The sequence below is a fragment of the Enhydra lutris genome, unplaced genomic scaffold (assembly GCF_002288905.1).
Source record: "Enhydra lutris kenyoni isolate GAN:26980312 unplaced genomic scaffold, ASM228890v2 scaffoldscaffold93, whole genome shotgun sequence".
NCBI classification, from domain to species: domain Eukaryota; kingdom Metazoa; phylum Chordata; class Mammalia; order Carnivora; family Mustelidae; genus Enhydra; species Enhydra lutris.
Genome location: NW_019154177.1, coordinates 6,894,410 through 6,966,498, shown reverse-complemented (window position 1 = coordinate 6,966,498; position 72,089 = coordinate 6,894,410).

Sequence of the window (72,089 nt, the reverse complement as noted above, 5' to 3'; positions counted from 1 at the left end):
TGAAACTTGATGGAAGGAAGAGTAGGGTTGAAGTAGCTGGGGGGTGGGGTTGTGAGGCCAGAGCACCTGTGCTCGGGTGTATGTTAATTTGTTTGGAAATATTTATCTATGCATACATAGATGGCGCACTTGATGAGTAACTATATTTATGCTGCACTTACATGCTTTTTCTCCGCCTTTAATGCAATCAGTGCACATTATGGAGACATGAATATGCAAATGTTGAATAAAGCTTGAATTTTTTAATTAAAAAAACTAAATCAGGGGAATTACAAGCATCCAATTTAACATTTTTAAATATGAAATGAAATGTTCTCCTTCATTCCCATTCATGGCCATGGATTTTGTTGATATTCAGCATGGAACTTGATTATTTTATGCCTATCTGTCTTTAAAGGCATTGGCTTGGATTTGGGTGAGATCAAGGAGTGTGGGGGAAGGGCACGAGCGAGAGGAAAGTGACTGACTGAAGAATGACTTCTTTCCTGTCCTGGTTGATGCTGCCGGCACATGAAGCAGCTGACGGCTTGTGCACTTTCAAAGAGTATCAGCATATAAATATGTAGTCGGGAATTACATTTCCAAAAGGAAGCATTTTCCCCACTCAGTCTTCTCTTAATTCAGAAAAATGACTTTTAAATTGATGTAACACAGCAGTTTATAGCAGTTACATTATCCCCCCCTAGGAATAAATGCAGACTTCTTTCTGCTCTCTGTTCAAACCAACAAACAAATGCTCTCTCTTCTGGCTTCACTCTTCCTGAGAAGGGAAGGTGCCCTCTGTCTGGCTTGGGATGAGAGCCCACATTGCAATCAGTTGATTATTTTTTAAACACTTCCTCGTGTGGGATTCAGAACTGTCCATAATTAAATTACAAAGACTCATGCCAGGCTCCTTGGCATTTCGTCTTCCATGGTCAAACAGCTGGGTGATCTTGGCCAAGTGGCTGGTCATGATATCAAGAGTAATTCTACCTTATAATTATGCCACAGTTTATTCCAAGGACTTCCGCCTGTGTGTCCTTGTTTAATTTGAAAACTACCTCTGGCTTCGAGAAGAATGGGTCAGGCCATTTTCAAGACCCTTTGGAAGCTACCGTGTTGAAGTCCGTAAGGTGTTTAGGTGGGGATAAAAATGAAAGGGCTAGACTAATGATAACTGCACCAAATTCAGCCTTTGTCGATCTGCTAGCGTGAACAAGTAGCAGAAAATCTAGTATGCGGAGATAAAACAATGCTTGGTCCATACTTGCCAAGAAACAACTTCTCCGACTTTCTAAAGCTTTGCACTTAGGTTTCCTGGTTTGGTCATTTTATAGGGGAAATTCCTCGGGCAGTTTATCTTATCCCTAGTATTTTATACCAATTCTGCCTTCACAGTTCCAGGCATGCAGTCTGGAATTCTCTGAAGAATGTGAAATTTTTCAAAGGCTGAGTTTCTTCCTACAACAGCAGAGGGAATAAAGTGCTCAGGGACTGACTGAAACTTCTAACGAGTACTGACATCAAGCTGGTGGCTGCAGCATCTGAATCGTGTCTCTTTCTTACCTTGTCTTTTCTGAAGGCGGTATAGCAAGATGCTACTTTGTAATACATAGTTTAAAACGTGTGTTGCTTTTATTTATACCAAATGGAGGAAAATATATGTATATTTTTTATTTATAAGATTATGTCTTTACCATAATATGTACATATATATTGTGTATACATAAAAACCATATACGTGTGTGTGTGTATATATATATATGTAAATATATATATATACCATTAATTTATATATATATACATGGCCACCATGTTCTCCCCACCGCTTCAAAGAGCGGTCGCTTGAAGTTTCGCTGTCCTTTTCTTAGATTCTTTCTTAGAGAAGAGAATCCTGCATACACCAACATATATATATGTAAATATATATATATACACACACACACGTATATGGTTTTAAATGAATATTTTATTTTGAAACAATTCTCGATTTACAGAAAAGTTGCAAAGGTAACACAGGGAATTCCCTACACCCGTCCCCCAGTTCCCCCTAACGTTAACATCTTTCATTATCATGATACATTTGTCAAACCTAAGAAATCTTCATTGATACATTACTTTTATTTATATTTTAAAATATTTTATTTATTTGAGAAAGAGAGGGAGAAAGAGAGCAGGAGCTGGGGGAGAGGCAGAGGGAGGGGGAGAAGCAGACTCCCCGCCAAGCAAGGAGCCGGAAGTGGGGCTCGATCCCAGAACCCTGGGATCATGATCTCAGCCGAAGGCAGCCGCTTAACCGACTGAGCCACCCAGGTGCCCTGACACATTACTTGCAACTCAACCCCAGATTTTATTTGGATTTCACCATTTTTAGGAAAATATTTCTAAGTCCCAGAGGTCTGAGTTTGTGTCCAGTGTCAGCTCAGCTGTTTCAGATTCTATGAACCTGAGTTTATGGGATCAGTGTTACTGGATCACAAAATGGCCCATTAGTTAAGAATTTTAGGATCCACATAGTGCTTACACATTTTTGTAAGGAAAGCAAATAAGCTCTCTGGGGAAATTAACATCACACGGGCCAACATAACTTCAGTTGGCCACCGTGTTCTCCCCACCGCTTCAAAGAGTGGTCGCTTGAAGTTTCGCTGTCCTTTTCTTAGATTCTTTCTTAGAGAAAAGAGTCCTGCATACACCGACATACGCTCACGTCACATGGAAATGAAAAGTCATAATGTGTAGAAAGAGCCCAATTCTCATGGTCTTTTTAATCTAGGAATGGAGGCCTTTCATGACTTAAGCCATTGCAAAAACCATAGGTGTACCGTAAGAAAGTCAGCCGATGGAGGGATATTTCCAGCTGTAAACGCTAGAGTGGAGAAACGAGTCATCCCCAAACGATCCAAGTTTCCTGGGGGTCGGCATTTCATTTGGGCCGTCTGTGTGGCGGTGGGTCACTCCCAGGTACATGCCAGGTGGTGTGAGCTCGCATGTCGACACAGCAAGGAGTGCAGGAAGCACTCTGTCAACACGCGTAACCATTGGTCTCTCCGCAGCTGATGCCTCTGAGCCATCTTATTGAGAACCGGGGCGACCCGAATACGTTTCCCTCTAGCAGTACAGATGGATGCCCGGAAGCCGAGCACATGCATTGTGGCTAAGCAGGCGCAGCGGAGTAACGAAAAGCTAGGATTCGCCTGCCTTCGTGAACCTTAATTAAAGAGCTTGGTGCCTCCTTTTGTCTTATCTGCTGCCAGTGTTTTGTCTCTTATTGTGACAGTTTTGGGGTTTTTTGTTTGTTTTTGGTGTTTGGTTTTTTTAAGTGACCATCAACTTGCTGCGAGACTCTGGATGGGGAGACAGAGGAGTACTATGTCCGTGGAAGGGCAGGATGGTCGTGGCTGCCCAGGAGTTAAGAAGATGCTTCTCCTGCAGCTGCAAACCAACGCTGGCAAGAGCCAAGCACAGAGGGGGCAGGAGAGAGGGTGGGAGGAATGCAGGATACCCCCGAATTCTTCCCACACCGTCTTATGCAACAGCCAGCAGAAACCAAACATACTTAGGGAGAGCGAGCTAAATTATTGAGTAGACTCTTAACAGCAGGCGAGTGGGAAAGACATCTGCAGATTTGAGTTTCACACCCCAGTAATAAATACAGTGTTGAGAGAAGAAATCTGTCCTAGCAAATGCATGGGGACGGGGACAGACTGCTAACAGGCTGGCTCTTCCATCTTGACAAGATCGGAGGCAAAGGTTGTTGGCTGGGTCCGGTGCCCTCCCGTGTGAGCTGGCGGAGGGAGAGGAGGGGGCAGAGATACCCAAGCTTGGAAATGACTAGGTGTCCTCTGGTTGAGCAGGTAACCCCACGGCAGTTCACGAGAAGCTAAGAAAAAGCTGGGTCCAGTGGGGAGTGTGTCTCCGAGCAGGGTCTGGATGAAGGAGTGACCCCTCTGAGCAAGCTTCTTGAGGGCAAGAACAATCTCAAGAAATGTTGGGCCTAGTTTTGTGGGTGTTTCCAAACAGCGCCGTCTCACATCTGTTGCTGGAAGGCCACGGGAAGAAGTGTACCTCCTGAGAATTTGCATCTAAAGGTAGTTGGGTACACCTGGAAAGGGCATCAAGTTAGGGCTCAGAAGTCCTGAGGTCTGTCTGCAGTCCGCCTTTTAAATTCAGAAGACCCTTGGAGAAGACACTTGGCCTCTCCCTGTGCTGATTTCCCAGGACAGTTCTCTTTGGTGGTGACAAGAATGACAACAGGCTAATCAAACTGCTGGAGGCTCTGTTGCCTCTTTGCATCTTCATCATGCCTACACCTAGATAAATTCATATTTTTAGAAAACTGTCTCACACCATCGCTCCCCTGCCCTCCTCCCCCGAAGCCACGAGCTCCAATTATGGGGATTAGACCAGCGGCATCCAGAAACAAAGGTATTCAAATGGTTTGGGCAGCGGGTCTATCTAAGGGTGAGGTCAGCCCTGTTTAGACAACCCCCAGTGCAGTCCCCCTTTGGAGGGATTGTGCTCACTCACTTATCACTAACAGCGCACAGTCACAGTGACCCGGGCTCAGTGACCTTGTTCTGCCTCCTGCTGCGCCTGCTTGACCTCAGATCCCTGCTCCCGTCCCCAGGCTCTCGGACCATCTGGCTTCCTATTCTGGATCGGGATATCGACCTGAGGTCTGCCATGTTTGGTTGACCCATTGGACTCTTCCCGGCATGCATCTCTGTAGTATACAATAGACCCAAAGGGGTGATAGAAATGAGTCTTGACATGTGTGGGTTGAAGCCTAGTGTTTAGTCAATTATAATTAGCAAGTTATTAAGTCAGGCCAGAAAGGGACGCGTGGAGGGGTCTCACTGTACTCTCCGGTCCCCTCCGATGCCAGCTGACCGATCACAGGGGAGATTTATGGAGCCCCCTTTGGAGAAGCCCACCCTGCTTTTTCTTCCTGTAGAAAAGACTGGAGAGGACGCCCTTCCATGGCTCCCTTCTCCTCATCGGGCAACAGGTTTTTCTTTAAAGTACTGACCTTCCGAAAGTACAAACTGCCCTGTGAGCCTCAGCTTAGTGACCTGTGAACCACAGAGTCTGACGTTCCTAAAAGAAACACTGACGTTGTAACAGGGGGAGACTGATCCGGGGCAGATCGGACTGGTAGACGGCACCTTCGTGTTCCTTGAAATTAAACTGGAATCATGGAACTGCCTGTTCTTGTTGTTTGACCTACACTGCAGGTGCTCAGTGCAAAGTAACGGATGTGGATTCCTCCTACTCGCTGGAGGTGACTAGTTGACTGGCCTGGAGGCTCTTTGGATTCTGGAAGCCTGGCTCTGCAGCTCGCGTGTCTATGTAGGTTACCATGCAGGGTGGGGTTCACGTTTGTTTTATGCCGGCACCCAGCATCCCTGATGTATCTAAAAGGGCCAACAGCGACCGCTTCCCCGCAGAACACCTTGGAGAAACCCACCCGTGCGCGGTAGGCAGCTCTGTGAGGGCGTTCCCGACCTTGGCTGGGATTTGTGCTCGTCCTGTGCTGACTCAACATCTGAGGCGCAGTGGGCGCCTTGAACTTGCTCCAGGCCGATTCGAGAGTTGTCGCAGCCCTCGCGCTTCTTGGTTCTCCTGCTGAGGATTCCCCCCGAGACAGAAATTGACCACCCCCGCCCAGGTGGGTGCCTGCGCTCTTCTGGGAGGCTGCGGACGGCCACATGGGGAGGTTGTGGTTCATTTCTGGGCAGAACGGCCAACAGAGAAGCTAAAAAGTGAAAGTGACGGGAACCCACCCCCAGAGATCTTAGCGTCGTGCTCCTTGGAAACAACCTCCCCAGCGGATAGATTCAGGGTACAAGTGCTGCGGCTGTCCCTTGACCACGATGCCCGCCTGACTTACTCAGTGTTCTGGTTCATCTGGTGTTTTTTTTTTTTTTTTTTTTTAAGTTGGTGAGTTCGATTTTAGCTATAAATCCTCTAAGATCGTGAATAATGTTACTGCCCCCCAGTTTAGGCTCAGGACACAGTCACGGAACTTTACACAACATGAAGGGGGTGGGGCAAGGAGTAGACTGATGTGTTTCCCCTCGATTCTCCCCTCCCCCTCCCACCCCGTCTAGCTCCCACATGCATTCCTTACCTTAAATGCGGTTTTCGGCGTTATGGCAAAAGGACGACTGTGACCATTGAAACGGGGTGAATGGAACCACCCAGGGCACGGGCCTCTGACTCCTCTTGCCCTCGCTACTTGCCTATCTCCAGTCCACATTTTTGCCTGTCTGACCCTTTGTAGCCAGATGCAACCCAGTCTCTCAGGAAATCAAGCCCTCTGAGGCTTTTGATGTGACTGTTTTCCTCAGGGTGATGGTCCTTTGGCTCTTTTCTTTCCTGATTGATTGGAAGGCCTTTCCCACTTATCACCAGAGCTATCTCACTGCCCCCGCTCCTTTTACAGCTTGCTCTGGGAAGCCTCAGAACCCAAGCAGCTACTCTTGGCCCATGCCTTTGAATCTCGAGAAAGACAACACGGGTCCAGAGTTGTTTTAAACATCCCCTAAGAGCTTTAAGGATAAGCAAACAAAACTGTATGCATCTCCAAAATGATTTGGAAAGCCCAGGATAGGGCTGATTTGGGGGAACTTGGCCAAGGGGTGGTCATGGTTTTTGGCTTTCCGTTACACAGCTGGCCCGTAATGGCTGACACGGAAGATTGTCCTAAGTGTGTTAAAAGTTCTCCTCATAATAACTACACTGTTGCACTTCCCAGATCATGTCAAATGAGCAGAGTTTCCATTTCTAAACATTCCCTTGGGGCACCTGGGTGGCTCGGTTGAGTGACTGCCTTCTGCTCAGGTCATGATCCTGGAGTCTCGGGATCGAGCCCCTGCATCGGGCTCCCTCCTCAGCGGGGAGTCTGCTTCTCCCTCTCCCACTCTCTCTGCTTGTGTTCCATCTCTCCCTGTGTCTCTCTCTGTCAAACAAGTAAAATCTTTAAAAACAAACAAACAAACACTCCCTTTACAAATATCTTGAATTCAAGGGTCTCATAAGAGTTTCTGGGTATTTAACAGAATCTCATGGATCCAAACAGTAGCAGGTGTGTCAGCCATGAGAACTGTTTAAGTAGTTGGGGTTCTGAAATGACTCTGAGTTAGCTCTTCATGGCAGAAGTAGTTAAAGCAGAAGCCAGCAAGGAGTCTCTGGAGAGGATAAAAGTGTTTAAGGGGGACGGCAGGCAGCCTCTGAGATGGCCCCAGTGACCCCCACCTCCTGGTATTCAGGCCCTTGTGCAATCCCCCTTCTTAAGTGTGCGTCGAACCTAGTGACTCGCTTCTGATAAACGGATGACATCATGGTATATCACTTCTGACACACGTGGGCAAAAGATCGTGACTTCTGGTTTGTTTGTTCTCTCCATGTTTGCTCAGTGAAGTCAGCTGCCGTATTGTGAGTTGCCATATGGAGAGACTCACATGGGGAGGAACAGAGCGAGAGCCCTGCCCAGCAACTCACAAGGAGCTGACTCCCGCCAACAATCACTTGAGTCGACTTGGAGGCAGATCCTTCCCCGGTCCAGCCTTCGGATGACTGCGGCCCCTGCCAACACCAGGATCGCAGCCCATTAGCAGCTCTGAGGCAGAAGACCCAGGTAAGCTGCACCCACATTCCTGAAGCTTAAAAAACTGAGAGAGAATCAATGTTACTGTTTCAAGACACAACATTTTGGAGTAATATGTTCTGTGACAGTAGCTAACAAGTCCAGCATGTTGAAAAGTTGACCTCTGGTATCCACCCCCCCTTACCTAGGATTTATGAATTTTCAGGGGTTAAAAAAATGAGACTCAAAGGTATCGACTATATTGATGTTGAAGCTGTTCTTTCTTTTTCCTTCTCCTCTCTTCTTATTAAGCCCAATAAATAGTTGTGCTTATCTGCTGGGATTCATTTTTCCTTGTATTTCAGGCTTGTCAGCTAGCTGAAATCTTATTAGGCTGGCCAGAGAAAGTGAACTAATTCAGGCAAGAGTCTCTGGGAATTCTAGGAAGTCCATCAGGATCAGGAAGATACCATCTGGTTGCTAACGTAGTGTGCTTTGCATGTGAAACAGGAGGGATCCCCGTGCAAATAAGCAATTCTGAGGTGTCATTGATTGCTTGGGGTCTCAGCAGTTCTTTCTAATCTAACCTATTATTTTCACCTTTAGCATTAGGACCCATCAGCACTGGTGCTCCGTGGTTCTCTCCACCATCTATTTGAGGAGCTGCCACAACTGCTTTCCGCCTAGATATATTTGTGACTTAAATGCTCTTGGTTCGATGAAGGAACTACAGTGCCTCGTTGTGACTTAAGGAACCCCAGGCAGGGTTTCGCCACCGCAGTTCCAAAGATCTATCACTCTGCCGGACCAGCCCACTGAGTTAATGTTTTGTATTAAGATTTCTAGTCTTCATCCCTAGGAACGGAGAGGCAAGTGGCATGCTAACGCTTGATGTTGTCGAAAGAAATAAAAGATGTAGCTTGAAATTTAAGCAATTTACATAAAAGAAAAATCTCAGCACGGTGAACCAAATTGCCCTTCTTTTCCCCACCAGGCACACGGGCAGACTTTACAATGCTTGAGCAATGGTGTATTTTAAACCAACAAAATGATCTGGAAGACAGACCCTAAGGAGTTCAATCGTGTGAAAAAATTGTCTTGTGCTTTCAGCATATCAAGTACCTAGAATACATTAGGAACAAACAGCGCTGCCTGTTTATGCTTCTAAATAGTGTTCTGATTGTAAATTGTGACTAGCAATTTATCTGGGGAGCAGTTTTGCTCCAGGGGTGGGGGTTGAGAGAGAATGAGGGAAGTCAGGGATTGCCGCGCGTTGGGGGAGGACAGTTCCCACCTGCACCATCTTGTCCCAGTGGCCTGGTGTCATGAACGATGCCGGCCGCTGAGTGGTTCTGGAATGTCGCTTACATGTCAACATGGCGGATCCTGAATTCCACCTACATACAGGTTTCCGTCTGCAAAGATTTTCACAAGAGAGTGTTTCTCTCTGTTTCCCGTAACATATCAAAGACAATATATCAGTGAATGTAGCTCAGGAAATGGAAACTCAGAGGTTAAAAAAAATTGTCATAGGGACATCGGGGTGGCGTGTTCGGTTGAGCAGTAGACTCTTGTTTTCAGCGCAGGTCTTGGTCTCAGGGTCATGAGCTCGAGCCTCGTGTCGTGCGTGTCAGGGTCTGTGCTCAGCGGGGAGTCAGCCTAAGATTCCCTCTCCCTCTGCCCCTCCCGCTCATCCTCTCTCTATAAAATAAACAAATAAATAAATATCATAAACTACACATAAAATTGACTTCCTTAAAATGTGCAGTTTAGCAGCCTGAAGTACACTCGTGATGTTGTGTATCCATTAACACCATCTAGTTCCAGACCTTTTCATCACCCCAGAAGGAAACCCCTTACCTATTAAATAAGCGACTTCTCTCCCCCCTCACTCCTGGCAACCACTAATCTGCACTCTCTCCAGATTTGCCTATTTTGTATATTTCATATAAATGGAATCATAGAACATGTGGTTTTATGTCTGCGTCTATTAGTGTTTCAATCCCTTTGATGGCTTTTATCCATTGCGTGGATATACCACATTTTGGTTATCATTCATCAGCTGATAGACACAGGTTAAAGGCTTTTAACATTAACTGGCAGCAACGTGAACTAGAACTACTTTAAGTATCTACGATAGATTACTGTGTTGGTAGTAATCATTTAGGACTAGAATTCAGAAATGGATGATTTTCTTCAGTCAGCAGATCACAGGAATGGACTCCTTTTTCTGAAAGCAAGATTCCTGATTCATCTTTATCCTTTAAAATGCTGACAGACAGAAGAGTATTTGAAAGATGTGATTATCCTGAGAAAACTGATCTACTAAATGCTGGAGGATTTTTTTTTTTTTAAATGGGTTCTGGCTTTTGCAGGCTGGAGTTATTGTGCGGAAAAGTTGGTCCCGGTGGCCTGTGGAGGGTGTTCTGGGAGGTTCTAGGAGGGAGGTCTAGGAGCTGTCTCCTGGGTGTGGGGTGTGTGTATGTGTAGGTGTTTTTCCTCAGCCTTTCTGGCTAGAATTTTGTCAATGCTTCTGAATGATTCTACCTCAGGCACGCAAATAATCATGCCCCATCAAAGACTCTCCATGGGGTTGGGATTTCTGTGCCTCCAGCATGTCCCTGTTAGTGTTGAGCTCTGAGGCTGGGATGGAATATAGATCAGGAGACCCCACGGCCACAGAGCCGGGCAGCGGGTCTGACATAAAGAGACTGGGTTTGCGTGGACAGAGGCATCGCTAACCCATATTCCCATGGGCAACCGGTAACCTTGTGTTTGACACTGAGCAGGTTCAGAAACCGCTGAGGGTTTGTAGGTGTCACAGACGAGAGGAATGGGGCCACTTTTAGTTCCGTATTTACACAGGTCTTGACCAGTTTTAATCAACTCCGCCTTGTGTTTTCGGAGACTTACATCACAGTCTTCTTTCAAGGTCCTTTTCAAACTCTGGTAGTTCCACCATAGGAGGAAAAGAGAAGCCAGTTTCTTAAACTGGGGACGTGGGAACATGGGTGTTAGTTGTCGCATGATAGTCTTTATGCCTTCTCTAGATTTTATTAAAAATTCATATGTGTCTTCTGATTTTATAATGGATTCTTGAAATGTTCTGCACAGGCTAAGGGATTGCAATTAAAATGGATCGTAATTGCTTTTCCTTTAAAAAAAGAATTTAGCCCATACCCTTAGTTAGATCGCTCTGTATATACCACACGGCACCTGTCTGTGTGTCACTTGCCAGAAAGTCTAAATGAGCAACACTGAATAATGATGTCCGACACCCTCTGTGGAGGCAGATCCCAGATGTGGTCTCCCAGTTCCGCTCCAGTGGCTGGTATTGGAACTTCTCCCTGGCCCACCTCTGCGGTCAGTAGGACAAGATCCCAGGTTGGTTCTTGCCTGCAAGGGAACATCGTATGGGTCAAAGTGCAAGTGATTCCCAAATCACGAGCGTGACTTACCTAACTATGCGGGATGGGTTTTGAGGGAAGCTGCACTGTCTTTCTAGAAGGGCGGTATCACAGGACCATAGTCACGGGAACGCAGCACACGAGTGACTGCGCACAGTTAAACATGACTGCAAGCATAAAAGAAAACTAATGTAGAATCTGGAACATGGTTCGTGCTCAATATGGGATCCTTCATTTGAAAGCGTGGGCAGAAGTCCGTGTCAGGAAGCCTAGAATATCTCCCAGGTGGAGAAGATAGGGACAACTAAGGCATATTCCAGCCTTTGGGGCACAACCTGCAGAACATTTTTATTCTCGACAGAGACGTGATCAAAATGATTCCATGTGATTCTGTGGGGATTCTGGATGCCTCTCGTGGGGTTGGGGGGGCTTCCAGGTGAAGGCGCTGCATTTGGTGAGATGCTTCAGGGTGTTTTCTAGAACCCAGATCTTCATGTGGAAAACTGCATTTCTTTTCCCCATCTCTGCAGAGCAGGCATCGCGGCTGTGTCTGGACATCTTCACCAGCACGATCTCACTGCTCTTATCACTAAACGTGACCACGTGCCGCATTGGTACTTTGTGCACAGGAGGTTTACCACCTGCCATCGGTCCCCGAGATCCTCACCCAGACCAGCTGCCCGCCAGGTGGGCCGCGTTACTTACAGACTGTCGGGGCAACGGAGCCGTTGGTCTCTGACCACTTGTATCCGGCCGCCCGAGCAAAGGCTCACAAAGTTGGCAGCTTGTGACAACAGACCTGTGTTTTCTCACAGTTCTAGAGGTTCCACGTCTGAATCAAGGTGTGGACAAGGCCATATCTGTCAGCAGGCTTGAGGGGAGGGTTCTTCCCTGGCTTCTGGTCGGCCCTGGTGTCCCTTGGCTTATACGTATCACTTCGATCTCTGCCTTTAGCATCACATGGCTCTCTCGCGTTTTGTGTCTGTATCTCCTCTCTTCTTACAAGGACACTAGTCATGTTGGATGAAGGGCCCATGCTACCCCAGTATGACTTTCTCCTGCCCTAACTAATTCTATCATCAACGGTTCTGTTTCCAAAGATTTTCTCTTCTGAGGTACTAAGGATTCGGACTTCAATGTCTCTTTTTGGAGGATGCAATTCTACCTATAACACCACTAATCTATGTTTCTGGGATCAAAAAGGAACTCAGCTCTGCTGAGTCTCCAGAGAAAAGATGTCTCAAGACTTGGTAAGCACGAGAGAGCTGTAAGGGTGTCACCTGGAGTTCTCATCTGATACCCAGCGGCGTTACAGAAGGTTTTGCAAAAAGGTACAACATCGGTGATTAGATGGTTGCACACAGAGTGTTCTGATTTTATTCCCATATATATTCCCTGTTTTACTTTATTTTATTCTTACTAGGTTTTCTCTTCTTCAGTTAGAGCTGCAATGCTGCTGTGTTTCTCCACCTTTTCAGACTCATGTAATACTTTCTTACTTTATCCTCTGCATCACCACCAGCAAAACCAACGTCATTGAACTTGGCTTTGGGAGTTTTTGTCAGTGAACATTAGATCAATGAAACGTGCTTTGCCAACTTATACACACCGGGTCTCTATTCTGATGCCGTCTCCCGACATGGGATGTACTCTTCCCCACCACCTGAGACTCACTGAAGTAAAGATGTGCTGCTGTGCTGTAGGGAGCCATCAGTACAGAGCTCACAGAGGGACTGCCCGCACCCCCCATTCTGCACCCCAACACAGCATTCCATCCCACACATGAGGCCTGATGCAGCGCTACCAACTCAGTTAAGGTTGCTGCTTCACAAGAGATGAATGGTGGTGAGACAGGAAGACGGGGGCTGGGGGGTTCAGTAGGAAATGAGGCAAGGAGTGGGAAGACTGCTTTAGTCATCAGGATCATCTGGAAGGTTCCTGGAGGCTCCTGAGATGATCGATGTGGATCCCTTCTATATCCCGATCACCCGAGTTATCTGCTGGGCCGTTCTGTGGTGGGCTTCCGAGGAAGAACACGAGTCCCAAGTGGGGATGGCATGGGCTGCTGGTGAGTGAGAAGGTCTAGAACAAAGACCCCATTTGCTTGGTGGTTCAGAAGCTTTCGAGTAACCCGGATTATGGTATATTCACCTCCCTTGTTTGTGAGAGAAAAAAACGCCACTTTTGGTTGACTTCAGGCTTATCCATTATTGTCTACACCATTCGCTTTCCTTTCTTCGTGGAAATGGTTCATTTTTTAAAACAATTTTGTGAATCAGTGAGTCAAATCTGTGATTATTGGAGTATTTTCCTCTAATGCTGGTGAGTGAAAATGGAAACAAATTGATTATTACTACTGTAGTCCCACAGTTTTATCAACCCCAGGGAACATCTGCTGCCCTTAAGAGGGCGGTGCCACACAGTTCTCGGTCCCACACCGAGAGGTGGTTCACCCACTGCCTGGAGAGTCAGGTGCTTCCCTCTCTCAGTGACCTGGGTTTTTTGCTCAAAGGAGAAGGCATGGAAGAGGAGGAATGCAGGAGGCAGAAAGGCTCAGAGAACTGAGGTATACTTTTCTCCTTTGGAGACTCTATTTAAATCTTGGAGAGAAAGCATTGCCCAAACCCCTAGAGTCCCTAGAAGAACAGAGAGTTCACAGCCGAAGAATTTGCTCTGTTCTAAACACACTTTCCAGTCTTGGAAGGGAGGCGCCGTGGGGTGGACATGGGGGGCAGCCGGGCGCAGGAGAAGCCGCACAGCCCTCGGACAGAGCCCCGCGCGGTCCACTCCACTGCCCGTGACTGCAGCTTCCCTGGCCTTTGTGATTTGGAGCAATTCCACTGGTATTTCTCATCGACTAGAAGAAGAACGTGAGCTAGATAAAACTGTGAATTCAGAGTTTATCTGCTGCATTAAAATATAGGAACTGACCTGTCAAATTCTCTTAGAGCTAATGAAAAGAATATTATCATAATGTGGTCTCCAAATTTTAAAAAAACATGCATGTATAGATTACAAAAGCAAGCAATGCTTATCGCAGAATATTTAGAACATGGAGAAAAGCCCTAAAAAGAAAATAAAACTATTTCTGCTCCTACCACCTGGTGATAACTATTGGCATTTGGGCATAGATCATTCGCAAATATAAACCTATTCCCATTTTGGACCGTATTGCTCATACTGCTTTGTAATGTTTTCCCCTAAACCATATTGTTAATGACTTCTTAAGGTGTTAATGATTCCCATAGAACTGATTTTAAATGACTAAATAATATTTTATCGGACGGCTGCGACATAAATTATCTAGCTAATGTTCTAATTATTGGTCGTTTAGCTTGTCTCCAGCTTCTCACTGTGGCTAGCGGTGCTATGGTGAGCATCCTTGTGTGAAACTGCTTGTGCACATCCTTAGCAGATAATTGCTTTGTTGTGTTCTTTTTGGCATTTTTGCTGCTTTTTCCATACATCCGTATTCACTTAGCAATAGCGGTTTCAAGTTGTACTCGTGTATTATATTAAAGAAGCTCTTGTTTTTTTTTTTTTTTTTTTTTTACTCCAACCCATGGAACAAGAGTATTTTCCATTTTAAATGTACTTCTTGCGGTGGGTGGCTCAGTTGGTTAAGCGTCTGCCTTCGGCTCAGGTCATGATCTCAGGGTCCTGGGATCCAGCCCCACATTGGGCTCTCTGCTCAGCAGGGAACCTGCTTCTCCCTCTCCCTCTACTCCTCTCCCTTGCTCATGCTTTCTCTCTCTTCTCCTCTCTCAAGTAAATAAATAAAATCTTCTATTAAAATGTACTTCTTAAATTTAAATAATTAGAATGAACTTAAGAAATGGTTCTGCTCATCTACAAAACACGCCGGGACATGGGACCGTGTATTAGTCAGCTCAGGCTGCTGTAACAAAATACCCCAGATGATGCAGGTTAAAGAATAGGTGTTTATTTTCTCATAGTTCTGGAGGCTAGAAGTTGAAGAAAGGTCTGGCCCTTTCAGATTCTGGCGAGAGCTCTCTTCCTGGCTTGCAGACAGCTTCTTTCTCATTGTGTCCTCACATGGCCTTTTCTCCACACACTCATGGAGAGGAGGGGGCTCTCTGGTGTTTCTTCTTCTAAGGACTCCTGTTGGATCAGGGCCCCACTGTTACAACATCACTTACCCTTAATTATTTCCATAGTGACTCCATCTCCAAACAGAGTCACACTGAGGGTGAGAGCTTCAACATATGAATTGTGGGGGAGGAGCACAAGAGTTCAGGCCATAGCATTCTGCCTCTGGGTCCCCCAAATTCATGTCCTTCTCACATGTGAAGCACATTCATGCCATCCCAACAGCCCTCAGAGTCTTAATTTATTCCAGGATCAATTCAAAGTCTAAAACCCAAAGTCCCATCTAGATATAACTAGAATCAGATACGGGTGAGACTAGAGGTAAGACTGGTCCTGAGGCAGAACTCCTCTGCCACTGTGTACCTCTGAAATCAAAATCATGGACCTCCAGACTGCAATGGTGGCACAAGAGTGGGATAGACATTCTCATTCCCAGAGGGAAAAATCTGAAGGAAGAAAGGAGTGACAAGCCCCAAGAGAGTCCAAAACCGAGGTAGGCAAATTCCATGAAATCTTAAGGTTCAAGGATGGTCCTCTCTGGTTCTCCACTGTGCCCCCCCCCCGGCTCCCTAGGGTGGTGGGAGCACCCGTAGGCTCTTCAGGGTGGCCTGTACCTTCCCTTCTGCCCTGACTCTCTGCCAGCACCCCACCTGCACAGGCAGCTCTCTCTGACGCCCCAAAAACCAAGGTGGAAGCCGTCTTGCCTTCTGGGGCAGTGGTGGGAATGGCAGCCCTGACTGAGCATCTCTGAATCATCTCTGGGGTCATTCTGCCTTCGTCTTGAATGATAAGGCATGTGGCAGCCTTCCTTCCTTCTACTCCTTTCTCTTCTATTTCTTTTTGTCCCAGCCAGCAGTGTTTCCACTGGCGTAATCCTGGGGTCTTCTGAGACAGCTGACGAAATGTGTGGTTCACACCCATCCTAATAGTTTCACCAGAGGGTTGTCCCACCACATCCTTAGTGTTTTCAGAACGTGCTTCCTCAAGTTTTGCAATGCGGGTAGACCCAGAATGTTCTAAATCTTCAAGTTCTGACTCCTTTTTCTTTTTAAACAATTCCTTTGATTTATCTCTCTCCCCTCGCATTTTATCTGCAAGCAGTGGGAGAAACCAAGCCTCTTCTTCAACACCTTGTTTAGCTGTCTCCTCAGCTACATATCCAGGTTGTTCACTTGCTGGTTCTACCTTCCAGAAAGCACTCAGGTGCAATTCAGCCAAGTTCTTTGCCACCTTGTAACAAAGATCACCTTTCCTCTAGTTACGCATGACCCGTTACTCATTTCTGTCTGAGATCTCATCAGAATGGTCTCGCATGTCCCTATTTCAAGGCAAACAAAAGGGAGGATCCTACCGGATTCTTCAGTTTATGATGATGTATGTATTCTTCAGAAAGATGGAGGCTTTCTGTGTTTTTTCCTCTTTTCTGCATCCTGACCGGAGTCACCTCTAACAGCTGTGTTTCTAGCAGTGGTCCCTTCACGGCAATCTAGGCTTGTTCTGGCGCACACCTCAGAGCCCTTCCAACCACTACTCATGACCCAATTCCAAAACCATCTCCATGTTTTTAGGCGTTTGTTATAGCAGCTGCGTCTTGGTACCAGATTCTCCATTAGTCTGCTTTTGTTGCCATAACAAAATACCAGAGATCAGCTGGCTTCAACAACAGAAATTTATTTTCTCACAGGTCTGAAGACGGGAAGTCCAAGATTAGAGTTCCAACTGGTTCATTTTCTGGAGAGGACTCTCTTTCTGGCTCACAGACACTCATCTTCTCACTGTGCCTTCACATGGATTTTCTTCAGTGTGTGCGCAGGGAGAGAGAGAGAGGGCATTCTCGCAAGCTCTCTGGTGTCACTTCTCTTGGGACACTAATCCTTTTGGATCAGGACTCCTCCTTTATGACTGCTCTTAAACATAATGACTTTTGCAGAGGCCCTGTCTCCAAATACAGCCACAGGAGGTTAGGATTTCAGCATATGGATGTTTTGGATGAACACAAATATTCAGTTAATAACAGACTGAGATTTTGAAACTTAATTAGAAGGCCTTATCTTTGTACGGTACTTTTTAATTTTTTAGGCACTTTTACACATATTATCCCATTTCATTTGAAAGGCATCCTGTAATCTTCAAATTTCCCTCAGGTTAGCTTTTGTGAAAATTAGTGTTTTTTTTTTTCTTTTTTCAAAGTAATACATGGATATAGTTTTTAAAGTCAAATAATAATAATAGAAACCTTATGACAAGAACAACTGAAATAGGCCTTCTCTACCAACCGGCCAGCCCACCCCATCCCTCTTGGGTCCAGCATTTCAAAGGTAACCATATTAATGCCTTTGGGCACATTTCTTCATATTTCTAAATACTGTGCCTGTGTATTAAGTATTCTGCATAAAAAGTGGCTGCAAACTTAGTAGCTTAACATAATACCTATTTCTCAGCTCATTAATTCTGTAGTTCAGGAGTCAAAGCACAGCTTCCCGGTGTCCCCTGCTCAGGGTCTCATGGAACTGCAACCAGGACATCTGCTGAGCTGTGTTCCATTCCTGAGCTCAGAACCTTCTTCAGCCTCACGTGCTTGCTGGCCGAAGTTAGGACTGAGATCCTCATTTTCCTGCTGGCATTAGTTGTGGCTTCTCCTTAACTCCTCAAGGCCACCCAGTGTTCTCCGCCACCCGACCCTCTCACTTCTTTCAGGAAAAAAAAAAAAAAGGGTCTCTTTTAAAAGACTTTCAAATGATTAATTCAGGCCCACCAAGGATTATCTTCTTTTTGTTTACCTTGAAGTCAACTGATTTGGGACCTTCATTGCACCTGCAGACTCTGTTCACCTTTGCCATATTCTGGTGGCTGGAAACAAGTCAGCTTCCACTTTAACTTAAAGGAAGGGGGCATCCAAGGGCATCTCACACTTGGGTCACCGGAGAGTATCTCTGCCACAACCCATAGAGCTGTATCTGATCGATTGATTTCAGACAGCACTGAGTTTCTTTTTTGATCCACAGTATTTAAGCTCTTACACTTCTCTTCCTCTCCTTTCTCTTCCCTCTCAATTTAGTTATATCACTTTAAAAAAATTAAATCCAGGGGTGCCTGGGTGGCTCAGTGGGTTAAAGTCTCTGCCTTCGGCTCAGGTCATGATCCCAAGGTCCTGGGATCGAGCCCCACGTCAGGCTCTCTGCTCCACGGGGAGCCTGCTTCCCCCCTCTCTCTCTGCCTGCCTCTCTTACTGTTTGTGATCTCTGTCTGTCAAATAAATAAATAAAATCTTAAAAAAAAACTAAATCCATATATGAAACTTTAGTTACTGTGTCATGTAAACGGTTGATGGATAATTTGTCGTATTTTGTACCTGCAGGGTTTCCTTTGAACACTGCTGCTGCTTTTGAGGAATTATCTGCCTGATAATTCCAACCTCTGCCCCACCCCTTGCATTTGTCCATTATCATCTAGCTTCTCTCTCTCTTTAAGGTTCTATTTATTTATTTGAGAGAGAGAGAAAGAAAGAGAGCATGGGGGGGGGGAGAGGCAGAGGGAGAGAGGCAAGGAGACTTCCACCGAGCAGGGGAGCCCAATGAGGGGCTCGAGCCCAGGACCCCGAGATCATGACTTGAGCTGAAGGCAGATGCTTAACCCACTGAGCCACCCAGGTGCCCCTCTTCTAGCTTCTCATGTTGCTATGGAGATGCCTGCTATGGACTGAATTATCCAAAATTCATCTATGGAAGTCCTGACCCCAATACGACTATATTTGGAGATATGGCTTTCAGGAGGTAATTAACATTAAAGGAGGTCATAAAATGGGGTCTAATCTGATAGGACTGGTGTCCTGATAAGAAGAGGAAGAGAGGGATCTCCTTCTCTGTCTACATGTACAGAAGAATGTGAGGGCATGGCAAGAAGGTGTCCATCTGCAGGCCAGGAACAGAGCTGTCACTAGAACCTGACCATGCTCCCACACCAATCTTGGATTTCCAGCCTCCAGAACTGTGACAAAATAAATCTCTGTTGTTGAAGGTACCCAGTCAACACTATTTTGTTATGGCAGCCTGAGCAGACTAACACAATGCCCCATGCTACTCTGACTCCGTTCTTCTGCATATAACCAAGGTTCCCTTTTTAGAAGTGTTTGGGATCTGTGCTTTGCTTTAAGAGCTCCGAAATGTGATCATGTCATTTAAAAAAATACTCACTCCATGGACATTTTCTGTTTGGAGAGGAAGCTTCACTTACTTCAGTTGCACATTGTTTTGTCTTGTATTATTTTTTCCCCTAATGTTTGCTCTGTTGGCTCTTTCTGGAACTTTTGTTATTTGATTGTTGGACATTCTCATCTAACCCTTAATTTTTCTTGCCCTTTTTCCTCCTCTTGTCCATCTTTATCATTTTTTAAAAGTCTGTTTTATCTTCCAGTGGCCTTACTGAACTTGTAATTTTGGCAGTCATATTTTCAACTCTGGGAGTTCTTAAATGTGACTGCTGATTATTATTATTATTATTGTTGTCGTTGTTGTTGTTATTAAACAGTATCTTCTTGTTTCCCAAAGGTAATATCTTGAAGTTATCTTCTGCTTCCTGCATTGTCTTAATTTCCTCTGAGTTTTTTGGAGGGAGGGGGTGTTTATTTATAGTTTTCTTGATTTTGGAAGTTTTCCTCAATAAAGGTTGAGAAGAGGACCAGGATTGACTTGTTTCCCAAACAGAATTCCAAACAGTTTTCCTGTGTTTACTGCCTATCGCACAGTACCTCCTTCATGCTGAAAAATGTTATCTCCAGTACCTTCTCTGGACTTCTGAGGTAGAGAATGGCTTATTTCCCAGCATTGCCGTCCCTACCAACACTTAAGTTTGAACTTCACCTCCTCTGCGGTATCCACCATTTCGCTGTTTTCTTTCTGTCTTTATGTGTTATTGTTTCAGTTATAGATATCTTCTGGATTCACTAAACACAGACTTTGTATTCCTACATCTTTGTTGTTTTGGGGTGTTTCTAGGGATTGCTTTCAAGAGAAAAGGGTCACAAATACATCTACTCTGCCATCTTGGATCCCGTGGCACCCAAGATCATTTTAGAATATTTTTTCTACTTCTCTGATAAGGAGCAAGTATTTTGAGTCCCTTGTTGAGATAATGGATTTCGAAGCCAGGAAAGGGAAGTTGCATGTCACACATCAGATCAATGGATATAGAAGAAAACTGGAAAAACTCAAATCCTATCAAGGATTTTTCTGAAATGCAAAAAATAGATAAATGGTCTCTTTGGATTATGGAATTTCCTGTTTGATAGTACCCATTGCCTGTAACTTGTTGGTCAAAATTAGATTTCACGGAAGCATAATGTTTTATTACACTGTTAGAATTCTACGGCAAGACATACCATGTGATTTGAAGTCCTCAAACTCCCTGTCAGAGTGAATTTTTGTGAGCCATACTTGCTCAGCCTTTAGAAAAACAGAGAACTTGGCAATGTGCTACTGATCAGGACAGAGCAAAGTGAGAATGACCACATCAGATTTAAACTGGGGATGGTAGAACGCTGCCACTTCCCTCAAAACAATCAAGGTGAAGGCTAGCATTCCCCAGGGATGAAAGGGAGAGATCTGGAAGTTGGCTTTGGGTTCCTCCAGCATTCGAGATGGAGTTCTGGTTCCTCTCTCAAGGTTAGCAGAGGAATAATATCTTTAAAAAGGCTTAGCCATCTTGTGTTTGCTATTTACTGAACTCAAAACAGTATGGTTTGCATTAGCAGGACTTCTGCAAATAAAATTGTGTGGAAGGGATTGAAAACAATTCTCTGGCTGGTATGAAAAATGAGCCCACAATTCCTGGCCCCTCAGAGTTCCTTGTGGGAGTCCTGGTGTCAAGTGATCTTCTACATACGGGCTGGAACTGTGAGCCAAGCAACATCTGCATTTTTAAAAAAATAAACATTTGCATGTAGAACTGAAAATTTCTTCTTCCGCCTTTTTTTTTCCCCCCGTGCTAAATAGATTGATTCATTATATATGCACACTGGTACTTAGAGAAGAATTGTCAACAGATTTTAAATACATATTCGAGGAGATTTTGTGGTGATTCCTGTGTAACTATTTTGGAATCAGGGCTCTTCATTTTCCTTCCAAAGATGTTTTGTGTTAAAGGAACATTTCCAGTAGCCCAGCTTACAGGTGCATAAGGACAAGAGAGCTTTTTCCTACAGGTAGGACCCTCTGGTATGATTCAGAAAATGTCCCTACCTCTCAAAATAATTTTTTTTAACAGTATTACTCCCTGATAAAGCCTTTTATTCTACATCTAGAGATAAATCCTACAGCTTTGGGAGAAGTCACACATTGATATAAATGTCCAAAGGCACAGATGTTCCAGGTCCCATTGTGACTCTGTGCCTCAGCGTGGCAGTGACAGAGGGGAGGAGCTGAAGGTGTCCAGAAAAGAGGAAGAAAGAGCTTGGTGAAAAGTAGGATTTTATGGCGAGACAGGCAATATGATTTGAAAACCACAAAGTTCTTAGCTGTCAGACTCAATTTTTAGAAGCCCAAAGCTAGAAGGGTTGCAGAGACTAATGAAGGCAAACTTTTCCCACTCTTCAGTTTTGCTGAGGGCAATCCCGGCAGATGGACTGGGAACAGGAAAGTCTCCCCTCATGCATGCTGAAAAGGCAGAATGACAGAGTAGCAAACCAGAGCCTGACGTATGGTTTCCCGGAACATTAGGTGAATGCTGGGTTAGACTGGGTAACTCTGCTTTCTCCTCCGTCTGCCCGAAAAGAAGCTCCTGGGTATACTCAGACCTAGGAACAGGATTCCTCATCCTGACAATGTGGTTCCAATCAGGAAGAATGGGAGTTACATTCCTGGAAGTACTTGTTCACAAAAAGTTTCTAACAGTGAAGAAATAGTATTTCTTTGAGAGGGTATAAGGGACAGAAAAAAAAAATCTTACTTTCTTTAAAAGTAAGGATGGTTGTTGAAAATCATAACTTTATAAACAGAATCCCAACTACTTTATAATCTGGGAGAAAAGATTCTGGGTCTTGCCATTCTCCAGCTTAACTCTCTCTTATCTACAACAGTGGTTCTGTGGTTCTTTATGTACCTACATGATAATTTCTTCTTCTTCTTCTTTTCCAAAAAAAGCTCTTTCTAGGAAAATGTGTGAGTGCATGCATGCATCCTTACTTATAATTTTCAGGAGCCTTAATTTTCATATGAAGAAACTTGACCTGTAGGAAAATCCAGTTCCATGAATTGCATTCTAGATCTTCCATAATTTGGCCCCCAGTGTACCTCTCCATTAAGGAATTATTTCTTTGAGATAACATTGTGGCTGGATAGTATGCTGAGATCTAAGCCAAAATGATGTGTAATTGTCTCCAGACACTGTGTAAGGGAAGATATCATGGGGTAACCTGCAAAGCACTGACGTGGGCATTAAGTTTTGCAACTGAACTAGTTTTGTAACTCCTAATGGTGTAACCTTGGGGAGAAAATATCATTTAGTCTTTTGGGGTCTCAGTTTCCTCATCTGCATAACGAAGGGTAACTCACTGATCTCTTTTGTTGCTCTTACCTCTGAGTGCCTAGACTTTAGGATTCCGGGCTTATCACCACCTCAGGTGGGGACCGTCCCACTTCCAGGAATCACTTGTCAGGCTCCCTATGCTGGAAGGCATCACGGAGGCTCCATAGCTCTAGAGCATAGGATCCTGACCTCCTGTAGGGAGGCAGATCCAGGATGTATCTGCAGCCCTGTTGTGAGTACAGAATGACTTCTGGCCCAAGTCAGTGTGTGTCTCCCATTCTCCCCTTCTCTGGTTCACTCTCTGCTTCTCTGAGCTCTTGGCCAAAGCGTTCCTGGTGATTTACCACCAGGTAGACCCAGTCCTTGCCTACTCTCCGCTGCATTTGATTCCTTTGAACAGTGGAGTTCCTGCCTCTGACTCCCTTATCTACCCGGCCCTTCCAGTCACAAGCACTCTTGCGGGAGATGTCTTGCCTGCCTGAGTCATGTTGCCCTGTTCCTCTTGGCTGCTGGCTCCTGTGGCCACCATTCAATGGGACACAGAGATGTGGCCATCCCTTCTTAAGGCCAGCTCCCTTTCTCTCTCTGTTTGGACTGCCATAACCAAACCCCATAGTCTGGGGGTCTTCAACAAGAGACATCTATTTCTCATAGTTCCGTAGTCTGGAAGTCTGAGATCGGCTGCCAGCGTGGTGGGGTTCCAGTGAGAACTCTCTTCCTGGCTTGCAAATGGCTGCCTTCTCACTGTGTCCTCACATGGTGGAGAAAGAAGGGACTCTGGCCTCTTTCTTTTCTTTCCTTTCTTTCTTCTTCTTCTTTTTTTTTTTTTAAATAAGAATACTACTCCCATCATGGGAACACCCCCCCTCATAATCACACCTAAACATAATTTAATCCAAACACCATCGAATTGGGGGTTAGGACTTCAACATGCAAATCTGAAGAGACACATTTAGTCCATAACACTCTCCTCTCTGGCCGTAGACTGAAAGGGGATAAGAAGTGACTTCTATCAACCCTCAGTTTGTTTTGTGAGATTAAGAGTCACTTATGGTTTGCCTTTTATGGACATTGGGGAGGGTATGTGCTATGGTGAGTGCTGTGAAGTGTGTAAACCTGGCGATTCACAGACCTGTACCCCTGGGGACAAAAATATATTATATGTTTATAAAAAATAAAATTAAAAAAAAAAAGAAGTGACTTCTAAAAAAAAGAGAATTTGGGCAGGAGTAGAAGACGAGGTGCAGTAAGGAGTCCAACTGTTTCTAGATTTGCATTCACCTAATATTTAAACTGTTCCTAATTTTAGCTTTGGAGACCTTTTTGTGACCCTTGTCCGTGCACCCTAATGAGCATACAACTTCCGTCATGCAACATCTTCTGAGTCGAGAGGGGAGGTTTTCTGGGGGGCATGTTGGGCTTTATTTTGAAACAAATGGAGTGGAGATGGTGGCAGGAATTGAAATAGAAATGCCTACATTACTCTCCTCCAGGTTCTATAGACCTTCTTTTTTCTCCAAGAATCATATACAAATTTCATGCATCCTCTGGCAATATTCTGGCTGGAGACAAGAGTCTGTCATAAATGACAAGAATGTAATCTCTAAATAATTTTATCCTTGGCCTCAGCAGAGCACAGTGTTTCCATGTGGTCGCCTTTTTGACGGAGGTCAAGATGGGCAGAGACCACCAAGCACATTTCCAGAAGGATATTAGATTTCACTGGGGCCAGGAGCTCAGAAGTGAGTTATTAGGGTTTTGTTTACGATACCCCCTGGCTCTATCCTTAATTAGGTGGAACTGATAAGCTTGATAAATTTTGAACTATTGCTTTCTGTTTGGCAATAACAAAATATTACTGTGTAGGATGTTAGTTATTTTCCGCATCAAACCCTTTCTATTTTCCTGAAGATATCACTAGTTTCCATTTCAATGGGCCTTTTGTTTAGAGGGAGAAGAATGTCCTTTTTACCTTTTTTAATTAAAGCCTGTTGGTGACTAATATACAATTTCTTTAGACTTTCCTCTGAACCTCATTCTCCATTCTTCCTTCTTTGCTGAGCTCCAAGATTTTGCTCTCAGGTAATAATCAGATTAAGCAAAGGTTTCAGACACAAATGACTTCTTCCCAATTCTCACCAGCATGTCTTAGCTTATATTTTCTTTTTCTTTCTTTTTTTTTTCCCTTTCAACTGAATTAGGCAGACCCTACTGTCAGAGACCTCATTATCTACAAATCTTATATATATATATATATATATATATAGAGAGAGAGAGAGAGAGAGAGAGACTTTATTTATTTATTTGACACAGAGAGAGAGAGAGCACAAGTAGGCAGAGAGGCAGGCAGAGGGAGAGGAAGAAGCAGGCTCCCTTCTGAGTCAGGAACCTGACACGGGGCTCAGTCCCAGGGCCCTGAGAACATGACCTGAGCCGAAGGCAGATGCTTAACCTATGGAGTCACCCAGGTGCCCCCAAAACTTATATTCCTATTTTGAAATGATGAAAAGCTCTATCAGCAATATTTTAACCACCAGCAGGAACAACAAGAACAACAAAATAGAAAGCAAATACATATTTATGTTTATGAAACAACTGCATACATAGGTTAATATATACAATCAAACAGAAATGACATGTTGGAATAATTCCTAAGTGATGTCCTAAAACCATAATTATATCTTAATGAAACATTTAGTCATTTAGTCAAGTCTTAATAGGTCCAAGACTAATTATTTTACTGTTCTTTTGAGAATGCAAACTTAGTAGTCTAAGGGTTCTAATTATCCTGGAGTTGAAAAGTTGAAACAGTTTGCATGTAGAAGGATTTCTTTTTCCCAGGGTGGTGTTTCATATAGACTTCAGTCTGGGTTCAGTGGCCGCTGGTCAGAAAGATACCCTCCTGCTAACCTTCTCTTTCAAAAATACAGAGGGAGACTATTCCAAGTAATCACACCAAGGAAATGAACCAGCTCATCGAGAAGTAAAGGGAAACACCTGGATTTTAGAACTGCACGGCAAACGAGATTGCAAGGAATATCTGTGGGAAGGTATAAATCAGCAACTGTTCAAGAATGAGATTTGTGAGTTGTGGTAAGTTACCCTCAAAACAGAAGAATGTGAAACAATAAGCTGAGATACTCTTGTTTTACACAGGAAGATTCCTTTCAAGAGGTTATTTAAGAAGGTGGCACTTGACTCATTTTTGGAAAAGTTTCTTCCTTTCCGTATTTGTCTCAGAAATCTGACCTCTGGACAGTCTTTAGTTTCAGGATGTTTTCTGTGATTATCACCATGTGTTTGCCTACGGCCTGGCCACTTTGTGGGAAGTGAAAGAGAAGGTTGAGGTGGAGAATATATGGGAAGGAAAAAAAAAAAAACCAAGTGTTAGAAGGGCACTTGGGTGGCTCGGCCAGTTAAGCCTCTGACTCTTGATTTCAGCTCAGGTCATGATCTCAGGGTTCTGAGATCAAGCTCCATGTTGGGCTCCACTTGAGAATGGAGCCTGCTTAAGATGCTCTCCCTCTCCTGTCCCTCCACTCATGATCTCTCTAAAACAAAAACAATAGCAAGAAAAATCTCCCAAAACGAAAAACAAAACAAACAAACAAAAATAACCCAAGGGTTAGAAATAGCAAATGTATGTATAAAAATAAAAGACTGAATAAATTTTCTCTTTTCTTCTCTTAAGTTCCTTAAAAGGCATTTAAGATTTTTTAAAGTGATCATTGTAGTACTCTATTGCTAGTTTTATGACATATATACATGTAATATGTGTGGCAATAATATAAAGGAAGCAGGGGGAAATGGAACTACAATTATTGAACTCAAATTTCTGTATTTTACTAGAATTTGGTCAGAATCATACTGGAGTAGACTGTTATAATTTGAGATGCATACTGTGATCCCTAGTGCAGCCACTAAGAAAATAGCCCAAAAAGAGAGTTAAAAAATTTAAAAAGGAATTAAGTGGCACATGAGAAAATAACTACTTAACACAAAATAAAGTAGTCAAAGAGAAACAAAGAAACACAAGAAGACTTGAGACATAGAAAACAAAAAGCAAAATGGCAAATGTAAATCCAATAAATGATTTCATTAAATGTGAGTGGACTAAACAGCCCAATCAAAAGGCAGAGATTGCCAGAATGGATAAATAATCAAGCTCTAACAGTGTGCTGTGTGCAACAAATCAAAGGCACAAATAGATTGAACATAAAAAATGTAGAAAAAGTTATACCATGCAAATAGTAAACTTAAGAGAGCCTGAGTAGTTATATTAATATTAGACAAAATAGACTTTATCAAAAATTATTAGTATGTAGAAGACAATGATAAGAGAATTATAAATGATAAAAGATGACAAAATGAGAAAACAATAAGTGAAGCTGATATGACTGTTGATAAATGTATACATATCTAACAACAGTGCCCCAAAATTGATGAACCAAAAACTGACAGAAGTAAAGAAGAAATATCAAATTCAACAACCAGAGTTAGAGATTTCAGTACTCCCATTTCAATAATTGATGGAATAGCTAAACAGAGACTCAGCAAAGTTATAGAAAACTTGAACAGCACTGTCAAGCTTGACCTCAATGATCTAAAAGGTCATTTATGGAACATTCCACTGAAGAGCAGCACAATATATATCCCTTTCAAGTGCAAAAGGAATATTTTCCAGATAGACTATATGCAATGTCAAAAGTTTATTAAATTTAAAAGGATTGAAACCATTCAGCCATAATAGACTTAAAGTGGAAATCTATAGCAGAAAGAAATTTAGGAATACTCCCAAATTATTGGGAAATAACACAATTATAAATAATACTATGGATCTAAGAAGATATCAGAAGGGCAAAAAAATATTTGAACTGAGTAGAAAATATTTGAACTGAGTAAAAATGAGAACTCAACATACCAAAGAAGTCACGGATGCAGCTGGAATAGTACTTAAAGGAAATTTTTTTAGGTTTAAATAACTATTTCAGAAAAAGCTTCTCAAATCAATAAGCTAAGTTTCCAGTGTAAACCAGCAAAACAAAACAAAACAAAACAAAGAAACAAATTGAATCCAAAGTAAGAAAAATGAAGGAAATAGAAAGAGTAGAAATCAATGAAATAGAAAGCAAAAACATAGTAAAGAAAATATTCAATAAAATCAAAGTTGATTCCTTGAAGTGATGAAGAAATTGATTAACCTTACTGACCAAGAAAAAAAGAGGGAAGACACAAATCATCTAAATCAGGAATGAAAGAAAGGACAACACTGCCCCTATAAATGGAATATTATATAATTTCATGCCAATAAATTAGACAACTTAGATAATATAGACAAATTATCAGACAGGCATTAATTATCAAAATCAATGTAGGAAAACAGTAGAAAATCTAAATAGAAATATAACAACTAAAGAGATTGAAATAATAACAAAAATCCTCCCACAAAGAAAATCCCAGTCCCAAATGTCTTCACTGGTGAATCTTAGTAACTATTTAACGATGAAGTAAGAACAATTCTAGGCATATTCTTTCATAATATAGAATAGAAAGGAACACTTCCTAAAACGTTCTTTGAAGACACTGTTGCCCTGATATCAAAGCCAACAAAGACATTTCAAGGAAAAAATAAAACCAGAGGCCAACATTCACTGTTAACATTAACAATGTTAATTTTTTAACATTGTTAAAAAATCTTAAAAAAAAAACTCATAAAGTGAATCTAGCAACATCTAAAAAAAAAAAAAAAAAAAGATACAGCATGATCAAATGAGATTCATCCCCAAAATGCAAGATTGGTTTAACATCCCAAAACCAAGCAATATAACATACCATATTAATACAATAAAGGACAAAAAAAGTCTTCACATGATTTGTTAATGATAATCTCATTAAATGCAGAAAAAGCATTTGACAAAATTGATCACCCAGGTATTATAAAAACTCATGTTAAAAGGGAACTTCCTCAACCTAACAAATGGCAGATATGGAAAATTAACAGTTGACAAAATACTTAAAAGTAAACTAATGCTTTCACCACTTCTGTTAAAATCATATGGGGGTTCTAGTTAGTGAAATAAAACAAACAAAAAAAGAAGTTAAATTTCGAATGGAAAGGAAGGAATAAGGCTTTGCTCAGAGACAATATAATTCTGTGTAGAAAATACTAAGGAAATTACCAAAAAAGCTACCAAATTAGTAAGAGTGTTTAGTGTTTAGCAGGGTTCCAGGATAAAAGATAGCTATACACAAATCAATTATTTTTCCATGTATTAGCAACAAACAATCCCAAAATTAAATTGGGAAACAATTATAGTAGCTTCTAAAAGAGTAAGATACTTAGGAAAAAAATGAATCAAAGAAGAGCAAATCTTTTATGCTGAAAATTTGGAAAACATTCTGGCAGAAATATAAGAAGGTCTAAATAAAGGGAGAGGCATCCCATGTTCATGGATTGGAACAATCAATATTGTTAAGATGATGGTTCTCCCCAAGTTGATCTATAGGTTCAGCACTCTTCATATCAAAATCTCAGCAGGTTTTGTTTTTGTGTTTGTGTTTTTGGTAGGAACAGGCAAACTGATACTAAATGTATGTGAAATGCAAAGGACCTAGAATAAGCAAAACAATTTTGAAAAAGAACAAAGTTAGTTGACACACACTACCCAATTTTAAAACTCACTATAAAGATATAGCAACTAAGACTATAAAATTGGCATACAAAGGACAAATAGACTAAAGGGAAAAATTTAGTATCCAGAAATAATCTCTTCCATTTATTATCCACTGATTTTGACAAGAGTATAAAGGCAGGGAGAAAAGACAGTCTTTTGAACAAAGGATACAAGAACAGTTGGCAATTTTTTCCCCATAGAAATAAAGAAACCTCCATCTCAATCATATGCCATATGCAGAAATGAATCCAAAATGGATGATAGATTTAAATTTAAGATTTAAAGCTCTAAAACATCTAGAAAAAATAGAAAAATGTATTTTTGACCTTGGGTTAGCCAGTGTTTCTTAGATAAACACAAAAATTACCTTCCATGAAAATAATTGATGTATTAGACTTCATCAAAATTAAAAATTAAAAATCTTTGGTCTTCAAAGCACACTAATGAGAAAATTAAAAGACAGGCCACAGAGGAGAAAATATTTGCAAATCCAATAGAACACTTGTACCTAGACTACACACACACGCGTGCGCACACACACACACACACACGATATATATTATATATAATCTTAATGCAAATCCTGTATTTGCAAATCTTATCAAGAGTTTTTATATATAATATATATTTTAAACCTCTTACAGCCAAATACTAAAACCAATTAAAAATCAGCAAATTTAAGTAGTCATTCTACTTAAGAAGATATATCCTTGTGCACTACTGTTGATAAGAATATCAGCTAGTTCAGCCACTATGGCAAATAATTTAGAGGTTCCTCAAAAAAAAATTAAAAATAGATCTACCATCTGATCCAACAATTCCACTTCTGGGTATATATCCAAAGGAAATGAAAACAGGATCTTGAAGGGATATCTGCACTTCTGTGTTCAGTGCAGCATTATTCACAATAGCCAAGATATGGAAAAAGAACATATCTGTCAATAGATGAATGATAAAGAAAATGTGGTATGCACACACACACACATGCACACATACACAGAGGAATATTATTCCATCATGAGAAAGAAGGAGATCCTGCCATTTGCACCAGCATGGATGGACCTTGAGGACATTTTGCTAGGTGACATAAGTCAGCCAAGAAAGGTAAATATGGTGTGATGTCACTTAAATGTGGACTCTAAAAAAAGCTAAACTCATAGAAACAGTATAGTGCCAGTTACCAGGAGTTTTTTTGTTGGGTTTTGTTTTTGTTTGGGTGGGGATGGGGAGATGTTGGCCAAAAGGTACAAAATTTCCAGTTCCAAGATGAACACATGGTGAGGCTCTAACGTACAGCATGGTGATTAGGTTAATACTACTGCGTTGTGTACTGGAAAGTTGCTGAGAGTAGATCTTAAGTGGTCTCACCGCAAAAAGGAATGGGTAATTATGTGATGGGACAAAGGTGTTAGGTAAGGCTCCGGCAATAATCATTCTGTAATACATAGCACAACACGTAATACATAACACAACACGTTGTACACCGCCAACTAACACAGTGTTGTATGTCAGTTACATCTCGGTCAAGCCGGAGAAAAGAAGTCTCTTGCTTGGTGTTTAAAATGCTTGAACATCTGAGGTTTGTTTGGCATCAACCCTTATCCTGAAGTAAGACGTGTAGCCGGCCAACAGTGTTTCAAAACGTATTGTGTAATTGTGTAATTGGTGCTGACGCTGATGAAATATATTTCGTCCCAATCGTAAATTTTCTTACAGAATATTTATCACCTCCCCCCAATACAAATTTCACAGCAGATTTTTAGAAATGACCTTTTGCAACTTTGCAGGAGAATATATTGAGTGGAGAACAGGAGAATTAGCTGTATAGACTGTAACCATTATCTTGTCCTTCTTGGAATTGGTTGAAGCCTTCGTGGGCTAGCCAGGAAGAGATGTGTTGTCAGAATGAGAAGTAATTGGCCTTCCTCTGTGACCGCTTAATGGGATCTTGCATAAATGTGTATTAGCGTGTCCAAATTAGTGTCATTTTTTAAGCAGCGGAAGTTTAGAAACAGAATCAAAGGAATTCCCTTACTTCCTTTGTTTTGTTAAAAGTGAAACTGAACAGAATGGTTGATTATAATATAGCTAGTTTGCATGTGTTGTAATTACATTTTGTTTGGTCCATCTCAGGAATAATGAGACTGTAGGAGTATTCCATTAGAATCTTGACAATACTTCTAGTGTATGAAATACATACATATATTCTCTGCCTTGTCTTCTGTCACTCCAATGCACACAAATATATGATATAAAATCATAAGTCTGATTTTTTTAAAAAAATGCACATGCTAGAAATTATATCCCAGTGACCTCTCCCACCTCATCACTTTCTGAGACTATAAGCTTATTAAAACAATGTTGCCTAAACATTTCTGTTGCTCAAACCAGTTTTGACTTTTTAAAATAAACGCTGCCAGGACCTGTCTCAGGATTTTTTTTTTTCAATGGTAAAATTGACAAATCTTTCCCCTACTAGGGATGATTTGATATTCAGAAACAACTGGGAGTCTTTCAGAGCCAAATTTTAAGATGATTAAGATGATTTATCAGGTTGGAACATATAATTTTTAATTAAAAACAGAATATCCTAATTAACTACTAAGATTTTTACTTACGTGATTTACAAACTATTTATCTGTATCTGTAGATACCAGAGCACTGTGTTCCTTTATGGAGATGGGGATTCTAGTGACGTTGAATGGGAGAAATCTTTTAGCCTCGCAATTAATTACCATGCAATTCTTTGAAATCATGAAAGTCATATTGTCAAACTGAGTTGAAATTTAGGCACCCCGAGGAGTTTTTCAGAATTCTCGCAGACTTGGAGAGAGTCAGAGCTCTCTAGCTGCGTGGGGCTGAAGCCCCAGCTCTCTTCGCTGAAGTCTATCTTCTGTTTGCCATCAAGAGTGATCTTTAAAATGGTATGTGGGTGTATTCCCACTTTGAAATTTTCATCAATTCCCCCAGGTCTAAAAGCTTATACTTGTTCGCTTTATGAACTTGAGTCTTCAGTAGGTCGTTTGTCCAAGCATTTCCAGTCTTCATTTCTCCCCATCATCGGCAGGAGAAAGATGGCTTCATGTGGACCCAGCACCCCCACTCTGCCTTCCTCCCTTCCAGCTGTTACTCCCTTCCATCTCCCTTGACATCTCCAGGTTTCTGCAAAGGGCTGTGAGGGTTCACCTTCACTCCCCATTGCTGAGGGATTTTTTTTCCCCCACAAATGCCCATTTGTCTCTCATTTCTGGCCCTCAGCCTCCCTCTCCCACTGAAAGTACCAATCTCTTTGAGAGGAAAGGTCCCACTGAAGACAGACCAGGCCCTTAGTGAGAAAATTTTACCTCTTTTCCTTTTCGCCACTTCCTCTCCATGGCACCCAGGTACTCTGGGAGAGGTGGGGATGGGTGCAAATGTGAACCTTATACTGGATCCTGACCTTCTCCACCTTTTGTCACTCAAGTTCAGCCATGCACTTTCACCCATTCTTCCAGATTCATTCCCGGCTTGGTGATTTCCAGTCAGTGGCTGTCTATCCCTGCGTCATCTGCCAGCTCCATCCCTGACCCAGCCCACCCCCAGGGTCCATCAGTCATGTCTGTGAGTGTTGATCCCCAATTGTGGACAACATTTGGGTCCTTTCTCATGGGGCTCCTTAGCTCCCTTATAAAACACAGTCTGCGGCTACAGAACTATTCAGTTGTCTCTAATATCCCATAGGGATTGAGGGAACTTTGACCAGAATGCGCAGCAGATGCCAGGGGCGGGGGGCATCAGCTCTACCCAGCCATGATGTTAAGGGCAGATAAGACACTTCAGGTCCTGCTCCTCATGTTCTGCTCATGTAAGATGCTTTATGTCCTGATTCCTGCCTACCTCTCCAGACCCCTCCCTTTCCATCCTCCTTGAACTACCCCTGAACTACCTGCATCTCTTCGATACGTCATACACTCTGCCCCCGTTCATTCATCCAGGGCAATATTTGAGCATCTACTGTGTTCTGAGCTCAAGAGTTAGAGTGTGACAGATGCAGGTTGTGGAAGTAGAATGGAGGAGCTGACAATCCAGGAGGGAGGCACAGAATTTTGCATTGCATAAGCAAGAAACTACCAGGTCGGGATGGATATGATGAAGAAAATAAGGCACATTTTGTGATGGGCTCTTTACACTGAAGACCAGGGAAAGCCTCTCTGTGGAAATGACATTGCATCTGAAATCAGAAGGACTTCAGCTTACTGGGAGCACCTCTTGAACCGGGAGAAGGAGTTTGTATTTTATTCTAAATCTAGGGGAAGCCATTGGAAGTTTTTAGACAGGGTGGTGGTGTGGTGTGGTTTAGCTGCTGGGCCGTGGATTTCAAAGGGCCTGAGTGGAAGCAGGGAGACACAAGTGTGTTGGTCTGCTCAGGCCGGGATAGCAGGATGCACAGACTGAGGGGTGAATCATCAGAGATGTACGTCTCACAGTTCTGAAGGCTGGAAGTCCAAGATCAAGGTGCCTGCAGGGCTGGTTTCTCCCGAGGTCTCTCCCTGGCTTGGAGATGGCCACCTTCTGCGAGGCTTCACCCAGACTTTCTTATCCCCTGGTATCTTTTCGTGCATCTTAATCTCTTCTTGTGAAGACACCAGTCAGTTTGCCTTAGGGGCCTCCTAAATGGCCTCATTTAACTTCATCACTTAATTAAGGCTTTATCTCTAAATGCAGTTACCCTCTGGTGTATGGGGGGGTTAGGGTTCCAATATATGAATCCGGGCATGGGGGCAGGGGACACAGTTCAGCCCAGAACAAGTTAGGAGGCCTTTGCGGTGTCTAGAGGAGAAAGGCAAGGGCTTCTGCTAGGAAGTAGCATGTGGAAGGACCTAGATGGATTGGGGACATATTCTGGAGTAAAGTTTGAGTAGATGCGGACAGTGAGGGAAAATAAGAGATCAAGGCTGACTGCACGGCTTTAGCTTGAGCCACTGGGTGAACACTGGTGCCCTTTGTTGAGAAGTGGGCTTTGTCCAATGTTTCCCCACGGTGGGAATTCCCACTGGGGAGCACCCACAGCCTCCCTGCCCCCACACCCACTGAGACATCCCCCCCATTCCTCCTCACGCGGGCAACTCCTGCTCCTTCTGCGAAACTTCAGCTCAAGAGTTACCTCCTCTGAGGTCTCTTATCCCCTCTTCCTCCACCCAGAGACTGGTGGATGCGGGTTGCTCCAGCTCGCCCCCTCTGCCCCCCACATGGATGCCTGTGCAGCGGCTTGCTGGCGGGTTTGCTGGTCGACCCCCTGTGGCGGCTTCTTCACCAGCTCCCGCACGGGCTCCACGGTGATGTTTGTTGCGATGGAATGAAGCTACTTGTGAGGTTGTCATGCTCTCGGTTATGGTTCCCGCCCGCCTCTCAACATAGGCAAAATTTGACATTCGGAGACTCTCTCCCCTTACATCTTTCAGACTGACCATGACTGTGCTTTTCAAGGTGCTGCTGATGTGCACTTCTTGGGGGCGCCTGCGTGGCTCAGTTGGTGAAGCGTCTGCCTTCGATTCAGGTCCTGGTCCTGCCATCCCAAGTTCGAGCCCCACCTTGGGCTCCTTGCTCAGTGGGGAGTCTGCTTCTCCCACTCCCTCTGCCCCTCCCTCCCACACATGCTCTCTTTCTCTCCCAAATAAATAAGTAAAATCTTACAATAAATAAAGTGTGCTTACTGAGGACCAGAACACCGAGGGGGTTGGGATGAGCAGAACCATTCCTCAGAGGCGTCCAGGGCTTCTCCGGTCCCCGAGCTGGTGATACTGGTCCAGGGGGGTTTCTGCCCCCGTTTCCTCCGCCTGATTAGGATTTCGCAAGCACATCACTCTGATGTGTTTCCCCAGGTACCTTTCGTACAACCTAAGAAATGCTCGTGGGATTCCTTCCCAAACAGGCCTCCCTTACCTTCCCCTAAACGACGATGTGTCAGGACGCTAAGTGCCTGTGGGGTGGGGCAGCAGGTGCACAGGCGCGAGCCTTCCTTTGGCCTCCATCCGGCCTCTGGCGCGTGGGACGCCCGGACCCCGGCATCGCGGCCGAGAGCCAGCAGCGCGCGGCAGACCTTGTGCGTCCGGGAGAGAGTGAGTCTTTACACCAGACCGTGCACCCTGGGTGCCAGAGACTGATCGGGAGCTGCCCAAAGCGCCCCCTCCATCCTGGGAGATGACAGAAGCCCCCGTAGGTGGGCCTCTGTCCCTCGCGCTCACTCTTCCCCCTCCTCCGCCTCCCGCGCCCTGTCTCACCTCCTCGCCTTTCCTCACCTCACTACCTCTCATCCATCTCTGTCAGGGGGAGAAATGGAGGCGATCGTTTCTTTCCATGTAGTATATTATACATCACATCCCTGTATGTCACGTGTACACGTGCGCGAAGTGTATGGCTGCCTTCACTGTGTGGCTCAAAGCTGCCATACATCCCGTTTTCCATTCCAGAAGGGAGATATTTCATAGTTCTCTCTCAAAAGCCTCCCCCGCCCCGTTAATGTGGTTTTAATTTACATGTGAGTCTTTCTTATTTATTTTTCTTTCTAAGAACCAATCCCTTCCCCCACCCCCAGCAAGCACTTTTGCTTCAGGCAGAGCAAGGAGAGGGGACAGGCAGAGATGCTGTGTCCTGTGGGGGGCAGGGGGCAGGGCGAAGGGGCAGGGAAGCCGGGTCACCAAGGGGAGGGGGCTTCCCCTTCCCCTTTGCACTTCTCCCAGCTAGAGCTTTGGGCCAAAAGCTTTATTTGAAACGGGAGCTTGCATTTTTCTCAACAAATATAGAAAGCCATCCATCCCGTCAGGTGCTTTGCTGTCACCCAGAGTCTCATTTTTATGGGGCCGCTTGAGTTGCCAGCTCAGGGCTGGGTGCCGGGGGAGCCTTCCCAGAGCCGCACTCTCTTGTCACTGCAAATGAACCAGAAAATTCTCTGAAGCGACAGGACCCGACAGATAGAGGCTTGATTTCCTTTGTGTGCACATGTGTATTATGCATAAGAAATCATTATCTTTCCGTAGATGGGGGTCATTTTCTTCCCTCTTTTTACTACAGACCTATAAATTGAATTATTTGGTCACTGCTGCTTTAATTAAAAAGTCTTCCTTATCTTTAGAGGTTTCCTTTTTAAATTCCTAGAGATTAGGATTATCCACAGCATGTCAGCTCTTCTTATGTCCATATACTATATGGTTTCTATAATGATATAAAAATGAATTACCGAGATACGAGAAGCTAATCATATTCTGCATTTCTCCCCTAATAATCCCAGATTACATTAATCATAAATGTCAGCAGCGTCTCTAGATGACTTCTTGACTTTTGACAAAAAGCCTTCATCTTGGCCCTTTAAATTCCAAGGTCAAGGGGAATGTAACATTCAGAATAATTATCAGCATTATTTTACCTTGACATTTCATCCCTGCTTCCAGTTTAACATTCCGCCCAGGCAATGAAGACGAATGTCATCTTTCGATTCACTGGAGGGAAGTGCCCCAATTAAACGTGACTTAAAGGCTATTGGAAATGCTGTATTAATTTGCCGTTCTTCTTTAAAACAGAAAATATTTCGTGAAGGAGAAGAATTTTCATTAAAAGCATTAAGGATTCACCATGACATGAACAAGCAATTTTTTGAATTGGCTTTTTTCTCCCCAGGCTTTCTTCGTCCCCATCGGGACGGGCCACCTCCTCCCCTCGGCTCAAAGGTCATCGTCAGAGTTCTGTCACATCAAAAACGATTAGAAGTATCTTTTAGAAATCCTGGCCTTTCCATGTAGCAGGACCTCCTGCCTCACAACCTCTTGGTTGCACTCCCTTCCCCAAACTGCCTTCCTCCCCTACTTTAAAAAAAAAAAAAGTCAGGCCAAGGTCATTGGGGCATGTGCTAAAAAAACTCTAATCCTGCATTTGCTACTTAAGGTGGGGGTGGTCAGCAGCTTTCGAGAACATACGTGCGGTGAACACAGCGACCTTTATCTGACTTTGGTGCCGGCCCTCCAGCCTGACACACAGTCAGGCAAGTGTTTGTCGTGTGAATGACGGGAGACCACAGAACACAGGGAATGAGATGGTGAGCTCTGGCCCAGACAGACCAGGACCGGATCCCCGCTGCGCCGTCTCCTGGCCTTGGGTCGCCAGCAAGCTGCGCCAAAAGGCCTCCACATCTTCATCTATGAAATGGACATAACAGTATCCCCTTCATGGGGTTGTTGTACGATGAAGTGAGACATTGCTTGTCACACGCCTAGCGCCAGGCCTGGAAAACAGTCACTCTTCTCAAATTAGGCAGACAGGGTCAAGGCTAAGACCCCGCCCTCCCCCACAAGGCCTGTCTTCTCCAGATTGCAGGGAGAACGATACACCCAGACGCCCGTTGTTTGGGGACCTCTGCTAAATGACAGTCATTCGCTTCCCAAGCTACAGTTGCGAGGTTGTAGAATTCTCTCTCTAGAGTTCTATAGCAGAATTTGTCATCCAGTCCTGCTCCCCAGAACAGAAATCCTGGTGCTGCACGAGCTTACTGATTGCAGCACGTTTGGATCTCGGGTGCTGCTCTGTTTGGGTGGCGGCTCTGGACCTGGGTCACCTGGATGTCACCTTCAGCTACTGGGCAGCCTCGCCTCCCCCGCTGACCTTGGCCGTGTCGCCTGAATCTCGCCTGTGTGAACCTGACCCATCCCCCACCTCCTGCAACTCGCATCCTGACGTGGGACATGTCCACCCTCCCGCAGTCTGGCCCGGATCTTGGTTTCGAGCCCTTGCATTTGTCCCTGCAAGTCATCTTCTCCTGTGCGAAGTTGTTTTGCCTTGTAGTTGAGTTTGTCCTAATGTCCTGTTTGTCCTAATGTCCTGTTCCTCCCAGTGACGAACACTTCTTCCTCAATGCTACTTTTCAAACAAACAGACAAACACTTTGAAATATTTCAGGGGTGCCTGGGTGGCTCCGTCGATCAAGCATCTGACTCTTGATTTCAGCTCAGGTCACGATCTCAGGGTCGTGAGAATGAGCCCTGCACCAGGCTCTGTGCTGGGCGTGGAGGCTGCTTGGGATTCTCTCTCTCCCTCTCATCCTGTCCACCTCCACTTGCATTCTCTCTTTCTCTTTCTTTAAATAAATAAAATCTTGAAATATTTCTGATATGCAAAAAAACACAGAGAATAAAGTAATACCCCCCCATCGATATTTAGCAAATGTTAACACTGAGCTATATTTGCTTCATATTATAAAAGAACTGAATGGCACAAATAGTCAAATCCCCTTTCCAGACCCCTTGTAGGTACCATTTCCTTCTTTTCCTCCCTCTTTGGAAGGAAGCACTATGCCGAAGTTGGTCATTTTCCTCCCATACATGTTTTTATACTTCCGCTAAGCCTTTATATGCCCATAACTGCATTGTTTTGTATTTCAAAATCTTTACGTAATTTAAAATTTTACATATTATGCCAGATACATCTGTTATGGTTGAATTTTGTCCCCCTAAATTCATATGTTGAAGCCCTAACCCTCAGTTCCTCACAATGTGACCATCTTTGAGAAGAGGGCCATTGTTGGTATAATTAGTTGTCACAAGGCTGTCATACTGGAGTGCGGTGAGTCCCCATGACTGGTGTCCTTATGAAAAGAATGCCAGAGACAGAAACACCTCAAGAGGGAAGGTGATGTGAAGGTAGAGGAAGGAATGGCACCAGGAAGCCAAGGGATGCCCAAGGGACCAAGCCTGGACCAAATTCTTCCTCACAGCCCTCCCCAGGAAACAACGCTGCTGACACTTCGATCTCGGACTTCCGGCCTCCAGAACTCTGAGATGGCACATTTCTGTCATTGAAGCACCCCAGCCCGTGGGACTTTGTTAGGGCAGCCCTAGCAGAGCCTATAGGATCCTTAAGCAAAGTCAGCTTTCTTTGCCCTACAGACATGCACTCTGGATTTGAGCCTGTTGGAGGTAACAGCCCACCGCCCCTATTTATTTATTTATTTAAAGATTTTATGTATTTATTTGACAGGGAAAGAAAAAGCACAAGCAGGGGGAGCAGTAGAGGGGGAGGGAGAAGCAGACTCCCCACTGAGCAGGGCGCCCGTTGTGGGACTCGATCCCAGGACCTCGGGATCATGACCTGAGCCAAAAGCAGACACTTAACCGACTGAGCCACCAGGCGCCCCCACCAGCCCTATTTTAAATATCAAATGTAGGCTTCGAGGGTTTGTTTGTTCTGTAATGAACATAGCCCAGTGACACCCACGGCTCTCATTTATTCTTTCATTCAGTAAGAATGTACCGAGTACCAACTACACACCAAGCCTTGCGGAGAGCACAGGGAGGGGAAGTGATGTGGGACGTCCCTCTAGGAATGAAGGCAAGTGACCTGGGCTTTAAACATATGCCAACAGCGTAAGGCCGGGGACAGCGTGTGTGTCGGCATGAATATCTAGGTTTCTCATTCAGCAGGTCTGCCTTATGGAAATCATCAGTAGGGATATGGATCAAGTCGGCTGCCAGAAAGTGTTAAAAGGATTTAAGAACATAATCTCAAACTTGCAAACTTGCATTTCTAACAAGTTCTAAGGTGATGCAATGCTGTGGGTCCAGGGAACTCACTTAGAGAACCACTGGTCTAGTGCATTTGATGCCATGCGAGGACTCGTACTTTCTTCATGTGAGATTATATATATATATATTCATTTCCAGCAAGATTTGTAAAATGTGTGCCCTTTCCTGACTTGTAAAAATTTTGCCCGAATTTGTTGTTTTGGGGTGGGGTTTTTTAAAATTTCTGGTGGAATTCCAGAAACTTCAGTGGCCCTCAACCAGCACTTTTTGGTACTTTCTTAGTTTCCTGTTCCCATACCACACGGGAAAGATCCGATCAGAGCCCACACCGGTGCCTGCAAAAGGTTGAGCTTTTCTTTCTTGAGGGTGATCTGTCCCCCTCCCCACTGAAGGTCCTGATACAGGGCAAGATTTCTTAAACTCCCGCTGAGCAGGGAGCCCGACATGGGGCTTGATCCCAAAACCCTGGGATCATGACCTGAGCTGGAGGCAGACGCTCAATGACTGAGCCACGCAGGTGCCCCAAATACAGCCCTTTTAAAGGCAGAGGTGGCTCTTCACTTAGGACATGATGCTGTCATCACCCTCCCCACCTTCTATAGGCAGAGGCTCCCACCTCTTACCTCGTGGGCCCTGGAAACCCCGGTGGTCAAGTCGGGGGGCTGTGTCTCCTCAGCCCGTACTCACTCCATTGGCTCTGCTTTCTTTTCTCTCTGGCTCCCAGCCGTTTCCCTCCTTTCCCTCTACATTTTTAGATGTTCTATTTTATCTGTCGTTCGGGTGTTTTCGTCCCTGGAGGAATCCGGGCGACATCAGGTTCATCTGCTATGCCACCGGAGTTTGAGATTATGTTCTTAAATCTCTTTAACACCCTCCTGCATCCGATTTGATCCATATCCCTCCCAACGATTTCCATAAGACACTATCGTCACCCTCAGGTGACAGATGGAAAACAGAAGGTTGGAGAGTTTGAGTGATTTTCCCAATGTGGCATCGCTAATCAATAATGGAACTTGTCCTGGGACCTCCCACAGGTGTGTGCACCCCACACAGGCACCTACAACAGCCAAAGTGGAATGGTTGCATTTCTTTCTTTTTCATTTTTTTACAAAGCCTAAGAATCATATTCTAGTTCTGTAGAATATTGCTTTATATAAAAAAAAAGCCATACACTGTAATTGAAAATCTTCCAAATTTCAGAAAACATTGCTAACATTTCTCCAAGTAAAGCTGTGAGATGCTGTCAGGAACCTCCACACTTGACGGTTTCTCTTCTGTGGGTCTAAAAGCATCTTTCGAGAATCTGAGAAAACCTTCTCTCCACACCCTCCCTGCCATCCATCCGAAGAGACAGATTTTCATCGCTGTTTATGCCTGAAATGTAGCAGACATTTTCTTTATTTTCTTCTAGTAGGGGTTCCAGTGCCAGCATCCAAAGGATTTTCCTCTTTAGGATATAATCTTGGAAGGCTGTAAAGTTGCGATGTGTGGCACGGAATGAGGACTACGGAAGTAGAAGTTATCTGTTGGGATATGGATTCTGGGCACTCTGCTTAAAAGTAGATTTTTAGGGTGAGGTGTTCCTCTTACAACCCATGGCCTGGGCAGAAAGTGGGTTCTTTCTCTTGTTCTGTCTTCACCCCTCGCCCGCAGCCTGGGGCAAACACGCTGCGTGCTGTCTGTCGGCTCACAAAATCTAGAAGGATCCTCTGGTTTCGTTCAGGTTTCTCTTAACTCCCGCCCCTGATTCGTCCCATGTCCATTCACCTCCAACCTGTCTGGTCTAAATCTCGTGTACCCGCCTCGCCTGTACCCCTCCGCTACTGCCCTTTCCTGAAACTCATTTCCTGGCTGGTCTCAACAGAGTCGCAGTGGCTTTGCTGTCCCTGTCACTGCTCGTCTCTCCCTCGTCACTTTTGCTGCTGGAGGGCCTGTCTGGAGGTCTGTGGCCCAGCTCCCCCATGTGTCCTGTACACACTCAAGCTATCGACCCCGTTCTCCTGTCGCCTATGCCCATGTAAGTCTGTTCCGATGTCCTTGCCAGCCTTTCTGCATCCGTCAACAGGAGCTGTCAGGTCGTAAGTGACATGACTCTCTTCCATCTCGATGCGTATTTGACGCTGGAGCACTCTTTGGACCCTCGTGCCTTGTGATGCTGCCTCTTTATCAACCGCTCGCTGCTTGGTGCTCCTTGGTGCTCGGGCTGTCGCTTCCACGAGCGCCCGCCGTCCGTGTTCTCAGGCGCCTGCTCTGCTGCCGGTAATCGTGGACAAGGACGTGCGTGTCTCCGAAGCAGTGTCCTTTCGCTCTGTTTTCTCCTTTACGAAACATGAGGAAACACGGGTGGGGTCTAAGCCCACGTGGTCTTGTCAGCACAAAAGACATTTCTCAACAAAACTGTGCTGGGAGCATCGTGCTGACGGGAAGTCATGGGGACATGGCCAACGGCCCCTGGAGACGTGGTCTCTTCTTGGGGGAAGAGATGGCGCCGTTGCCACCTGCCCCACATCCTCCTGCCGGTCCCCCTGGCGCCACTTTCTTGCTTGCGGGAGACAGTCACACGCAGGTGGCCGGAGCAAGGGCAGGGGTCTGTCCTGTTGTCTAACACAAGGGAAAGCCTCTCAGGAGAGTCAGGTGGTTATTTCAAATGGCAGGGATTTCTTTTAAATGGGCTGGGAAGGGGGGTGGGGAGCGGAGGATTCAAAAATCAGAACATCACAACCCTTGGATGGTTTTGAAATACATCTATTTTTGTTTTCTGCTTGAGACCAAGATACTCTTGGCAAAGCCGACCCCCTCCCCTCCCCTGAAGTGATGAATAGCTGAGTCACCAGAGTCCAAGGGAAGTCGGGGGCCACAGGCTCTCGGAAGTAACGCGGGGAGGCAGGAATCCGCACTTGAATCCCCACCTGTGGCCACCGGCTGAGCGATGGCTGCGACAAGATGAAACCCCACATGTATCCTGGGACCTCACGGTGACCTTGGGCTCCCGCGTCTGAGAAGTCACGTGAGGGCCTTTGCATCTGTAGATTAGATACTCTGGGAGTGTTTGCGACAGCGACAGCACTGTGGACTGATTGCGATGGAGGGATGTGGCTTCTCGGGTGGACCCTGAAAGTCTGTTAGCTGGGCCCGGGTTCCCGACTCTCCAACCCTGCTTGTGCGTGTCGGAGCGGTCATCAGCCAAAGAAGCCACTGCGCTCATCGTGCCTTCTTAACGGCTGCCTCTTCCCTCTCTTATGCCTCTCTGATGAGTCCTTGAAAAGTTCTGGGACCTACATGTAAAGTAGCCCTCGAACCCTAAAACTAGTGGGTTAAGCCTTCAGGTTTGTTGTGTGTGTGTGTGGGGGGGGTGTATTTGTTTTTTAATTAGTCTTAATCCATTCTGTGTCCTCAAGTATTAAAAAATTCGTATTAATGGAAAATACATTGGGCCAAGCAGCACTGCCAGCATTTTACATAAATTATTAACTCCTATTGTGTGTCCTTTTATCGGCCCGGTGCTGGTCCCCCAGAGAAGCAAACAGAGGTGCAGGGAGGCTGGGGTCGCCCCTGCGTTTTCCAGGCAGCGGGTGGGCAAGACAGGAGGGGACCCAGGCCTCCCCTCGCCCAACACCTGGGAATGTTTTAACCACCAGTTCTCAAGCAACCCCAGAAGAGCCCTCATTGTGAGCAGTGAGTATTGCTGATTTCCACGGTTCAGTGCTCCCTCTCTGGTGGGTTTCAGACTTCCAAATGGGATCTTAGCTGTCTCCCAAACTTGCCAGAAAGCTGAATCATGGGCTTTCACGAGCCTATGTGAGCCGGCTCCAGCCAGAATCTCTGTAGTTTCCTGCGCAGCCCCTGAAGGGGGTTCTGTGTGCTGGGTGCTGCCCCCTGGATCCGTCTCCCCCTGTGGCTGGGCTGGCTGCTGCTGCACCAGCCTCCACACCTGCCTCCTCCCGGCTTCTTAACTTCCCGCCCTTTGTGCTAGTGCTGTGCCCAGAGAGTCAGGACCAGGCGAGGTCCACTCTTGGGTCAGGTGTAGGACAGACGGCAGCTTGCTTAGGCAAATGAACACCTGTGGGGTAAGAAACAGTCTTCTCGTTGGAAGGGTAGAGAGAGAAGGGCTCAGCCACTAAGGAGAAGAGACGACAGCCATTCAGAGCTCATGGAGGCCAGACCCCAGCGGCGCTTTGTCCGTCTTCCCCAGGTGAAGACCCGCCTCTATGGGGACAGTGGCCTGTGTGGAGGGCTGCGGTGAGTTTGGAGCACATCCAAATCTCTTGAGTAGAGGAAGTTTATTTTCAGACATTACTGAGGACGTGCATGAATGCCTCACCCCCAGGCACCTGCCACTGTTCCCAGAAGGGGCGTGTCGTGACTTGGTGTCCAGCTGTCAGAGAGGCCCACCAGGTGGGGGTGGTGGACCCCAGGGACCCACAGTCCATGGAGGAAGACATGGTTTGGGCAGTTTCCGTACTTACGTTACGGCTTTTACTTCAATCCTTTGGGGATGGGCCTGTGGCATTTGCGCTGTGTCTCCATACAGGCTTCCTTGAACCTCAGTAGGAGGCCCAGGCTTTGCTGCATGTCCACAGTGTCCACAGAAACAGCGTCAATCACCGGAAACGAAACCAGCCCATGAGTATTCTCGGGGCAGAGAACAGGAGGACTTCCGCTGAGGTCACTGATACACAGAGAGGGAATTTGGGGTGAAACGCTTGAGAGAACCAAAACCAGACAGAGTAGGCTTTTTTTTTTTTTTTTTTTTAATTTCTGATTTATTTATCTGTTTGGGTTTTGGGTGTTTTGGCCACTACAGGGAAAGATTCCTTATGTTTTCTTGTCCATTGCTTCATTGTTTCCATGTTCTGCCGCTCATTATACCACATTTCAGGCCTGCCGCCTGGGTCCCAGCCTTGATTTCCACTGGGAGGAAAATCTCATTCAGTTTCATGTGACATGAGTGGCTGGAAGTGCCTTCGAGGGCGTGAGTGGGCTGGGCGGGGCCTCACCTGCAGCACCGGCCAGTGAGGCGGGAAATGACCCTCTTCATCATTACCTTCGTGCCTGTGCCTGGTCCCATCCCAGTGGCTGGGCACCTTCATCACTGCTGCTGAGCCTGGACGCGCCCGTTACCCCTCTCCCTGTTTCCAGAGGGTTCTCTCTGAGCTCCAGACAGAATGATTAATGGCCCTTTGGGCCAACCCTAAAAGACCGAGGAGACAAATATACCTCATTCATGGGGAAGCAAGCCCCGGGACATATATTATCTAGGAAAAATGAGATGGCCAGTGAGCTATTTCACTGGGTGTTTATCAGCTTTAGTTTTTATTAAAGGACTTTATTTGGTTTTTATATCCATATATATACATGTGTCTAAAGAGAGCTCTCTGTGTATATTTAGAATATATATATATACACACACACATATATACACGTTATTATACATGGTATCTATTATGTTATTCATTTATATATGCTTATATATAATAAAGTATATTATGTATATGTGTGTATATGTGTATCCATATACATACATGCACTTTATAAAAAATAAGAAAGCTCTACATACTAGAGTATTATTAAGAGAAAGCTTTTTTTACATGCTTCTTCTTATATAGAAGACTTGGATAAAAGTAGACACAGGCAAAAACAATCTGTATTTTTTTAGTCACACAAATAAGCTGCCGTCAACAGTGCTGTGTATCTTTCCCGTTATTTATGCAGACAGGAGCATTTCTTTAAACAGTTAGGATTGTATTGGGCATGCACTGTTTTTTTTTTTTTTAAGATTTTATTTATTTGTTTGACAGACAGAGATCACAAGCAGGCAGAGAGGCAGGCAGAGAGAGAGGAAGGGAAGTAGCTCCCTGCTGAGCAGAGAGCCTGATGCGGGGCTCGATCCCAGGTCATGATCGAGCCCTGCATTGGGCTCTCTGCTTGCTCTAGAGCCTGCTTCCTCCTCTCTCTCTGCCTGCCTCTCTGTCTACGTATGGTCTCTCTCTGTCAAATAAATAAATAAAATCTTAAAATAAATAAAACATAATATATTGTGAAGATTAAGCAGGACAAAGTATTAAAAAAAAAAACTTTTAACACACTACCTAGGAGTCTCCACCAGATAAAAGTTATCGTCATAATTATCTTCCTTCTGTATCAAATATCACAACGTATTTTATTTTCAGTGATAAACAATCCTATAGTGAGTATTTTCATGGGCATAGTCTTACATATAGACATTATTATTCCTATATTGGTCCTGGGAGAAGAAATGCTAGGTTGAAGGATATTCTCCTACTCTTTATTTTGTGTTTATTGTTTGCCGGGAGCTAGAAAGAACCATCAGAATAAGAAGACATACTTGGTTCCTGCTCTGGTAGAACTCACACCCCAGGGAGAGAGGGAAAACAATTAAACAATGAGAGGGAACTCAGAGAAAGCAAATGCACGTGGTCAATAAACATGTGAAAAGACGCTCAGTCTTCCCTAGTAGGGAACAAAAGGCAAATTAAAACAACAAAGAGGTGCCACTGTACATCCTTTAGGTGGACAGAAGGAAGGGCCACGCACCAAAAGCCAGCCAGGATGTGGAAGAGATGGGTGTTCGTGGATTCACACTGCTGTGTGAATGGTGACTTGTTGCTGCCATTTTTGGGAAAGTGATCTGGCCACATGTCTAAAAAATACACATATACTTTCCACTCAGCACCCTGGGGAATGTCTCCCACAGCAATAGTATATAAGAACATACATTTGTGAAGAGGACCAGAGTATGCCACCCCCAAAATACGCCTCTTCAGCAGAAGGATAATTTTGAATTGGAGGAGTCATAGGAGGAACCCCACCTGCCCCTCTTCTGCCTAAAACAGGGCACATGTTCCCTTGGTAAGATCTTCCCACTTCCCCCTCTCAAAGCAGGAGGAGATGACTTGTCACCAGAGACCACATTTACTTGATTTTGTGTGAACAAGCCTAGCCTAACCACGGTTTTCCACTAGTCTCTACAGATATGTACCTTCCTACAACTTACTACTCTTAGAAGCCCAAAGCCCTTTTCCTTCGTCTTGTCATTTTTTCCCATACTTCCTCACCCTTTGTTAAAATAGTATATATACCTTCAGGCCTCAGCACTCCTTGGCATCTCACTTCTTTCCTATAAAAAAACCTTTTGTGTGTATGTGAAGTAAACTTCTTTTCCTGTTAATCTGTCTTTTGTCAGCTTTATTAGCGGGCCTCAGGAACAGAGCCTAAATGGGTAGAGGAAAAGTTTGGGCTTTTCCTCCCCTACACTTTCAACAGTTTTTACTGCAGCTTTGTGTGTCGTGACAAAAACCAGAAACAAAGAGATCAAAAGGGGAGTTATGGTATCATCATTAACAGGAATTCTCATATTATCATCACTTCTTATATGATACCTCATTGTGTATATGTATGTGTGTTTATGTATGTATAATTAGGGAATGAGATTTAGGGATATCCATGAGATATTATTAATCAAAAAAAAAAAAAAGAAGAAGAAGAAGAACAAGAAGAAAGGAGTTTCGCAATAATGAAAAATGTGTGCATCTCTTTCCATGGAAGACAAGCCAGCAAATTCAAATAGAAGTATAGGCTTGTGTGTGTATATGACCAGGGAGAAATGTGTGTCCAGAGACCTAGCACAGAATTAATACTGGCCACTGTGGGGAGATGGAATTGGGTAGATGATTAGCTTTTTTCTTTTACACCTTATATTGTATTACTTTTGTAAAATACTGAATATAGAATTTTAATAGTAGCAGTTTTATTATTAATAAAATACTAGAGAGACAAATGAGGATGTTTTGGGAGCTCAGAGCAAAGGCACCCAGCTCCTACAACATGGAGAAGCAGTATCCACCCACACGCTGGACAGAGGCCAATTTCTTGTCCAGGAATCAAGAGGCCACAAATGGGCACAAGGACCCGGTTGTGGTCATTGTGTTTAAGTGGAACATGAAGGCACATCTGTGCCAGTAGAATATTATTTCTTTGCTCAAGTGCCACTTCTTAGGCTTGCCATAGTTAGTGGAAGAATTGTAACTGAGGCACAGAATTTCAAACGGGTTATATGTAGTACGGAAAAGGGTGAGCTTTCAACCCTCGGGCATGCCACTCTCTGGTCCTCAAGTTGTTTTGTCTTCCTGGTGGGTACCTTTCCCTTGAGCCACCTTGTAGGTTGTCGGCACGATCACATGAGAGAGAATGTGTGAACATGCCTCGCACAGAACCTGGCAGGAGGTAGAGTCTGCAAACATGTCCCCTAATCTGAACGTGCCCATGCCATCTTACAGGCTGTCCTAAAGGACAAAGGAGGAACAGATGTGAGGGTGCTCTGGAAATCATGAGGCATGATACCCAAAAAAAAAAAAAAAAAAAAAAAAATTGAGGCATTAAGAAAGACAGTGTGAGATCCAGTGTTAGAACCCCAGGACCTTGGCACGCACTTCAGATCTTGGATGTGCTTATTGCACACTGTCGCTGCAAAAAGTTTAACCAAATTCAAAACGTGGGTTACTTATCTAATGGCTGGGACAGTGAGGGACTGGTTGAGGTGAAGTGCTCCAAAAGAATGTCTGGCACAGAGTCGTTATTCCCAGAACTTTGTACCACTGGCAGGTGTGAGATTGTGCAGTCACCGAGAGCCTTGCCAGGGAGATTCAGCGCTAACTGCCGAACACAGAGGGGAAAGTCCCTTGTTGTGTGCTGTTAAAGGAAAGTCACAGAAGAGGGTACAATGAAGAGTTCCAGAAACACTTTGCAAGGCATCGAGACGTGGCCAGCTACAGAGTTAGAGTGTTCTGGCTAGCTCCCAAGTGTGGGGGGAAAAAGCGACAAGATAAAGCTTGTCTCCTAGCGTTCTTTTTATGATGCTCTGTGTGTGCAAGTGTCTCATAGTGCAAGGTGAGAATATTTAAAAAGAAAGGGAAAAAAGAAAAAATAGTGGTTTATATTCATGAAATCAAAACCTCGGAGTATTATCTCTATCCCCTTGTATCCACCTAAAACACAGCTAACGTTCCAGCCTTCTTTCCAACCTGGCTTTAATTTTGCCATGTGGGGTTTTTTTTTGTTTGTTTGTTTGTTTGTTTTTGATGTTGTTGTTTGCTTCAACCTTGACGTAGAAATCTGCATGCAAACATTTCCCAGTCCTGGTCCTTCTTAGGGGAGAAATGGAACGTCTCTGATGGATGGACACCCCCTCCCCCCACAGGAGCCCCAGCTGTGGAAGCGGAACGAGACAAGGGTATCCTTGGGGCTGTATTGTAGATGAGGTCAAATGACAGAGGTCAAAAGCGTGAGACTATGACCAAACATATATGCTGGGATTCCGAGTTCCGAGGTCCAAGTCTCTTCCTGTTCGGCCTCTCCCTCAGCCCTCTTAATCTGCCCCTTCCTGGCTTGATGACCTAATTATCTCAAGTCAGGTCAGGGTGGAAATCCTGTGAAATCACCAACCTCAGACAGAGTCCCCTCCTGTTCTCACATCCTGTGGTCAGTGGAGGGAGGTGGAGAGAGTCATTAATTAACCTTTTAGGGCTGGCTGTTCCTGTTGACCACAAGCACACAAAGGCTTTGGTATTAAAACAGCAACCACTAATCATGGCTCAGTAGTTTCCTGGGTTGATGGGAACAGGCTTTCAGAAAAAGTCAGGGTGCTGTGTGTTCAATGGCGTTTTTGAAAATAAAAAAAACAAAAAACCAAAAACCCAGTCTTAGCATTGTTGTCTGCAGGGAGTCAGCCCCTCGGGGCACACCTAGGCTTGCTTCTGCTGTCTGTGGGGACAAGCAGCTTCGTCCACACACATGAAATGAGACTGCGTTGCAGGGTCACCGTGGGGCGTCTAACAGACTGAGCAGTCTTTGGGACAAACTTATTCTAAAAACACGTATTTGTTGTCCATCTGAAACTCGGATGTAACCGCGTGTTCCGTATCACCTCTGGTGATCTTGCAACAGTTCAGACACGGGGGAAGGGAGCGGCTAACCCGAGTTCCATGGCCTTGCCGGCGGCCCAGGGAAACCCATAGAAGCTTCCCCTGGGCACGCGCTTCCTGCCTCCGCCGTCTCCCTGGCTCACCCCGGCTGCGGGGCACGAAAAGTCCCCTCGTCCCACTCAGCTTGTCTGTGATCAGGGACACTGCAAACTACAGTTCTCTCCAGTGCTTTTTAGGCAGAAATCTCAAACTCATATTTGATTTGGCTTCATTTCTGATCCGTATTGTTGTTTAAAACAAAACAAAACTCCCCATCACGAGGAGAAGACCATTGTTTTTTCTTTCTCTGTGGAATTAAATCCTCACACGTGACCCAGGAGGTGGGTCACTTCCTCAGCAGAACGTTGGACTGAAATCCACTCCGGGAGGGGGACATGACCAGGACCGCGATGAAAATAAGGAGTACTCTGAACCGAGAAGCCGGATTTGCAGGGCACCTGGGTGGTTCAGTCGGTGGGACGTCTGCCTTTGGCTCCATCATGATCCCAGCGTTCTGTGATCGAGCCCCGCATCGGGCTCCCTGCTCAGCGGGAAGCCTGCTTCTCCCTCTCCCTCTGCCCCTGCTTGTGTTCCCTCTCTCGCTGTGTCTCTCCCTGTCAAATAAATAAATAAAATCTTTTAAAAAATTAAAAAAGAGACAGGATTTGCTTTAGAAAAGGGGTGGGAGGGAATGACATCTGTACGGCATTTGGTAGCTTATAAATTTTCTTCCTGACATCCTGTGATTCTTAGATAACCCCAGGAAAGAGCTAATGTATTCATTCCATTTAACAGGTGAGGAAGTTGGCCTGGAGACGTTAGGTTTTTTTACCCCAGTCACCCAGCTGGGACATAGTGACAGACCCAAATGACCCAGCTAGTCGGAGGGAGAGCCTGACCCTTGACCTTGCCCTCTTCTCTCGGCTGCCCTGCTGTGCGAGGTCTCTTTGCACATGGACTCACACATTTAGAGGGTCCCTCTGGGCTTTGGAAAGTTCTGGTGCCTTCTGATGCTTCTGGAAGCATGGCCATATGCCAGTCTCTACTCAGGCCCCTTTTTACTTCCCTGCTCCGCTGGCTTCTGCCTCCAGCCATAACACACGGGCTGTGAGAGCTGGCCGGTGCAGACCGACCGGTTTGATCAGCGGCAGCTGCGCACGGGAGGACACTGGCTGGAATTAGACCCTAGACGTTCAGGCAGGCCCTCGTGCTCTCCCTCCCCTTCCAGCGATGAGGCTGCTGGGGAAACGGTCTGAAAAGCTCGAATTCATGGCCGGCAACGAGGAGCCCAGGGCTGAAGAAAAGCGACACACACACTTTTCTCTCTCTCCTTTCGCTGATACGGGAACCTGCCCTGCCTGGGTTTGATCTGAGACCAGCGGATCAAATTCACTTCCATGGTCAGTCTCTGGTTGGATAGACTCGGCTGGGTTCCAGCGGCAGGTCCTGCCCACAAAGCTAGAAAACTGACCAGGACTCCCATGACACTAGCAAGCTTTGCCATCCTGCTCTGCAAAAGACCAACCAGTTTTAGGGTTTTTTGTTTTTGTTTTTAAAGACTTTATTTATTTATTTGACAGACAGAGATCACAAATAGGCAGAGAGGCAGGCAGAGAGAGAGGAGGAAGCAGGCTCCCCGCTGAGCAGAGAGCCCAACGGGGGCTGGATCCCAGCACCCTGGGATCATGACCTGAGCTGAAGGCAGAGGCTTTAACCCACTGAGCCACCCAGGTGCCCCTGGTTTTAGGGTTTTGAATACCAAATAGCACCGTTTGCTTTTATATGGATAGCCCCCGATGCCCTCCTGTTGCATTCGAAAGTATATGCTCCTGGTTTATCATATTTAGCTGAATTTCTAAAATTTATTTATTTATTTATTCATCCCCTGTATTCTGTGTATAGAACATTTAAACCATTCGTCTATCCATTCATTTATATTTTTTATATATTTATATTGTTTTCGATCACCTATGAGGAAGAAGAAATAAAACTACCGAACCCCCCGTTGATCGAATGACTTCAAGAAAATGCCTACTCGCCGAGCTTCGGAGTCATTTTTTTATTTCTTCTTCCATGCATATCAGTATAGAGTCCTTTTTATTTTTTTATTTTTTTGAAGTCGAAAAGATTCGGAACAGAGAGGAAACCCTCCTTGCCCAAATCGTCACCTACAGACCCATCTCTCCCACTGGGGACAGGTCTCATCTCTCTAGCTGTGGACAGACAACACACATTAGCATAACTGAGATAATTAAGGGCAACGCCAGGTACTGTCCTCAGACGGGGACTCTGCGGCTAGGGGCCTGCCAACATCCGCTCGAAAGAGCCTGAAGGCGTGGAAATTCACACCTACAGAGTGTGGCAGCTTGAATATAGATGAGGGGAGGGAGACAGGCTGCTTCCTTTGATTAAAACATTGCAAGAATAATTATTACAATGGCAAAATGGCTTTAGCCTTCTGCTCGCTTTACTCTGTATCTCCGAAACTTTCTTCCCTTCCTCCATATAGCAAATAACTGTCATTGATGATCTTTCGGTACTTTAAGTCGAGAACATTTTGTATGGATGGAGTGCGTGGTCCTCAAGACGGGGTAATTTTCCTTGGTGCCGAGGAGAGAATATTTCTTCGGGAGACCCAGCCGGCCTTCTATTAAACAATTGTACCAGCTTGAAACGAATTACTGCCTTTATTCGACACCACCGTTTAGAAGTCTCGTCTGCTTTCCTTTCAGTGGGAAGCGAGCGTCGGGACCCGCTAGGGTTCTCAGGTTGGCGAACTTCTTAGCAGGACACCCTGAACCCACATCGGGACCAATGCTGAGGCGACTGGCTACTGTTTTCTAATCCAGCCTATCATTGCTTTCCAGTTAGAGACTGATTCCACTGTCCCTCTTTTCTCGAAGGGTCTGGAATGTTTATGATTGGTGGACTCTCCTCTGGCATGAATCGCGGGACACACACGTTGGGCAAAATCCAAATACGGCATTAATGCACCCCTTTCCTCTTGAGCTGGGATTCCTTTGAAACAATTTTGTGTGGCCTCTCGCTGCAGCCTCTGTGTCCCATCTGTGGTATGCTAAAAGGGACAGGCTCCACAGTTTTGCAAAAACAGGGAAATGCTGGCCACAATCTCTAAAGGCCTTATGATCCAGAACCTGGTTGTGGCTCTTAGAAAAAAAAAAAAAAAATAATAATAATACATGTTCTGCCAAAAGTAGCCCAGGCCACGTTATCAGCTAATATCTCCATTCTGTATATTTAGTGGGAAAATAAAGTCTATCGGGACAGTGCAATTTAGAAGGGTGGAGAGAGCCACATAATTTCCAGGGCAGGGAAAAGAGTGCTCTTTGGTGCATTTTTGGTGGAACTGATCTGTTTTGGCAGTAACTTCCAGTTTCCTTTTCTTTTTTCTATGCATAGTCTTTTTTTTTTTCCCCCTTGGTAATGGAAAAATACAGCACCAGACCCTAAAAACTTGCTAAGTGACTGGTGAGAACCCTGCCTATTGCTTTCTGCCTCGAATTTGCTTCCTAGAATTGGCTTATCTTCTTGGTAAATACCTGTTTATTAGAAAAATTAAGTGCCTTCCTGTCAGAAACTTCATTGAAATGGGCTGATTCAAATCCTGACTGGGGGTGGGGGGTGTTGGAAAGAGCCTTTCGGTCATTTCATTCCTTCAAAATCTGCCATGCCTTTTGACCTAATTGATTAAAACAAAAAAAAGCCTTCCATGTAATTGTGCAAGTCGGGAACCCAGATAATTTTCTCCGCTCAGCCACCCTCCTGGGTCCCCCCGCACCCGGCTCTACCCTCGCCCCTGTGGTTTCTCACAGGAGACAAAAATCAACTCTGGGTAAACGGTGAACCGAGCCCAAATAAAAGCACCTCCCTAGATTAAATGGGCGAGGGGATAAGGAGGTCTGCACAGTGGATGGCAGACCCAGGAAGGCAGCCAGGTGGAGCCCATTCCAGTAGCTCAGAAAGGAGCTGTCAGAGCCGTGTCCCCGCTGTTCTGAGCAGAGCGGGAGGGCAGATATGAGTTTGGTGGAATTACCTTAACTTTGTCCCTGGAGTACAAGTCACGTCCCTGGTGAAAGTCCATGACCACCTCCAGTTCCGTTGTTTGGCCCAGTGAGAAGTTTCCCATCCTCTCCACCGGCATCCCTCCTCCCGCCTAAACAGTGCTGTGTCTGTAAACAAGGGGGTGCTTCGTGCCTGTTCCAGAACCGAGAGAGGAGCCGAGACCAGGTCTGTGTGACGGGCCACCTGTGAGTCTTGGAACCTGGAGGCGTGGACTTGCAGCAGCTCGGTGTGAGTGACCCTGTCTGTGCGCATGCACACGTTTGAAATTGAACAAAAAAATACACTTTAAAAACGAGAGCTTTTATTCCTTTTCCATGGCCGTTGTAATAAATTATGACATTCTGGAGACTGAAAATCACAGGAATTCATTCTTTCACCATTTTGGAGGCTCGAAGTCCGAAAGCAAGGTGCCAGCAGGGCTGTGCCCCCCTCCAAAGCTCTAGTTGCTGGGACTGCTGGCGTGACGTAGTTGGTGTCACGTCACTTTCATCTCCGCCCCAGGCTTCACCCCACCTTTTTGTCTATGTGTCTCCACTGAGAACACTTGTCATTGGACGTAGGGCCCCCTCGGATACTCCCTGACCATCTCCCCATCTCAAGATCCACTACTTATTTCTATCTGCAAAGACCCTTTTTTCAAAGATCACAGGTTCTAAGGATGAGGACCCAGACGTCCCTTTAGGGGGCTGCCGTCTAGGCCACTACAGTGCCCAAAACTCTTTGATCGCTCACAGGAGAATGTTTGGAAATAGGCACATCATTACAAATTGGAGGACTGAATTGCACAAATGCATTTATTTCTTTTGGATACTTGACTTTGCCCCAGAAAAGTCTTACGGTAGCTGCATGTGATCCCACGTTGTTTATGGCAAGAAGTAATTTGTACTCTAGATCTGCATGTTTCTTGCAGATATACCCTGTGGTCTCTGAGACTTGCAAGCCCTTCTCAGGGGCCTCTGAGCATGAGGGGCAGCCATTCACAAAAGGAGGGGGAGGGTGGTTTTGCTACTGTCTTGCCCATGTTCGGTCAAGGACCTTGTCATCCCATGTTCGCCTCACCTCCTGGCAAGCTTCTCCCAGACACTCTTTCGAGGCAGTGACCCTCTGCCTCCTTGCGGTTAGAGACACTCTTCAACTGCTTGTTCAGTCATGCTCCTTAAGGACTTAAGGGGAGAAATGTCCTCAGTATCCCAGAACAGTCCCTGGTGAGGTGACCAGCGATGAAGAGACAGAGGACATCGAGTGACAAGCATTAACTTCTTTGGCTGGCAACAGGGAGTGCAGCCGGCGGGCTCCAGTGGGACTTGGGACCTAGACTGTGCCACGAAAGCCATGCTCCGCCCTTCCGTGTCTTCTTGTTCCCACCCTGCGAAGCTCGCAAGCCGTTCCTTCCATGCACGTCTGCGTTCACTACGTCTGGCGTCATTAGTAAACTGAGGCAGGATCCCGGTTGGGGCCCCGCCATACTTGAAACTCTAGCTTCTCACAAACACGCCCGAATGTGCTGGATTCTTGGATTTGATGATAGTGGGGAAGCAGAGCCTTCTCGTAGACCTTGAGCCTCCTCTGTGGGCTCCAGTCCTGGCTTGACCAGAGGAAGCCAGCTTTGGAGCTTCCTCTTTGGGAGCATTTGTGCCATGATTAAGAATGAATTGGGATTTTTTTTTTTTTTTTTAGATTTTATTTATTTATGTGACAGACGGAGATCACAAGTAGGCAGAGAAGCAGGCAGAGAGAGGAGGAAGCAGGCTCCCTGCTGAGCAGAGAGCCCAATACGAGGCTCGATCCCAGGACCCTGGGATCATGACCTGAGCCGAAGGCAGCGGCTTAACCCACTGAGCCACCCAGGCGCCCCGTGAATTGGGATTCTTAACCTGTTTTTGTTCCTTTAGTATCACTCCTTCCAGGATTCTGGAGGGCGGTAGGGTGTTTACAGATGGGGTTCAGGCATTCCTGGGTTTCTAGTCAAAATTCCTTGAAAACAACATTAAACCTTTCTCAGAGGACGCCCAGTCTGCGACCGGCTCGATGAAATGTTGTATTTGCTGTAACCGGCATCTGGCATCGTAAAAAAGGAGCACTTCTGTAGGAGCTACGGACGTAACCAAACCCCAGCCTGCACCTTGCCTTGGGCCTGTGCCCTCCACTCACGAGACTGCAAGGGGCACAGGCCCAGTCATCAAGTTGGTCTGTGACTAATCAGATTAGTGGTTCCTTGAGGCAAGGAGAAGCAGCAGAGACATATATGGTGTGAGCAAAACAAAACACATTTGCCTCCTTGCTTGTTTTGGTTCCCTGGGTTGCATTGAGCTTGGGTCTGGGGTCCAGTGGTCCCTGTTCCGTTCAGCTATCCCTCTGCTGTGCCAGGGTCTGGTCAAAATGCACGGTCTGTCTGGAATGGCCTTCACGGGGCCTCAGCCTCTCCGATTTCCCAGTCGGATGTTTCTTCTCCGTGGCTTGCATTTATGCTTCGTAAAGGATTTCCTAGACTCTGATCCGAGAAGCATGGGGTCCTAAAAGCTGCTTTGACAGGAGAATAAAGGGGGTCTGGCGTCTCATAAGTTTAGAAAACTCAGCATGCTGGAATCCCCACTTGGAAATTCATAATAAACATTAAAAGCCTCCTTAACCTCAGTTACTGTGGAGTTTCCCAAACTTCTGTGACTCCAGAACTCCTCTTTCATGTAATTCCTATTAATAGGGAGAGACACATTCTGGAAAACACTGGCACGGTGGAAGACATGTTGGGACTTTGAAACAATAGGCCTGGGTCTGCGTCTGCATTCTGTGATCTTCGAACTGTCGCCATCAGATAAATTATTAGGAGACCTCAACTGCCTTATATATAAAATGGGTATACATAACCCTGGCCTCCCTGCCTGGCAGGGTCAGGAGAAACAAAAATGTCCATGAAGTCACTCCTAAAATTATAACACGCTGCTCAAAAAGACTTATGTATGTACATCTGTCCCCGGAGAATGGCTTGCTGACTAAATCTGTTGCACGGCCCTTTGTAAATAAAGTTTTATGGGACACAGCCATACTCATTTGCTTATTATCGTCTACGGCTGCTGTTGCACTCCAATGGGGAACTCAGCAATTGCTTCAGAGGCGGTGAGGCTCACAAAGCCTGAAATGTTTATTGTTTGACCCTTTACTGGAAAAAAGTTTGCTAACTCCTTTTCTGTAATAAAAAACCATTTCTGTTCAAGGACACATTATGTCTGTGGAAGGAGAAAAGACAGATGTGTTTCTGCTTTCCTTTTGGGAAACTGGGGAGTGGTAATGGGGTGAGGCCCCGGCCCAGATTCTTGTCCTTGTCTCAGGGTATCCAAGTGGCTCTGCCCGGCCTCAGCAGGTAGATCAGCTGGGAAGGTCTCCAGACTAAGCAGGAAGGGGACAGAACAGGTGCATACGGACTGTCTCCTGATTACTGCTGGGGTGATGAACCTGTCTGGACCCTGGCAGCAGATCCTGGAAGATTGCCCAGTCCACCCCGAGGAGAAGGAAGGGCAAAGAGCACACGGCTCGGCACAAATGCATCCTTGTGAGCGCAGCTGAGGGCAGAGTGTTTCCAAAATCCTCAGGGACAGGTGCTCACTTGCAAGGGCAGTTCCCCAAAGCTTAACAGAGCCCTGAGACCTGTCGGTGACCCTTCTAGACGTTTCACCCTGACGTCCCGCTGGTGTGGGAGCTAGTGTTTAGGACCCCTGGGTCTCCACCTGTAGACGGTCTGGAACATTCAGCGAGACCAGCGTTCCGCAAGTCCATCTCAATGACTTTCCGGAGCTCAGCGCCCTCAACTCAGCTTCCTGAGGCTCACAGACCACGCAGGCAAACAGCAAAGCACGAAAGCAAGAGAGTCTTTCCTGGAAAGAAGACTGTTCCACCCCTTAGTAGGGGGGTACATGTGATAGGAGCCTTCCCACCAGGAGCTACATTATGGCGGTATCGTGAAGGCCCCTGTTTCTGGTCCTCGCGGTCTCGAGCTGCTAACAGCATCTGGCATCCACCACTCTCGGCCGAGGAATGCTTGGAGAGCTATTTGCGGAGCCTGTCTCTGGGAGCACACTTGAGACACCTCGTGCGTTCCCAGCCGTCCCACCACGTGCGGCCATGGAGGCTGTGATTCTCTTTATGGCAGGGAGAGACGAAATGTTTTGGAGAGATGCCCTGACATTCCAGTGCCCTGTTAATCTTCAGAGAGTTGCTCTCACAAGCGAGCATTCCCATCTAGTCCCTAAGGATTTTAGAAACTCAGAGAATTGGAGAGTAAAATAGGGTCAGGCTCAGGCTCAGGGTCAGACTAGCTAATTATCATTCTGCCCATTTTACCCTGTGGAGCCGTCAACATCCCTTAGCGATTCAAAGGCAAGTGGACGTTCCCCTCCTGCTCAGATTGCAAAGTCCTCTGCAATCTTGGGAATGTTCTGTTGTTCTCGACTCTCTGGTCTTCCACAGGCAGGTGGATGGATTACTGCCCCCCCCACAACTATTCCGCCTCCCCCTCCTGCTGCTGTCTTCCTGTTCCTGAAGCCCATCTGCAGGGAGCCCTTCCTGGCATCTCGGGGCCCTGTTCTCAGAGCCCAAGACCCGCATTGCCTTTTGCATTGAATCAGATGCTGTCACTTAGAGCCCATTTCAAACACGCACGTGTCTATAAACACTCTGCTCTCTAGCAAGAACGTCAGCTTCTTGGAAGCAGAGACCCTCTAGTTCATTTGAGCCCCCCACACTGATCTAGAATAAGGGTTGTATACAATAGTTGGTCAGAAAATGCTGTTGAACATGAGAATTTTAGGGGCACTGGGGTGGCTCAGTTGGTCGAGCATCAGACTCTTGGTTTCGGCTCAGGTCCTGGTCTTGCGGGGGTGGGATGGAGCCCGTGTCGGGCTCGACATTCAGCATGGAATGTGTGTCAGGGTCTTTCTCCTCCCCACTCTCTCCCTCCCCACTCATGCTCTGTTTCTCTTTCTCAAAGAAATAAAATCTTTATTTAAAAAAAAAAAGAAAAAGAAAATGAAAGTTGTTGGGGTGCCTGGGGGCTCAGTCAGTTGAGCGTCGGACTCTTGGTTTCAGCTCAGGTCATGGTCTCAGGGTCATGAGATCGAGCTCCGTGTCAGGCTTCCTGCTCAGCACAGAGTCTGCTCGTCCCTCTCCCTCTGCTCCTCCCCCTGCTTGTCCTCTCTTTCTCTTATAAATGAATAAATAATCTCTTTAAAAAAAAAAAAGAAAATGAGAATTTCGAAGATAGGTTTTGAGGGGGCCGTTCTGTCTACAACATTCAGGGAACAAAAAACATGTTTCCAAGAAAAATAACAGAGGCTTCAGCTGAAGAGGCTGAGTCCTCCATTCTAGGACTCGGGTGTATCTGGAAGGCCATGGGTGGTCCCGCCGAAATCCATTGAGTCTCTGGGAAGGAGTTCATCCTCAGAGAACAGAGAGTAAAGGGTCATGAAGTTCGGGCAAGGGAATGGACTTCCCCTTCCCGCCTCGGAAGGACAGGGGCCTGCCTAAAGCAAAGTATCACAAGCTGCTTGCTGTGAAACAACAGAAATTGGTTCTCTCACAGCCGGAAGTCCAAAACCAAGATGTCGCCAGGTCTGTGCTCCCTCGGAATCCTCTTGGGGAGAATCCTTGCTGCTTCTCGCTTCTTGGTAACCCCAGGCATTCTGGGCTTGAGGCTGCTTTACTCCCATCTCTGCTCCTGTCCTCACATGGCCACCGTCCCCACTGGGTGTCTGTGTCTCACACGTCCTTCCCTCTCTTGTAAAGACACCAGTAATGTTGGACTGAGGGCCCAGCCTAATGACCTCATCTTAACTCCATTACGTCCACAAAGACCCTATTTCCAAATAAGGTCACATTCACAAGTGTGGGTGTTAGGACTTTAGCACATCTTCTTGAGGGACACAATTCAACCCGTAACAAGAGGCATCTTTAATAGAGTTACGGTTAGTCTTCGGTATCAGCCCTTTCTTTAGGGGCGGAGCGAAATAAAGCCCTTGAAGAGTAAAGTCAGTAAAAGTAGGTTGTTTTTAAGATTATTTATTTATCTGAAAGAGAGAGACCACACACATGCGGGGTGGGAGGTGAGGGAGGGGCAGAGGGAGAGAATCTCAAGCAGACTCTTCGCTGAGCATGGCATTGGTTGCGGGGCTCGATCCCATGACCCTGAGATCATGACCCCAGTGGACACCAAGAGTCAGACATTCAACCAACTGAGCTACCCAGGTGCCCCAGTAAAAATAAATTTTTATAAAACCATTGGCTTATATGCTTTTATTGTATATATATTTAGACATTTTTATTATCTCCATGTGCTTCTAACACTGTCTTGGGGCTGTACGGGAAGTACAAGGAGGTGACAGGGATTTCCTCCGATGGAGCTTGGAAACCTAACTGGCTGCCGGGTCTGAGCAGAGGAAGGTCCCCCCCACTCCACACACACACACCTGGGGCAGGAGCTGGAGCTTAAACAAGGGAAAGAGGCCAAGGGGACTGTCCCTGAGTACACAGACGGGAAGTCAGACCTCCCGAAGACCATAAGGAGCTCTCCCCTCCCTTTCTACCCGCTTCTGGGCTCTCCTCCCACACCAGGTGCCCAGCGCTTTCTTCTGCAGAACTCGTCCTTGGTGCCTCACGGACCCCATCTGTGCTTCCCCGTCACCCCTTCTCCCTCACTCCAGGAGCTGGTCAAGTCATTTTACTTAAGGGGGAAGAAAAAGATTCTCTCCTTTAGGGAGTGTTATCTATGGATTTATAGTTACACTGACTCAGTCTTTAGTGCTGCACCGTTTCCTTTTTATTTCTTTTTGAGACGGGGAGAGCGAGGGGGAGGGGCCAAGAGCGAAGGAAAGAGCGAAGGAAAGACCGAATCTTCAGCAGGATCCACGCCCAGCATGGAGCCCAGCAGGGGCTCGGTCTCACGAACCTGAGATGGTGACCTGAGTCGAAATCAAGAGCCAGATGCTTAGACCGCCCACCACCCCGGTGTCCCTAGCTGTGCAGCTCTTGAAGGGTCTAAAAAGGCCTCTGAAAATGAGGCACCATTTTGTGTGCTTGGAGATGGATCTCTGCAGGGTGCATAGCTCTGCTCCCCTCCACATTCGAGACATTCTCGAATCTGCCCTCCCCCTCTGGCCCCCAGCTCTGGAGGGCGTCCTGTTGTAGCTTTCGGTGGAGTAGGAACGCCTCCTGCTCTTTCGCTGTCCCTCTCCCACTAATGGGCAGAGGGTGGAGATTCTAAGAAGCTTCCAGGTAGCACGACTGCCCTCCTGCTATGAACCCCTGCCCGGCACTGTGTGGAGCAGAGCAGAGGCACCGGCCCCTGGCCCAGCTGACTTTTCAGTATCTCCACTGGGCAGCCCCCCCCCCTTTATTTGGTATGGGTATCATCTTTTCTGACATAAAAGAGGAATTAGCCTAATACCTGCCTCTCGGTCTTTAGACCCTAGCATGATGCCCCGGGGAGAACCTGGGGTGGGAGGCTGTCTGTCACTGGTGACTTGGGCCAGCCCATCAACCTTGGGGCATCTGCCCGGGGGGCGTCCCCGAGGAAGGCCACACAGGCACGGCTGCATCTGCAGCAAGCACAGCCCTGAAGGATTCTTCAGAGCCGGGCCTCTGGGGGTCTTCTGATGGACAGACAGCCTTCACTAGCCTCACAGCCTTCTCCTACGGGGCAGAGGGAGCGGAGAAGCAATGAGCTCACACCTCCCCTCCATGGCCAGCCCGCCTCCGTGCTGTGCCCTTGCTCACTCCTTGTCACCCAGGCCATGTCACCCAGGCCCTCAGCCAGCTGGTGCTGACAGGACAGAAGGACACTGCGGTCACAGGCCTGCCAGCCAGACCCACCCCACTTGACGCTTCTGCGGCGTGTGTGATCAGGGCATTAGAGGGAACTAGATCAACGGAAAGAGCAAAGAAAAGTCCTGAGATTTGGGCCAATTTCTCAGAACTGGAAAAATCTTTGTGAATGTGAGAGCGTGTATGGATGCTGCCTTCTTGCATATGTTTGTGTTTCCATGTTTACTTACAGAGGCTTAATCATTAAATCATGTCATCCCCTAAAGACGTTCTCAGCAGCAGCAAATCTCTTGGCATGACATATCACAGCAATAAACGCTCCTCAAGACAGGCAGGATGCTTCCGGGGTGTGTAAAAGGAATTTTATAAACTAGGTTAAAACGGTAGGAGGCACGATCGTCAGTAAAAGTGACAAACTGAGGCTGTCAAATCTAGATCTTCGTTTCCCAAATAATCGATGAACTGTTTTTAGCTTTTTTTTTTTTTTTCAAAAGTAAAAATGATAATAATGTTGCCTTTTCCCCCAGTTCCTGCCCAGAGCCTCCGCATTGTTCTCAAGTCTGGAATCAGTATAATGTAAAAGAAGAAGAAGAAGAAGAAGAAGAAGAAGAAAAAGAAACAAAATAAAGGAGACCAATTGTTGATAGATTGATAAATTGATTCAAGAAATTGAATTCAGAATAAATGATAGGATTGAGAGAGGAGGAAGGGGGAAACTTGAGGGATGTAAAGCACGGTCTCCTCAAAGAGTTTCTTGTCACATGTCATCAGCTATGATTTTTCAGCCTGATGTCAGTTAGTCAAGATTAATAATAATATTAAAAATTTGAGTGCCCTGGGGCGCCCAGGTGGCTCAGTAGATTGAGCATCTGACTCTCAGTTTCGGCTCAGGTCAAGATCTCAGGGTCGGGAGATCGAGTCCCGCCGCATGGGGCTCCACACTCAGTGCAGAGTCTGCTTGAGATTCTCTCCCTCTTCCTCACCCTGTGCCCCTCCCTCCACTCGGGCGCGCTCTCTCCCTCTCTAAAATAAATACATAAATCTCAAAAAGTATTTAAAAATTCTGAGTGGCCTGCAGTGTGTGAGGCAGCACCGCTGAGCCCTTTTCCCTTACTACTCAATCACACCGTCTCCGTCTTACAGACAAGGAGACAGGAGGCTCCAAAGCGTAGATGACTTGCCCGAGGTCAGGGACCGGTGGCTGTGGACATTGGCCGAGATACCGTGAACGCACTGGTGCAGACGTCGTGTCTCGATGCTGACGTTCAGCCCTGGATGTTCTGTGGGCTGCTCCGCTCTCTTCTGTCTTCACCGACCCCCCGCCCCGGAAGCAGGGTAGTGTGGTACTTCGCCCAGGACCACCCACCCAGAGGGGGCTCACTGCCGTCGGTAGTCCTCCGTCCCCCATCTCGACGTGGCTCCTCCAAGGCTTCCCTTCTTGGCTGTCTCCAGTAGCAGCAGCTCTGCAGCCCAGCACAGGAGATGTGAGAAAGCGTTTGTCGGTGCCAGCCGAGTGGCATTCACACGCACGGGATGGCTGGGACCAGTCTCCCCTCCCCTCTGTGCTCACGCAGATAGGCTTGAGGACACAGCAAGCCTGGTCACTTGCGCTCCGCGGAATGCTGTCGTTTTTGGCCCTGATTCTGTTCCCTGATAGCCACTGGAAGGGAAACCGAATCCTGCTGCTAGGGTTTGGGGTTATGTGCCTCAGATGAGTCTTTCTCAGAAAGCACCTGTTGGAGTGCCTAGAAGGGCAGTGACCTGGGACTTGACTTCCCTTCCAAGAACATGTGCCGTATGTGTGCCTGTCGGCTGGTAAATTTTTGCAGAGTCTGTCTGTGATGTCATTGCATTATAATGCATCCCTGGTGGTGAGCGTGTGTGCCCATGTGTGCACCTGCTGTCCCACTGCTATGCTGGAGTACACATTAGCCTATAGGGGCTCAGAAGAGGTCAGCGTGAACCTTGCTCCCCAACTCTGCCTTCATGACATCAGAGAGTAGCTTGAAACCCACTGTGAAAATAAGCAATGCCACACATCGGGGCTTTTTTCCTTCCGGTGGGAAAGCTGGTCATTACACACGTACCCATAACACCACTGCCTCCCACACCTGGGGGTGTCCAGGAAATGGCCAAATTGGTCTAAGATAGTTTGTTTTATCATTAAAATAAGTCAACCTACTTACCCCTATTTTAAAAGTCTATAATGATGCTCAAGAAAGGATTTAGGTGTGTCTGGGTGGCTCAGTTGGTTAGGTGACTACCTTCGGCTCAAGTCATGATCCCAGAGTCCTGGGATTGAGTCCCACGTCAGGCTCCTGGCTCAGTGGGGAGCCTGCTTCTCCCTCTGACCCTTTTCCCTCTCATGCTGTTTTTCACTCTCTCTCTCTCTCTCTCTCTCTCAAATAAATAAATAAAATCTTTTTTAAAAAGGACTTAATCTGTCTTGTAAGAACCCTAGTGTTTTTCAATATTTATGTATTTACCAACAAAGTTTAAAAATTATAAACAGCCATGCATATTATTTTTGGGATATTAAGATGCCATAGAGAAGTAAAAATGCTGAAAGTTATCACCCTCAGTGTTACCGTCCGAAGGGGATAATTCTTAAAATAGGACTTTACAAAGTTAAATTGCTTGATGAAGCTTTATTTTAAAAAAAAAAATTTATTTATTTGACAGACAGAGATCACACGTAGGCAGAGAGAGAGGAGGAAGCAGGCTCCCTGCTGAGCAGACAGCCTGATGGGAGCCTCGATCCCAGGATCCTGGGATCATGACCTGAGCTGGAGGCAGCGGCTTTAACCCATTGAGCCACCCAGGCGCCCCTGAAGCTTTATTTTTAAGAAAGCAAGCCACAGGGCACCTGGGTGGCTCAGTCGGGCGGGCGGCCAACTCTGTGTTGGTTTCAGATCAGGTCGTGATCCTGGGGTCACGAGAGGGCCCCATGCTGAGCTCGGAGTAAGCTGGGACTCTCTCCCTGTGCCACCCACCCCCACGTTCTCTCTCTGAAATAAATCTTCAAAAGAGAGGAAGGAAAGGGGGAAGGAAATCAGACAATCCACAAAAGGGAAGCATTCCTCTTGGTTATGTTAAAATGATCCTTCTTTGTTGTGGAAAAGGCCAGTCGGAAAGGTTAATCTTCATTCTTTCATGAGCATTTCAATTAGCAGTGATTAAAAAAAAAAAAAAAATAGCTGCTTTCCCACAAATGGAGATCAAGGGCCAATTGCCCTCCTCTCGTCCTGGATTCCAAGGTCCTAAAGCTTGTGATTATTTTCTGACTTCGTGCGTTAGCAGGAATTTTAGGGGTTACAAGACAATAAGATCCACCGTCATTGCAGTTCTCCACTTGTTGTGTCTGAGCTCCCCGAGAACTCCACTGATGTGAGTTCAGGCTTTGGCATCGTTTACACACACAGCCCGCTTCCAACCACATACTAGGAAAGTCCGCGGCAGCCGGGGCCGTGTCCGAGGACCCACAATGTGCGGCCGTCACTGCCTGGTTGGGTGAAGACACACACATCAGGGCACATTTGCAGAGATGTATTTGCTTTGGAGCTAAGACTGTTTCAGAAATAAACTGAGGATCCAAATGGAACAGAAGAAGCGGGGATACGGCTCTCTCTCCTTTTTAAACAACACCCCTGTCCCTTGTTAGCCGGTTCCTTGAGACCGTCACACCGCGCGTCCGGTTTCAGCCCCCGGCTCCTGGCACTGTTCAGCCTCATGACCTTGCCAGGCTCCACCGTCATCCCTGTCCGGAGAGCTCCCCCACATGATGTCCCGAGAACAGCCCCAGACAGCTTGTCGAAAATCATTCTTGTAACCGTTCCGGAACGTGAAGGTGCGTAGGTTTCTCTGTTCTAGAACTTTCAGACGAGTCCATTTCAACAGCTGTGCAGATTACTGAAGGCTGCTGGCATTGCACAAAACTCAGATTTGAGGTCCCTGCCCTCTGATGGTCTGCCCTCTGATGGGGAATCCCGGGTAAGCCTCAGTTCATGAGACCCAGCAGAGCGCAAACCAGAGAGCAGGTGTCATAAAACCCTGTGCTAACTGTGCTTCCATTTGGGCGCCTGGGGGGCTCCGTCAGTTAAGCCTCTGCCTTCGGCTCAGGTCATGATCTCAGGGTCCTGGGATTGAGCCCCTCGTCTGGCTCCCTGCTCAGTGGGGAGTCTGCTTCTCCCTCTGCCTGCTGCTCTTCCCCTACTCATTCTCTGTCTCTCCCAAATAAATAATCTTTTAAAAAGAATGCTTCCATTCACCAGGAGTAAGCCTAATGTCAACTCTGGGCACTGGGTAATAACGGTGCGTCTGTGTAGATTCATTCCCCCTGGTGTGGGACGTTGATGCGGGGAGGCTGTGATGCGGGGCACAGGCTATACAGGGACTCTCTGTGCTTGGCGCTTAATATTGCTGTGAACTGCTCTAAAAAACAAAGTCTATTAAATAAAAAAAAATCCATGTTCTAAGGAAGCCATTCCCAGGGTGGGAAAAATCGTCTTCCAGATCTTTGACATTTCTGCTGGGTACCATAAAAGCCAGACTCAGAGTGTGGGTTTGGGGATACTCTGGACCTTGAGTGATTAGAAATGGTTTTTGTTTTGTTTTGTTTTTTTTAAGGTAAGAAAGAAAGAAAAAAGAAAGAAAATTTATTTGAAAGCCTTTGTTTCCAATAAATACATCAAATATTGATTCGTAAAAGTTTTCAGATGAAAGAGATGAGAGGGAGAGCCTGTGTTTGCATTATGGTTCCGTGGAGAGCATTGTTTTTGGAAAATTTCGTTGACTCTTTACAGCGTGGCGTAGTAGGGAAGGGGGACAAAGGCGGGCCAAGGGAGGTAGCCAGAGGCCCAGTGGTCTGCGGTGTGACTCCTTCCTTCAAAGCCACAAACCTCCAATAAAATAAAAAAATAAAAAAAAATAAAAAAAAAGAGTTCATGCCTGCTCTGAGTGGCTTTCTTAAAGGAATGGGAGAGCAGGTCCCCATTTTGTGTTCTGGGTGTTTTTGAGTATAACAGGAAGAACTCTTGAGAGTTGAAGAGAGTAAAAGCAAGAGGGAAACATGGAAAAGAGTATGATTGTCAAAGGAAAAATAATTCCATCAGTGCTGGTCTTCTTAACGCAGTGGTCAATTCAGGGAACATTGTTACAGCCTGAAGGATCCGTCCGGTGGATATATTATACCCCCTACCCTAGAAATTGCTGACATCAGCTTTAAAAACAGATGGTGGTTCCTAAATTGGTTTAATAATAGAACCCAGAGTCCTCACACAAAAGAATTTCAACTACCAAGTCGGTTTACTCTAAAATACTCAGCAGGTGTGATGATAACCGACAGCATAAGTTCCAGTTATGTGGGAAAGTACTCACAATCTGTTAATCCTGGAAGATTATTATGAAACAGAGAAATCACCTGGGAATTGATTGTGTTTATTATTAGAAGGTAGATTGAGGGACGCCTGAGTGGCTCAGTTGGTTGACAGTCTGACTCTTGATTTTGGCTCAGGTCATGATCTTGGGGTCCTGGGATCAAGCCCTCCACTGGGCTCCCTGTTCAACAGGGAGTCTGCTTGTCTCCCTCTCTCTCTACCCCTCCCCCTGCTCACGCTTTCACTCTCTCTCTCTCTCTCTCTCGCTCTCTCTCTCTAAAATAAATAAATAAATCTTTTACCAAAAAAAAAAAAAAAAGAAGAAGAAGAAGAAGATACATTGAGCCACCCTGGGAGGAAGTCATGACATCTTTGAACTTGGCCAGAAACTCATGTATCTCTTCTCGGTGACTGACTTCTCCAAAATGGCTTTGATAGAACTCAGTGCTTTTCAGTGTATGCATAATCGGACAAGAAAGAAGGTGACAAGATTTGAATGCAATGCCCAAAGATACTTTTGGAAGAAACATACACATGGTAACTTTCTTTCCTGCCAGGTATGGAGCAGCTCTGAAAACCTTTGTGTTGGATCCATAGAGACTGGGAACAATGGTGGGGGAGTGCAGGTACATCCGGGGGTCGGTAACTGAGCTCACACAGATTCAGGGCCTCTGAGGTGGCAGGGCCTTGGGTGAGTGGGGGTTTAATGGGAGACTACAGTGCCATGATCCTGATGGATAGCCTGGCACTGAAGGAGTGGAGCCAGCAGGGCCATTTGACTTTGAAGGGATTATGTGTGTAGACCTGGGGAATGAGAGGAAGATGACTACTGCAGACTGGGATCAGGCGCTCTTTTACGTTCCTGGGCCCAGACATGTTTTCTCACGAGGCTAGTCACAGCTGCCTGAGCGGCTATGTCTGGTTCCACCTTCATCTGCTTGCTCCCAGTCCATTGCCAGCCAGGTGTGATCTGTTCCCGGCCTCATTCAGGATTAAGCTCTTATTATTATTTTTAAGATTTTATTTATTTGAGAGCAAGATCGAGAGAGCGTGCATGAGCAGCAGGGAAGGGTAAAGGGAGAGGGAGAAGCAGACTCCCCACTGAGCAGGGAGCCCGATGTGGAGCTCGATCCCAAGACCCCGAGATTATGACCTGAGCCAAAGGTAGACGCTTAACCCATGGAGCCACCCAGGTGCCCCAGGATTAAGCTCTTATTGACCATGATATGAGACCACTATCTGCCCTAGCTTGGCTTTTTAAGAAATCTTTAGCGTAGTGCTTCTCAATTCTGCCTGTTTTAAACATAAAAATACCCATGTTCCAACTGCAGATCAGTTGGATGGACAGCGGTTGGGTATTGAATTTGGATTAACACATGGCACAGTTGACTCTAATGCTGGGCCAGAGCTGAGAGCCGTTGTTCAGCTGCATCTCCCTCTGGGTTCCGTGTAGGGTTTATGTGATGCTTTCATTGTGTTGACTTGCCTTGCGTTGGCCTTGCATGGACTCTCCAGTCCTCCTGGGTTCTAAACTCTGACGACTTTTTGTCTTATTCCCCAACCTAATGCCTACTTGGCCTCTGAAACTTGCATTGTCCTCTGCAGGCCTTCTTGAATATGGCTTCCTCTAGAGAAAGATCTAGAAAAAAGCATTTTCATGGAACCTTTGATTCTAATGACCAGGACATGATTTTTCTGGTTCCTTCTCAGTGTCTGGCTGGGAGACATTAAACTAAGAGGACATGTGGTCATGGGAGCATCTGGGATCACAACCCCAAGGCTATAAAAACGTATCTTTAGGATTCTTGCCACCTTCTTGGCTTCTTGAGCTCCAGACCCAAGAGGGAGCCAGAAGCTGGTGTTTGGACCGTGTCTCCAACTCAGACACATCACTCCAGTTGTAAAATTTTGTGCCCCTTGGAACAGGCGGGTAGATGCTATCCTCAAAGTTCACACTTGGCCTCAAACATACTGCCACATAAGGTAGATTTTCCATATGAGGCAAATAATACCTGTCGTCTTCTGTGGGCCTTCTGTGTGTTGTCTAAAATCCTCATTTGACCATTGAGAAAACAAAAAGAGCAATGTATGGCTTCTAGAATTTGGAAATCAGGGTGAATGCTTAAAAACTTCTATTAGGCCTTACAAATACCTTCCCCACTTTGTGTTTATTATCCTGAGGCATGGGCCATCTAGTGTGGCCATTAAAAAAAAAAAAGAATGAGAACTTTCCACAACTCAGCAGCTTTGCTTAAAACCTCCAGGGGTCCCGGTCTCTTGCAAGTGAGAGGTTAAAAAAAAAAAAAAAAAAAGAAAGAAAGAAAGAAAAGGAAGGAAGGGAGGGAGAGAGAGAGGGAGATAGAGAGAGGAAGAAAGAAGAAGGAAGGAGGAAAAGTTTGGAAGTTGTTAATTCTTCCTCTGAAATTCTTATTTGCCTTTGAATCTAATCTTTTGCCTTAAAAAGCAGAGTCACCTTATATCACCCAAAGTCAGAGTTGACTGAGAGATTTTCAGTTCTGCAAAGCCAACTCGCTGTTTCATAGGATTATTTCTTCTTTCTTAAGTATTTTTTCGATGTGCTGGTCTCAAGTGATGGTTTTCTGGAGCTCAGGTTCTATGATCTGATGTACCACTCCTGGGTCATTGATCTGCGATGTCGCTTTAAAAACCAGCATATGTATGGTGGTATTTAAAACAAAAACAAAACCCGGCTCCCAAGTCGACTCACAAGTTGTCCTCAAGAGCGACTGAGTCAGCAGCAGACATACTGTTTCAAGCAGCTTTATTCATTACGTTACTCTTTGTCCCCGTGCGAAGGACCTGCTCGATTTAACCACACTTTCCTAAGGCTGGCCCCCCTTTGTAGTTCCGTGTAGGTAGTGGGGCTCATTTTTCAAGAAACTGGAGTGAGGATTTAGAATAAAATACGGGTGTCAGCCGCCTAGCGAAGTTCAGTGAAATCCAGAGGAACCTCCTATATTTGCATCCCTCGCATTGGCACGAAGAAGGTATCAACACACACACCTTTCCCAGCGATGAGACTACAAGACGGGCTTTTTAATGGGAGGTAATCAACTGCACTGCAGATTTGATGAACTCTGATTTTGAAATGCAAACCAAATCCAATATCCCGCAGAAAATTAACCTAGCCCGTAACCTGGTGTGCAGTGCTGAGTCGTGAGAACCATCCACGGCACGGACCCCATCTGCCCCTTCAGAACCTTTCACCTCGCAGGGGTGACCATTCTTCTCAGGTGTCCCTGCCTGTCACAGTATTGGCTAAATGTTGCCACTCTTATCCTTAAGGAGGATGCTCTCGGACTTACCGTCACCACCCATGACAGAACGAAACAAAATGAAAACTCACCTGTCATCATCCACAGAAAAGAAGGGACGAAAAGCTCCTTTTCAGGGAGACAGCCCAGGCAGACAGCCCCCTCTCTGTCCCTCAGTCCTCCGTCAAGCCTGGGGGAGCTTCTGTCTCTTTCCTGGAACCACAGAGACTCTCCCGTGGCCCCTCTGTTTCAGAAAATGGAGCTGTTGCCCTACATCTCCCCTTCACAGTGGAACTCCCTTCCATGAGTCCAAGGTCTTTTATCCTTCAAAGGGCCCCCGGAGAAGGCCACCTGCAGAGCATTCTTCTTTCCAGTGTCAACCACTTCCTGTGATTATAGGGGGCTTCATCTCCTATCCACTGCCTTTTTAGGAATGGCCCGCAATCCATGGGCGCAAGATGTTTTTTCTGGCTCTTTTGATGAGGCAACATACTGCCAGACGGGGCTAGCTGTGGACTACACAGGTCTGGGAGTTGGGGAAGAGATCACAGCTGGAGACAGGGGTTCTGATCATCCCCATGGAGCTGTGAGTTGACATCACGGAAGAGGGTAAGATCGTCAGCTGAGGGGATGGGAGATGGAAAATGCCACGGCGGCCTGAATCCTCTGGAAGGTGTGGGCAAGCTCCGTAGGGCCTGGTCTCCTGTGTATGAGAGAAAGAGAAAGAAAGAAAAAGAAAAAAGAGAGAGAGAGAAAGCTGTAGTAGTTGGGAAGCCACACCATGGGGAGAATGATGATGGCACAGAAAAAGGATACTATGCAATTTTATGCAGCTTTTCCTAAGTTAATGAGGAATACAGGTTATTAAGCCTTTTGAAGCATATTTTGGAGGCAAACAAAGCCTTCTGTAGAAGTTAACTTACAGTGATTTATAGACTCAGTACTGAACAACTGTACTTTGAGTAAATGCATAAGGGAGATGGAGACTTGGCAATAAGGGCCTGGGGACGAGAAGGGGCCACCAGAGCCCAGCTGGTGTGACCTGTGGTCCATACACCGTATGTGGTAAATACAGTGGCATGAAGACCTGAGATCAAGAGAGGCTGTTTCCAAAGCCACATTAGTGTAAAGCCTATCCCCCTCCGCACCCCCAGGTCCTTGGAGGAAAAAGAATCAGGAGGCAGGCGTGAAGCCCATTGCGTAGACTTCATAGTTGGTTTTGCACGAGTAATCACAGTCACTCATTGTGCACTGAATCCGGGTCACCAGATTTAGCAAATAAAAATACAGGACACCTGGCTACAGGCAAGTTTCAGACACACGGTGAATAACAGCTTCCGCGTGTCTCTGTCCCACGGAGCATCTCTCCTGTATTTTATAGGACAATCGTAAGCTGAAGCTAATTCTCATTAGAGTCATCATAGCCAACGTCCTCAACAAAACCTGCTGCTGTCCTCAGAGGGACTTGAGTTAAGGGCCCCTCCACGTGTCGCTCTCGTCCTCAGAGCTGATGTGCTGTCCTCAGTGGCCTCACCACGTGTCTCTCCAATTTCTCCGTAAAATCTCCCTTCCCTTGAATATTCTACCGAGGCTTCAAACCACTCCAGGTTCTCGCCTTCCACACCCACGACGTCCTTCGTGTGGTTTTCTATTCTCAACCTTTTCTTCTAGTGTTTTCTCTTCCTTCTACCCACTCTCCTACCGTTTGGCTTTTCAGACGGTTTCTGGCACTCAGAGC